General features: G+C 33.7%; 2 protein-coding genes across 2 annotated transcripts; one reads left to right on the forward strand and one right to left on the reverse strand.

The window, feature by feature from the left end:
- Positions 1-27,982: 27,982 nt before the first annotated feature.
- Positions 27,983-46,321, forward strand: LOC127715011 (uncharacterized). Its single transcript, XM_052221038.1, has 4 exons — positions 27,983-28,086; positions 41,720-41,905; positions 42,858-43,094; positions 45,336-46,321. The coding sequence occupies exons 2-4, from the start codon at positions 41,735-41,737 to the stop codon at positions 45,888-45,890; spliced, it is 963 nt and encodes a 320-aa protein (XP_052076998.1). The 5' UTR covers positions 27,983-28,086; positions 41,720-41,734; the 3' UTR covers positions 45,891-46,321.
- Positions 46,322-47,922: 1,601 nt separating this feature from the next.
- Positions 47,923-57,238, reverse strand: LOC127715014 (uncharacterized). Its single transcript, XM_052221040.1, has 2 exons — positions 56,855-57,238; positions 47,923-48,293 (listed from the first exon to the last, which is right to left on the reverse strand). The coding sequence occupies exons 1-2, from the start codon at positions 57,186-57,188 to the stop codon at positions 48,043-48,045; spliced, it is 585 nt and encodes a 194-aa protein (XP_052077000.1). The 5' UTR covers positions 57,189-57,238; the 3' UTR covers positions 47,923-48,042.
- Positions 57,239-61,729: the final 4,491 nt, after the last annotated feature.

Below are 61,729 nucleotides of genomic sequence, written 5' to 3' on the forward strand. Positions count from 1 at the left end.
TGAAATATCTGAGTCACGGTATGAATGCTGCAGCAGAACAATGGGTCATGCAACAAGTGAAAGACAATACGAGACAATTAGAATTACAATTACCATCCGAGTGTATCCAGATGAAGACGGATATAAAACGAATAGAGAAAGAATATTATTCAACAAAGTACTCGAGAAAAAAGTGAAAAAGTCTGAAACCACCCTGCAACAAGAACTCGGAGAAAAAGTTAATAAGATTAAAGACTCGATGCAACAAAAAATTGATACACTGGTGGAACACTCGTTGGCAATGGAAGAGGAAATTAAGGAAAGATTGGACAGTTTAAAGGGAAACTTCGCAAAAAAATGAAAAATTGATATTATGTTGATTATGTATAAAAAACCACAAATTCATAAATATTAAAGTTTAATTCTGCTAGATAAGAGATCACCATCGATTTTAAATTTAGAGTATCACTTCTCCGCGTGCGGCCATTTTGACATCATCCCTGAATAGAAACCACGATATATCTATAAACCACAAAGGACCAAAACAAGCAGTAACCTAACGTAGCCGTAATTGAGTGTTGATATCTTGTCAAGCGTACGGTTGTTTTACCCGACAAGGAAAGCCTAAACAGTTTCCCGGGTCACAAAAAAAGATTATAATAGACATGGTTGTGCATGCAACCTTTCCTAACTAACTTGATACGGAAAATGTAATTATATATAATTTTTTTTGAATAACTAGTACTATGGTCTGTCGTTTTGAAACTGTTTTTTTTACTAAGTTTTTGAAACAAGAAATGTTAATGGAAATTAGTTAAAAAGTTCAAAGTGATAAATTAAGTGTTCCGTGTAAAAATGTTTTCGAAAATCTAGTGTGTTCATAATTCATTTATATAATAATCTTATTTAAATAAATTCGGACCTTCCCTTATCTGATCACCAGCATTGCTAAAGGAATTGTTCCCAGAGGTATTGTGAGTTGACACGTCCAGGTATTCAAGCGATTTCTTGTCGGGCTTTAAAACTCTTATTACACAATTACATAAAGCAAGTTCGTGCATCACTTCACCTCTGAGGGTATTGAGAAGTGTACACGGCCGATAACTTGTAACTTTCCATTTTGAAACTATCAGGTGAATATACATCTTTGTCTTGGGTGTCCGATAGTGATATGCTAGTCTTTACTAAACCATAGATATAATAGCCATTATATATATGACTAAACTCATACGCTTGTTTATAAATAACATTTATGGTGTAAAGAACATTTATGAAAATCTAAATAATTCCAAAAAAAGATTTGATAACATAAAAATATATTTACATATTTTCCAAACGTAAATTGGGGAAAATGTAAGTAATTACTCGTTGTCAATAATTATGGACATTTTGAAACGTACAAATATTGATTTAACAAAATGTACGCACTTGTCGATCATTGGATTATACGCCTAGATAGAAGGTTACGGAACTATAGATAGTCGCAATTTAGAATATATACATGTATATTGAATATACGAGAGAAACATCCAAAACCAATCTGATTTAAATACAGGTCGATATCTAAGTGTCTCATAAGTCTATTCTAAGGCTGGATATTTGATCTCTGTTTTTATTATGAATTGTTGTATATATATATATTGTTTGATCAAATATGTGACACTATAATGAAATATTTATTTTATTTATTTTATTTATTTTATTTATTTTATTTATTTTATTTATTTTATTTATTTATATCTAACTTGCTTTGGTTCATCAAAGTTATGCACATAGTAAAATCACAGATTTTTATTTCCATAAGATTAAAGATTATTTTGAACAGTTTAAGAAAGTCGTCATCATCTCAATGGTTGTGTATTATATATAATAATGTAATAATGTGAACATGGTTCTATTATACCTCATGTCAATTTTCCTGTTCCGACATGCATGTAATATATATGCCACTGGACGTACACTAATGATCCCCAAAAAGCTTATTTGAAGAAATAAAGAAACTTCACTCCGAATTGACTGATAGTAGATGTGTTAACGTCTGGTCAGCTAGAAGGTTGATTAATTTATTTAGTTAGCTTAAAAGGGAGTGGGGATAAACCATTCCTAATGTTGCACTTATGCATAAAATATTAAATGAGAGTAATATAAGAGAAAATATAAATACGAAAAGTCGCATATCTGGGGGGGGGGGGGGGGGGGGTGAAGTATATCGAAAGTTACAAAATAAGAACGTTGTATTTATGAATTTACATGAAGAATTCTGATCTTGGGCGTATGTTTCTTTTTTTTTTTAAGTTCAGTGATTTAAATTGAGAGAAAAAAATATAGTCAGATTTTAAATCGTACCGGCAATTTCCACCTAAGACTCCTCTAAAATCATGAGTGGTCATGCTTCACAATCATCAGAATTTTCTTTGCATTGGTACATTCTGTATCGGTAGTGATTTACCTTGACATTTCCGGGTATAACAGAGCTACTTGTATATTACCTGTATGTGGTTAGGTGACGTCCCATGAGGTCTTACGTATACAGGTTCACATTTATAATGGTTTCTGATATAACAAGGTTTTATGACATTCACACTTCTGCATGTTCTGTATACCAAATTCTTATCTTATTTTCAGACCAAACGAGGATATGAATATTTTCCAGGAAAAATATTGAGTATCAAAGTATCAAATTAATTTCGGGATTTTTTTCTTTCTTGGTATTAAATCACAGAAACTTAAAGAAAATACTGCTTGTCCGCTTTAGGTGTATTCTTGTCAGTTAAGACTGACATATATGTCTCTGGTATAAAGTGGGTTTATGAATGAATGATAAGTCTTGCAAAGGTACAAGATATAAAGCACATTGAAAATTGATTCCTCCGGTCTGTCTCCATTCAAAAAAGGAAAGTTGACGTTAGATTGATTCTGTTATTTTTTTTAAACATCGTTGGTCAAATAGCTAAAGTATGTATACGTTGTGAGATTTTAAATATTTTAATAAGGGCATTCCCGATTAGGTAAATGTAGATCGCTGTGGACGGACCAACCTATATTAATCATGTAACCGCGATAATTTTCTCTAAACATTGAAATATTCACGGTTAATACCCATGATAATTTGAAAAAGTATGTACAGTGTTTGGTTTATACGCTCGTTTTCGTGGGCCATTTTTATTTGTAAAATTATTTAATTGAAAGTAATTCAGAATTTCGAGGTTACAACAAAATATTCACCTATCTATTTTAAAATTAAGCTTACGCAAAATATAAAAGATATACATGTATATAACGGCGATTCAGGTATTTTGCCACCATATTCCTCCCCAAATAATTAATGTTTTTATCATTCATACGAAATGTTGTTCACACCTGTAACGGTGAACCGTGTTGGCTAAAATTCACTGAGTGAAGATCAAAAGAATAGAATTACAGAATGCTAATCTTTTAATTACCTTGAATTTAAGAACGCATTCAACAGGCGGTCACTTAGTGTCACAGTACAATACACATTGTATTTACACAGTACTAGACTGATTGAAGTAAAAGCCTTCAGGTGAGAATACAAACATGCATTTGTAAAACAATATCAGTTATATATGTTTGTTCAAAATATCCGTCGGAAAAAAAATTCATGAAAATATATTCTATTGTATGATTTACTTTTATTACTATAATCATATCAGAAATCCTTTAAATATAAATTGTACATTTTAATTTCGAAAGTTGCACGGCGGATCACTTTACTTTCTTAATTATTAGTTGGTTAATAGCTACGCCAAAAGTCGTCGATGCGCTTTAAATCGCGTTATTAGATGATTAACGAACAAGATTTACAACGAGATTTATTCACTCCCGGCATGCAAAAAGACTTAAACTACGTCACATAAGTCAGGAAGTTGGAATAAATTAAATTATTAATTCCCAATTTTCTTCTTTATTAGTGTTCATATCCAGATAAAACTTGGTAAATATGTTTTTTATGGTATTATGAACATAATAAGATGAAAAGTAAAAAATCGCGAATTTTCCCTTTAAGGATAATTCAAATGAAACATGCCAGTGTTAACCTATTTGTTCTTGGAGAATGACCTAAGAACGAAAAGCTTACACATCTATCGCATGTCTGATGTTTGATTCATTAATTAAATGATATAGGTATCCTCTGCATTAGACAAAGACCTCTTTCACACCACCATTGGTTCGCTTTCGCAAGACCTTTTCGATGCGGTACAATTCTCGATCAGTCTTTTGGAGTTCGGGCTTGTAGAAGGAACCTTGTATCCCCTCGTCATTAAAATCCTTGATACGGTAGGTTTTTGGTTGAGTGTTTAACACGTGGAACACCGAAATTCTTTTTCGGTCCACCTTGTACTTTTCTTTTTGATGATTCGAACCTTATCACCTACAGTAAACCTAGCCTGATGCATAGGAGGAATGCCACCATACAAGTTCCAGTACACTTCGCTCTCATGTTCTTCCTGACTTGCGACCACGGGAATCATTTTGATGGATCTGTATTCGGAAATGTTATACTGGTTAACAAGATCATCAAACACATCTATGTAGGTGCGCGTGGCTGAAAAGTATTTAAACATTTGCTCCTTCATGGTGCGGTTCCAGCGTTCAACCACACTCGACTTTTCTTCGTTCTCCTATTTTTAAATTCAGGTCCTGTGAAGTTGTGCCCCTGAAGATGCATTTCCACCGGTAGGTTGTTAATCAGTTTGTTCAAGAAGCTACCACCGGTAGAACGCACAAACTGAGATTCCGTTGATTCACACACGGCGCAGGTTCCACCCCTCCGTCATCGTCCGTTGCTAGTCGTCACTTCAAAGCGACTTTTCGTCTCTGTATTCCTCTTACATTTTAAACAATATATTGTAATTTTATTTAAATAAATGGACGTTGAAGATAGCTCATACAATGAAACTACTGCAAACAGAAGTAATCAATTCCTCCTTCCGCAGCGGTCGATAGGAGGACTAATTATTGGAAATTCAGACTGTGGTAAGACGACACTGCTCAACAACCTTCTCCTCTAGTCGTAGTGGTTAGATTATGATTGTTTGTATGTCTTTTGGAAATCTCTTCACCAACCCATCTATCTTGCAAAAAATATTGGGAAAAGGGTTCTCAAAAGATGACAAACGTAATCTCTTATCCGTCAAAGGAAAGTGTCTCCTATTCCTGATCGATGTTGTTGATGGTCTACCCCCACCCTCACAACGCAGCATCTCGGCACCCATCGTAAAAACTTTATAGTTTTTGATGATTTGATGTTGAGCAAACAGAACAAATGCGAAGACTACTATATTCGAGGTCGACACAACAATGTGGACTGTTTCTAGCTGTTTCAAAACTACTTCAAATTCCCACGCCAGTCGATCCGGGAAAACACAAACTTTATATGTTCCAGTGCTATAACTAGAGAAGATCAGTGTGTGAATCCATGTTACCCAAACCGAGACCTTTGCCTCTACCTATCGGATTTTCAAAGATGAAAAGTTACCCCGTTGTTCCATCAACTGTTCCATCGATGATGGTCTATAACGATATAAAGCATTCGCTCCATCGCTATAGAGCGTTCTTTTCATCGATCCATCACTATAGCTATAGAGCGTTCGATCCATCCCTATAAAGCATTTGTTTCATCGCTTCATCGCTATAGAGCGTTCGTTTCATCGTTATAGGTCGTTCGATAGCGTTCGTTCCATCGCTTTAGAGCGTTCGTTCCATCGCTATAGGGCGTTCGATAGCGTTCGTTCAAGGGTTAAGTCGTGATCTTAACAAGTTTTTTTTAAACCAGTCGTAGATGCACAAGAGAAAACGGCTTATAAAATAACCAAGACAATTGGACATCTCCGAGCGATCCTACCACTACCTGCATTACCTCCTCCACCTCCTGAGTTTGCAGATCCACTTCCTTTTGAACCATCCACCGACACAACCCTTGGTCCTCTAGCACAAGTATTTAAAAATCTTTAGGGAACCCCTTCGCCTGACCACGCCTTTGGATTACGTTTCATAGGCAATGGTATTTTCATCGGGAATTCACCGGTGACGTTAAATGGAAATGATGTCTTCGGCAATGGAGTGAGGTACAAAGGAACCCCGGCTTATGAGAACTCATGGGGATTAAGAAACCAGACACCTACGAGTCTGATGATTTTGACCACTATCACGAGATCTTGAAAAGCACCCGTGTTATGTACCATGACAACTCGAACCTCTCCAATACCCCTGAAGTGAATAAGAGCTACAAGTGGGAAAAATATCGTCTCACGCATTTACAAGCTAGATTAATATGGTAGTGGGGAGGTGTTTCTACTCTCAGATTTTACTCAGCTCCTATTTCGATTGGAGCTGTGCACTGCCTCCAATTACATGAATTATGCTGGGAACAGTTGTGTACGCGATTAAATCGTAGCCATCCTCAACGCCATGAAAAAGAGTGGTTTCATCAACAGTGAGGAGTACAAGCAGATTCATCGTCGAATCCTATAAATAAATGTTGCAAATTAAAATAAAGGATACTGTCGAAAGTATGTGTATGGTGGTAGAGGTCTCTCTGACACTATCGCCAATTTAGCTGGACATATGTTTACCTCTTCTACCGCAAAGACATTGGAGAGTAAAGCCATGACCGCTGCCACAAATGCAGCTCTTATATGTGTTGAAAAAGGAGGTACCAAAACTGTGGATCATGTGGTTAGTAGGAAAACAAAGAATCCTCAGCAGCAGTTTGAACAGCATCATCTCACTAATATAAAAGCAAAAAGACTTTTCAGCAGCAACCCCGTTTGAACAACATCATCTCACCTAATAAAAAAGCAAAAAAGATTTTCAGAAACAACCCCGTTTGAACAGCATCATCGGCAGTGGTATTGCAAACATTCACGACTTCGTCAATTGCTTTAAATAGATATACAATGTCTGAATAACTTCAAATCTCAAAAAGTTTATCTTTTGATGACAATATTAAGGATTACCAAGTCCATGAATACGAGCCCAAACTGGAGCATCATTGAACAGTCCCGGTACTGAAAAAAGAATCAACATCGAAACCCAAGATCTGTTTGTCCATCCGGCTGAAAGTTATCTTTTGGTGGAAGGACGACTTCTGAAAAATGAAAAAAACGGCTCATGCCGATGCAGATCTGGTATCCCTTTTAAACAATGGTATCATGTATCTCTTCAAAAGCATCGGTTATAAACAGTCCAGTCAGCAGATTGAATACCTAAATGATTCAGGTATAGCTACAACTATCTTGGGGTTTGTTGACTTATCCCGACGACTTTAGAAAATAGCGAGTTCTCAATTAATTGTGGTATAAAGAATCTATGACTGACGTCGAAGCTGAAAACACTGGTTTTGCACCAAGACATGGTTACATCATCGCAAAGCCTACAACCAAAGGAAAGTTCTCATTCACAATACCTTTAAAACGTATTTTGTGGTTACGCGGAGGATTATGACAAACACGAACTCACACTCGTGCGCGACTCTGATGTAAACGCAGTGTTAAGAGCAGCGGCAGTCAATGATCCAGCAAAAATTGTATTATTTTAACTATCCTGGTTCATTCCTCATGTGGTCCCCTCCGATGAAAACAAGATGAAACTATATTAAACAAACCAAAGCAAGACTAAACTCGACTGCGGTTTCCGCATGAGGCAGTGCGATTCCATATCCGTTCCCCAGAGTAGAGAATTCACTTGGCGATTATCTGCCAAGAGTGGACGGGAGAAGCCCAGATACATTATCGTTGCCTTCCAACCCGACAAAAGTAACGATCAAACTCATGACGCAGCCGTGTTTGATCACTGCCAATTGCGAAATATTCATGCCACCCTGGTTACACAACGTTATCCAGGCGTAGACTTCAACACCATTTTCACACAGTGTAAGATACTAGTATCTAGATTATACAAGGAAACCGCCGACTTTCGTAAAAATCTCTTCAACATGAATCATCTCATTAACTATAGTAACATCAACCCTTCGACTTTTCAGACCTGTACCCTTTGTTCATCATCGATGTGAGTCACCAATCTGAAAAGCTAAAAGAGTCAGTAGTTGACATTAAAATCAGGCATAATTCGAGCGCAATGTTCCAGCAAACACCGAAGCCTTTGCAATGATTATCTCAGATAGAGTTCTGCAGTTCGATTCTGATGGAACCGAAATGAACGTTGTTTTCTAAAGTATGAGTAAATGGATAAAAACTTGTTGCAACTCATCGTCAACAATACAGCGCCTAAACATGGGTTCTCTTTCATTGTGTCTGCTTATAACAGCAAAATCGATATCCGGTTCAAGCCACGAATTTCCTTAAACATGTTGAAGGATGGAAAGAGTTATGAAATGGCTCTGGTAAACATAGAGACTTACTACTCTTTCCAAATTAGTCATGCAGAAAACAACACATTTCGTTATTCTAATGATAATGGTAGCACCTTGTTTAGTACAATATATTACACAGAACACTGGCTCTTACTCTATCAAACATCACCGACTTGTTACAAAGACATCTGTAACTCAAAAAACACCCTATCAAAATCCACATCGGCGCAAATCACAGTAAACTAAGAGCAACACTATCCTTAGCCCAAAACTATCAAGTGGATTTCAATGTTGACAATAGCATCAATACAGTATTGATCTTCGACAAAAGAATCTACACACACGACCGAGCCAGAAACGGTTACACAGAGGGTGAGACTATTGTAGATATCATCAGCACCAACAGCATTCTCATATGTCAATGGATCACAACAACCCACCATCTACAGTTTCTTCTGTTTTCTTTATGTTTCACCTGGTATGAAAATCATTCAAAACACTAAAAGCTTGTTATATTTACCAGTCACGCTAGAAGCATCAATCGTACGAGTACTACTCTGACGGATCAAGACGGAACTCCCATCGATCTGAGAGGTGAACATTTAACCATACGTTTTCATCTTCGTGAGGTATGAATAAATGAGTAATCATACATATGATTTGAATTTGACACAAGGTCAAGTGAATAAATTACAGAAAGCAGGAAAGAATGTTTGTCCGGTCGACATTCGTTTGTCCCACAACAAACCTGAAAGGTGAACACAAAATGCTACTCACCACCCGGCAGACTCAAAAGATTACCAAGCTCCTGCAGGAAAGTAAGGGAAGTATGGTCTTAGAGTTAAGTATAAAACAGATAAAACAAAATATGGAATAAGAGGGTGGGATCTTACCCATGTTGGCCGTTTTGGCTATGAGAGCTCTTCCCATGTTAAAAAAGAGTGTACTACCTGCTTTGGGAGTTGGTGCATTGAGCGGTATAGGTAGTGCTGCCGTGGGCAAAGCCATTGGTTCTGGTCTCTACCTGAAACGCAGAGGTAATTTGTGATGTGTGAAAGCTCGCGGTAAAGGTCTACATCTCTCCCCAGGACAATAACCTTCTACCTGTAGAAATGGTCTGTACTTGAACAAATGTTGAAACATGGTTAACAGTTCAATGATGGTCAGGGGTTAATTCTAGGTCCTAAGTCCCTTCAAATGCTTGTATAAATAGATGGATGAAGTAGACAAGCAAACGTTTCGAAAAGTTAAAATTCGATCTGTTGAACAAAAGTTAGAGGTAGAGATGTATAAATACATCAAATTTCTAAAAAAAAAACATACAACAGACTACACATGGTGCTTTCCGTCGCATTAGGAACCTGTTCTGTTCTTAACGTTATTTGTACAACCAGTGCACTCAGCACAGCTGCAACAGGAATTGGAGCTATTGCTTGCATTCCTTTGAGTTCACTAGCGGTTATTATTTCGTTGAGAATGATGGTGTTAACGGTATTATCCAAATGTATCAACAAAAAACGAAAAAAACATAAAGATATAGTACATCTTATCAGAACCTCCAAATCCAAGATCAAAGATGCAATCAGTAAGGCTTTGGATGATGATGACATTAGTGACATAGAGTTTACAGGTATTGTCAAATGCTTGGGCTTTTACTGCGATGAAAAACAACACCTACGACAAACTAGGAAAGACCTTACGGTGGATGCGCCGTAAGGGAAAACGTTCCATCACCACTACACACATCACTCCGCTACGCTTCGTAATTATGCTCCGTTAGGTGATGGAACGTTTACACAAACACCACTATTAAATAATTTTTAATCCAGCAAACACTGGATCAGAAATTAAATGTTATTATTTTTTTTTTTTTACTTTCTAACAAGATCGTATGAGAAATACTCATTTTGGTCTTTTTACTTAATTATTTTAAAACCTGTATTTTTGTTTACTCAGGCTCCTTCCAAAGGTTCCTTTTCTTTGTTTAGTCCACTACAGGCCCACACCTTAATCATTTACCCTTCTCTATTTTTTATAAGAAGTATTTTACTTTTTCCAAATTTACTATCTACCTCTATTACCTCCAAAATTTTATGAATCACTCCGGTGGGGAGTTCTTTCCATTTAAGAGATTCCTGATTTTGCTCCTGTACCTATTCTTCGAAGGCGTTGTCGTTCCATCTTTTCAACTTCACACTTTTGTAAGAAAGGCATACCACATTATTATTATTATTATTATTAGTTGCCATTCTTTTGTTTGAAGTTTTTTAAATGATTTCATGTTTGTTCAAAAAATACCATCATGTCTTATATTTACTTAGTAACTCATTCAAACGCTGTTCGTTTACCATTTATGTTGAATTTTAGAGGCAAGATGCTTCTACTATAAAATGGGAGGTAGTGTAGAATCCTCCTTTCTACACTATTAATGCACAATATCATTTGTTCCTTTACACTATAACACTTAGGACAGCGATTAAGAAATCCTAGCTAAAATCGTCCTAAGATAGCTTCGATGAAATGTGCATGTTTATACAAGTCGTTAGTCGGTCCTAACATTATCCTTATTTATTCCTAAGATAGGTCGTAGGACAGATCATAGGACAGCTTCGATAAACAACCCCCAGGATGATTTAAAGAATGCAGATTAATATTGCCCTCTAGATGTATTTTTCGTTAATTTTGTCTTTGGGTTGCAGTTGTTGGTGAACATTTCGTTTATTCACAGACATTCACTTTTTAATCAATAAAAATGTCAAGTTGATTGGCAAAACTTTAAATAATCGTAAATAGATTATTCACGTTTGCAACCTTGTTCAAATGGATTGTGACAACAACTGAGTCATTTGTAGGGTGCAAATAAGGATTGAGGTAGTCTAAGAACAGGTCGAATGCGTATGACACAAAGCAATATGCAGACGTAGATGACTGCACAAATGGAGTTCGAATTCAACCGAATTTACGACATAAGTTTACAAAAGGAATAGTTTACCAAGTGAAACAATTGATATTAAGATAGTTTTAGATCAAATGTTCAAAATATTTCACACATTTTTGTATATTTTGTCATTTAATGCACTCATCGAAACTATAACTGAACATGTCGGGTTCAGTCCTGAAAACAATGGGGTCGTTTATACATGTATTATAGTTATATATAGTTATATATTTTATTTTTTCATATAGAGAATTTGGCGTTTAAGACAAATCCTTTATTATAAAGAAGGACAGTTTTATCCCTGACTTCCCTTAGATTGTGTCGATTCCAGAATTGACATATGATATACAGAATTTGCTAGTAAGATTGTATGTTGGCTTCTACACTTTAAAAATGACGCTGATAATCTAAACGTCAGTGAAACATGTTTAGGTCTAAACATTTTATAAATTTTGACTTGGATGGAGAGTTGTCTCATTGGCACTCATACCACATCTTCTTATATCTATTCGGATAGATTTTAAATTTTTGATCATTACATGTTTAGTTTCTAAATGTGTAATGCCTATTGTGTTTAGGTCCTAAACATGTAATGTCAATTGTGTTTAGATCCTAATTGTGTAATGTCTTTTGTGCTTAGATCCTAAACGTGTAATGTTTATTGTGTTTAGGATTTTACCCATGATTCATCTACCTTGAACAGGTGGCGCTGCTAATAAATAATATTTGAAATCAACCAAAGGGAAAATAGTTCCTGTTGCCAAATATTGATTGAATTGGTTTATTTCGGTAGTAAACTGACAATTGACAATCAACTCGTACTTTAAATACCATTTGTTTTCTTTGTAATATAAACAGAAGGAGTGATACAATATAAATCGTCATAATCAGTTACTCTTATACTCACTGGCGATGCATTCATATGAAGAGCGCTAGTCCAAAATCTATGGATTAATGTTATAATACATTTTAACACTAGAGATTTGTTAGGTGCAAACGGATACAATTCATCACAAACAGACTCGAAATGGATTATCAAAAGGGACACTTGAAATCAAAAAAAATTGTAATGATGTGCTTAAATTTCTTATGCACTAAAAGTCTAGACGCCTAAATTCCTAAGCACATTATGTTTAACAAAGCTAACCATATTTAGAAATTTAACGTGTTTAGCTAATGTTTGGTATTTCAAAAAATGGGACATGAATGTGCTTAGGACTGTGTTTATGATCTTAACGCCATTTTTACAATGTAGATGCTTTCTATTTTTATTTCTTTATGGACAACACAACCCGTTTAAAGACACGCATGTGTTCATCAAATTTGTCTGTGCATTTCTAAATATTAGTTTCAGAATTGACGGACACCAATAGTATCGAACCGACTGTAACAGCAAGTATAAAGGAATCCACAGGTAACATAACTATTTCAGTAAAATAAATTGCTCATTTTAAAACATAACATAGTACCCGTATCCCTGTACATTTTATATATTTTTTCAAAACTTAGAAATAAGGTCTTTATGTATGTGAGAGTTAAATCTATGTCCAACCTTAAATATGTGTCCCTACAACAGATATGTGTCCTATTCTATATTGCATCAAAGACGTCACAAATCTAAGACTATATTCTTTCTTTTCTCAAATATGCGTCCTTTTCAGCAAGCTATCCTCTATTGTTTCCGTCAAATTACCAGAACGCCATTGAGGAAATATTTTTGTTGTCAAAGACATCGAAACGACTTTTATCATCCAAATCAATAGACCACTTTCGAGTTTGTCCTTCACCGGAAAAAACTCGTCAATTATGCGCGCCTTTATGACGTCATTTGCCAGATAGAGGGGATCGCCTGTATCCCTGCACTATTTACGTTCATCAAGCGTCTTAGTGATCGTCATTGTGCAGGATAAACTAGAAATAATGTTTGTTCCGTAGGTACTTAATCATACTTCCCTAATGACAGCAGTGCTGATTGTCAATTATGAGAATTCAATTTGCCGAATAATTCGTGCAATATAGCATCATAGTTCTCCACCCACTTGCTCAACATTGGAACGGAAGTGACGACGCCCCTAAACGCACGAATGATGTTCACTAAAACCAAAGTTTTTGACGGAAATGCATCGAACTCGAAAGTTGTCTATTGATATAGATGTGAAGACAATTTAAAAAGTTAATGAATGTTGAACATTCTATAGAATAGATTGATAGTGAAAACAGTCTGTATATATACAAAAAAATCAATGACTGGGTATTAGAAAAATCTTGCTAAAGAGGGGCATCCGTTTGGTTGTGCAGGATGTATAGATTCGTCCGATCAGAACGGGAACGTTAAATCCAATGCCTTATGTAGGGAGCGTACCATGCTCTCTGTACGTTAAGAAACATTGCAACAACTCTTTGAGGGGTTCATGGGTGGCATTTTCTAATGTTACAATGCTTAATTTCTTTCCCTAAACAATTTTTAAAATATCCTCATTTTCCAGTGGCATTCCAAATATCCCGTTTGTCATCCCAGTCGACCCGTATTACAGGAACTAATTATTATACATATTGTTAATTTGTCTTTGACCAGAACAAGCATGTATAAAATATTTGCCACTGGACGTAATGCAAACAACAACTAATCTATCATAACATAACAAAATATTTTTTTCGCTCAATATGAATGTTTTTGTGAGGTTATTCATATATGTCACGAAGCCTAGAATGCTAAACCATGAAAATGATTCGAGTACTCTTAGTTACATGTAATAGATCGATATTTTCTGTATTTTGTCTTTTTCTCATTTTGTTAGCCGAATTTTGTGCTTGTGTCGATCTGATGAGTCAAGCCCTTCACAACTGATTTTAACAGGGTTTTTTTATGTTGTTTTGTTTCACCTCAACTCAAGGTTAGGTCGAGGGTTGTGCGCTTCAACCCTCCATATTATATATGCATGTGCCTATCCAAAGTCAAGTCTCATTACATAACGTCTTCCTTTTTAAAAGGACAAGTTTTTTTAATAAACAAAGGGCCACAGATTTGAATGTCAAAAAGTAACGGGACATAGATTTGAGGAAAGGACACCGATTTGAAGTTGAACAAAGGACCATAGATTTGAGTATCATGACGTCAGACACAGACTTTTGGCTGGACACAGGTTTGATGCTAACATATATATTAACTATGTTTATCATATAAAGAGGCGTATAAAAGGACCCTTTACAACACCCTCGTGTATGAAATAAACCTAATTGTGTCATATTTTGATGCATTGTTGTTTACTTTATTTACACCTGAATTACTTCGACTTCACTCTTATTATTTCAAATTTACCTTTCAAGACTATTGGGTGGAACTTTTAAATACTTAAGCATAAACAAATTTATGAAAATTAAAATAATAAATATAAAGATAGCTTGGTAGTTGATAACTGTACAGACTTTCTTCTGTCATTGCACAATGCTTTTAATGAGGTTAAGTCCCTTAATTTTTGTATTTATTTTTTCGTTTTTTTATTTAACTTTTGTTATACCTTCGATCGAGATTAATAGGGGGTGAAATATAGAAAAATACAAAAAACTACTGCTGTATGTCACATTGGCATGTACCTGTCCTAGATTTCTTGGACCTCTGTAGTGGTTTTTGAAGATTTGTCGTTTAGGGATTTTGTTGGAAAAGACGTGAGAATGAGGTGTAGAAATTCATGATAAAAGATCAATTATAGCACATGACAAAACTTTGTGTAAATGACAAATCTATAATTTAATATGATCATATATAGTTTTTAATTTATTTGTTCACAACTTTTCTAGACTTGGACCGATTTAGAGATTGACAAAGCGTAAAAACAATTTTCAGTGTTAGAGACCAAATGTTGTTGTGTTGCCTTTTTGTCATAAATCAACTGTTAACATCTTCTTTTTTGTGTTAACAAATACACCCACACACCTGTATAAGAATTTCGAAATTTTGCTATAATATGTGCACCAGTCATAAACTAAATCTGATTTTGTTTGTGCTTTTTTTAATATCTAATATAGGGTTAGATATACATACAATAACAAAATGTATAGACTGACTTAAGATCAGCAGCGGTATGCCAAATTTTATTTCATTTTCAATAGGTTTTGATCGACAAAGGATTTTTTACATAGTGATTGGTGGCGCTATGACCTTGGTATTCATAACATGTATTAGCTTTGTGTACACTTTTTATAGAAAGAGGAAAGGAATGTCCATGATGGAAAACATGCCGCTAGCTGGTCAAAATCCATCACAGTCTGCTACTGTACCCGACGAAGACGTTGTTGAAATGAATATGTTAGATCATGACTACGAGGAAATAGATGAAACAAATATGATTAATGCAAGCCTGAACATCGATAACACCCAACATGAAAGCGAGACGGACTCGAATAGCGGTTCTACAATTTCCCCAACAGAAGACGATGAAGGATATCTCCATCCGTATCATTCTTTGGTACAATTAAAAATGAAGGCCAACTTCGTTTTGCATGAGCATCATAGTGCAACAGATCTACGGTCTAATGAACTGCTCCAAAATCCGTACGATCATCTTCAAATACCTATCAAAATACCAACCACCAGTGGTTTTGAATCCATGGAAATAAAGGATGGATCACCTACAAATTTCAATGAAAGTGGTCAAGAACACGCAATTGAAAATACTGTTGACCCAACGTGTAGTTTGGAAGACAAAAACAAGCGATTCTATGCAGAGCCGGAAGAGGGAAATATACCTGCACAAGATCAAAGTGATGGGCTCTTTTAAATTTCCCTCTCTCTCTCTCTCTCTCTCTCTCTCTCTCTCTCTCTCTCTCTCTGTATTTATTTTCAGAATTACTTAGCTGAAAGTCAACTTAGATTTATTTTATAAAGCTAGACTTTTGGTACAATGTGTACTAAATATTCGTGGGTGACATAGAAACTTTAAATATATTAACATATAGCTTGCATGCAACGCTTTTAAATGTAATATAAATTATGCTTCTTGTTTTTAGATTCCGTAAGCCACGTTCTGTAACTTATTCATTCTTTAAACAAACGTATTCTTAAATGATTGTCAATTTAACACCGTGAGTAAGATCTTTGAATCTTGTCTTTCTTTATGGGACCTAAACTCGATTTTGTTTTACCTAGTAATTAAAACAAAATTCCTAAATATGCATTGCTACATATATACAGTTATGAACACTTATGGTCCCACATCATGTCAATACTTATACAAGGTTGTGCTTAGATTAGTTATGAAGTCTTTTAACTAAATCCTTTGGGTGTGTACTGGTTTATATATAATGACATTTAGTCTACGAAAACATGATTTATCTATTAGTTGTAATCTGCTTTGAACAGGTTTCAGTAACTGAGAGTACTGTTAGATTGGTACTTTGTGGGTTTTACTGTTAGACAAAAATGTTTTTTTTTACTTTTTAGACATGTTATTGATAAGCGTACATTTGTAGTCAATTTAATCAAAGAGCGATTCACATTTGAACAAGCAGAAAAGTTTAATGAATAAATGTCTATCATGAAAAAAATCACGGTTTTTAAAACTGCGAACTAAAACAACATGATTTTAAATATTAAATGCAAAGAAAGATGATTTTCATAACGCTTTATCTAGTTAAAAAATTAGTAAGGAATAGACTTGTTGAATTTTTTTAAGTATGCCACATTGAATCTTAGTGTCAACTGAAATAATTACATGAATTTTGAAATATTAATAATTTCTTAATTTTACAATGTACTTTTTATATATTTGTCATTGGCAAAAAGGTTTACAAACTTAATTTAAAACATTAATATCAAATAATATCAGAGTAATTTACATGACAGTTTTCATATCGGATGTATCATCAACCCTAGGTTAAGATATCGACCGGGGGCTCATCAGACATCCTATATGAAAAAATGTCAGTCATGTTATGATTATTATTTCACTTGGAAAAATATCATTAGTGGATAATGTTTTTTTAATATCAATCTCAATTATGCAATTTATACTACAAGTCAACAACAACATTAACATGGATAGTTTAATTTATTTAATTATATTTAGAAATATTTCACCGTGAAACAATTAGGACAGACCTTAATTGCTGAAATATAAGGAAGTTGAACTTTGCAGCACTTTTATGGGCCATACAAAAGCTTCTAAACTTTGAAAACAATGCATATATCGTATAAATTCTTGTCCATTTTTCATAATGTATTTTCCTGTTTCCTGATATGGAGAAATCATAGGTAAAAGTGTTTTATTTTTGAATTTTAGTAAGGCTTTTGACCTCAAAACTATGCATACTTTTAGAAAAGCTTACTTTTTATCAGATTGGAGAACATCGGGGTGGGCACTTCCTATATACAAGGTGATAGGACGTGCCGCTGGAATAGGTAACATTTTCCAGTTTGAAAATATGTGAATAGGTGGGGATAACTATAAGAAATATATGATAAGGTAAAGTTCCAATTATTTGTTATATGAAAAGCTCTACATTTTTTTCACAGCCGAAAGTCTCGCCGTAAGTAAACATTACATAAGGAATCTGAGCCTCAGATCTGAGCTCCGAGCAAAAGTGATATTTTCTCGATTTCACGAAACCCAACCAATATGGGAAAAGGTTACATTCTACACAATATATGAAAAGGTATACATTTTTAAAATCTAAATTATATGAAAAGGGTGGGGTAACAGAACCCCAGCGGCACCCCTTATCAATTAAGTATTGACAATTGATACATTGGCTGAAATCATACGTATTGAATGAACAGCAATAAGTTCAAAAACCAAATAAAAATCTTATAGAATGTTTTTCAAATATGGAATACCTCAAGGTTCCATTTTCGGTTCTCTATTATTTCTTACTTGTATGAGTGATATCATAACCGCTTCATTTAAAGCAACCAAATGTTAACTTATATAAATCAACATTGGATTGCTTTACGTGAAGCGCTAAATCATCAGCATATGCTGATGATTAAACATTGCATTTTCATGATAAGAACATCTCTCAAATTATTTGGCAATTTACTCCTTTCTGGACCCATTGTTTAAAAAAAAATAATCAACGTGTGGTTGTCAATGATCTCAGCAGAATACTGGCTACAAGATAAAAGGTCATAATCGTTATCAGCTCTCTGGATGAAACAAAATAATTTTATACTTGCTTTCATTTGATCCAAGGATTCTACGCATCAATTTATTTTAAGTGTGTGACGTTGAAATCAGGAATGTGGAAGGCACTCTAAGGGATTTTCGTACTTGAGGCTCGGACTTTAAAATTCGATAATATAACTATCTCGATTGGATAAATCCGATAAGCCACTGGTACCAATGTGAGAATCTATACGTTAAACATCAACAACACCTTGTAAAATTATTTGAATGAAGTACAATCATGCTTTAACAATAACACAATAACAATAGTTTGAGAATGTTATCCATTATAGTAAGAGTAAAATTCCAAATTCTATACTATTACATATAGTTATTACTTATAAGATTGTAAATAATAAACTTGCACCTGATTACTTGTCAATACTAATTAATGTAGATGTTCAACATTTCAATTTGAACTTTGTCTCTAATAATGATCTATATTTTCCAAGATCATATACTAATATTTACAAGAAATTTTTTCATTATTGTGCAATCAAGTTCAGGATTCATTTGTTTTACCATCACAATACATTGTCGTATTGTAGTATAAATTTAAGAACATGGTAAAACTATTTGTCTTTATATATCATGTATGCAAGACATTATTAAACTATTAATTTTACTGCCTTTTATTTTTGTTAGAAATTGAGATGTTTCATTATTGTACATATAGCCAGAGTAACATATAGCTATTTTGATATAACATGGATTTAAGCTTATAGTAATTTGCTTTTTAATATGTACTGTATGCATGTTTTTGTTTGAGGGACTCAAGAAAAGTTAGACAAATTACAATTCATTTACTCTTTTTCAATAAAGAATTTATTATTATAATTGGGTTTTTTTAATGTGATTATTATCATAATTATTATGCATTTCTGCATTCATCATTTTGTTTTCAATACACACAAGCAACACTCTGCATGCATGTGTATAAATAAGACTAGTATTAAGTGATGCTAGTTGTGTTGTATGAAAGTGCAATGGCTATCACGGACAATAAAATAATAATACCTTTTGATCACGTTTAATCAAGATTTATAAGTCTAAGGTTCTCAACATACGGGTATAATTTTGTTAAATATGGTGCACCCCAAATACCGATAAAAATCACACCTGTAGTCTGTACAATATAGAATGTGATTTTTTTTAATTCTTTTATAATTTCCTTGATATTAAACCAAGAATTCCAAGTGGTGAGGTTGAAATCATCCTTTCTAAAATTTTGACGACGCTATCACGAGCTGGTTGACCGTTATGGAATATCTCTTTCACATATGACATCGGATGTGTTCCAATTATCGCAACCACTATCCCGTCCTCTTTACTTCGAATGTAACATCATCGATATTAGACTTATCACCGAATGTGTACTTACATGAACAACACGAGAGGCGACACAAGTAGAGTAGAATCTGCTAACCCTTCCGGATAACCTGAGTTCACCCCTGTTTTTGCCAAATTTTGATGGGATTCGTGTTGCTAAGTCTTTAGTTTTTTATGTTTATGTTGTTTGTTTGTTTTTTTTTTTGTTTTTTTTTTTGCCATGAAGTTGTCACTTTGTCTTCAACTTATGAGTTTGAATGTCCCTTTGAAATCTCCCACCTCTCTTTTACACATTTCATGCATATACAATTATTTGAAAATGTCTTCATTTTGTTCTTTAATAAGTTAGTGCTATGCGATCATATGCGACCGCCGGTTAAAATTAACAATTAGAAACAGCTATAGTGGACTAAGCTAACAAAATGTATGTTGCTTAATCTCTTTTAAAACCTTGATGACATACAAGAGGATTACAATAAATATTTAAAACACGCTGCAGTATTCATCTTATGAATGAACTACACACAATCTATTCAATTTCACTTTTTGTTATGTATTATTTGAATACAAATACAGCATAGAAAAATGTGGTATGATTGCCAATGAGACAACTTTCCACCAGAGACTAACTAACATCAAACTTAACAACTATAGGTCACCTTACGGACTTCAACAATGAGCAAAACCCTTGCATACCGCATATTCAGCTATGAAAGGCCCCGAAATGATAAATGAAAAACAATTCAAACTAGAAAACTATAATAATAAAATAAAATTGAGAATGGAAATGGGGAATGTGTCAAAGAGACAACAACTAAGTACGTTTCGGCAATAAAGTGTATCGACAGGTTGTAGGTATTCATAAGTGTATCTAGCATATTTACCTTTCTCATTCATTAGAGAACAATGCTTTAAATAAGTAGCAGCAAATATATTTGCTATCCGATTTTTCAAACGACCATTTGATTAAATAGGGAAACTTTTGTTTGATAAGATTATGTGAAAATGTAGCGGAAAGAGTTAGAGTCAAAACTGTCAGCAGAATCAGAAGCACGTTACTATCCAAAGATTTTTTTTACACCCCAAAAATAGTTAATTCCACTATTTTAATATGTTTTATTACAAAAGTTAATGATAAGTTCTTTGATAGTAGTTAAGGAACTAGTTAAAAGCACTGAAAGATTAGTTGTAGAACACTTGATAGAGGCCGAGATGAAACGATATTTTACATACACATAAATTATATGCTGAGTTAAGTATTGTTGCATTTGCACATCCACCCAATACTTGTATTACTTCTGCCGATGATTTGTGTAAACCCAGTATATGTTTAGCACAGTAGTAGACAAAGAAAACGTGTATTCACAATGCACCTGAGATACTCCATCTGCGACATGTTTACGGTGATGTGTGAATACGAGCATATACATTATATGCTTGTATATGATAATAAAATGATGGTTGTCTACTTGATTTATCAATTTATTCGATGTTTATTTGCTTTCAAATCCGAATAGTTTCAAAGGAGATCTAACGTTGTGATAAGAAGGAAACATTTTTCATTACCAATTACGTATACGAAGGTAATACTATTCTTGCAATCCCAACAACAGGAAAAAAAGATCGGTTAATTGAGTGGTTGTTGATTGCGTGTAAGGTTCAGGGACAAATATTTGAAGAATGCTCAAGTCACGGAGATAGACCTTTATAAAATGGAAAAAACTACTAAACATATGCATCACTACAAAAGTCTAAAAGTCTGAAAAGACCAGTTTTTGTCTTAATTTGCATGAACTTTTAATCGACATTCTCCAAAAGTATGACTTGTGTCTTAATTTTTCTTGACAAATTTTCATTTATATTGAATTTGTATGAAATTTACTCGACATATTCTCGACATTCTGAATATGGTCTTAAAATTTCTTGACAAATTCTTGACATTTGAATACTGTCTTGAAATTTCTCGACATATTCTCGACATTCTTATTTTTTCTCAGTATGGCTTGACATATTCTGAACATTTTGAATCGTGTCTAACATTTACTTGACAGTTCTGAGTTTTACAAATCATGACCAATATTCATGATGTAACTTTAATCTTTATTTCTCTTTATATGATATACTGTTGTATCAAGTTACACTTCTTTACAACAAAAATAAAAGTTGGGCATGTAAAATAATTGAAAATTTGGGTATATAAATATTTTTACAAATGCAAATATGGCTATGAAATCTAAAGTATAAAATAATTCAAATGTGGGTGTGTTGATATAAAACAATTTCAATGTGGTTTTTAAATAATTACAAATTTTGATTCCTAAATCTTATAAATTAAATGATTCAAACCAATCATACTGTTAGACATACTTCATTCTACATTCATAATATTCAATGTTGATATGGTAAATAATTATTATACCAAAATGTGGTTTATATAAATAGCAAATTATGATGATATACAAATCATTCATTTAACAGAAGAAAAATTTGTGTAATGTCATCTGTTGGAATATATTAAGTATTACACATGGACAGGATGTTCCCCATAAAATTAAGGTATTCCACACCCAGAGTACACGCAACTGCCAAATAGAAGTTATTGCTTTACCTGTAATCAGCCATACAACTTATCAGTTGACCGACCATGCCACTACAATTTTAAAAGTTTGTTGATAGATGAAAATGAAAATCATCATTTTGATGAAAAAAAATTGAATTGAAATGGATTTTCTTCATCAAAATTATGAAGTTAATTATTTTAACATAAAAACAAATTGAATAATTCCCAAAGATTAAAAGAAAATTATTATCTACTCCAGGAATAATAAAAAAAAATGTATTTATAATGGGTCCCATCAATGATTTCTATAGAAATCATCGGTCTTATGAAATGGTTCTCAAACAGACATGCATAATATAGATCTAAAAAATTTTTTCTTTTCAGGAAGGAGTTATCAAAAGTATTTATTTTTTATAAATAATTATAAAATTCAACACTCAAATTTGAATAAAAAATGTTTTGGGGTTGTTCTAAAAAATGAATAAGGTTTTTGAATCAAGATGGGAACAAATTCTTTGACCTAAACGAAAGCCCCCCCCCCCCCCCCTCTTTTTTTAGCCACACAAACCCAAAAGATGAATTGTGGGGTCCAAAAGAGATACAAGACACCTATTTTAGTAAAGCAAATTTGACTGGCAGTTTTGCGAACGGCAAAAATCTAAATGCTGTTTGTCAATACCTTCGACTTATATTCCAAGTGAAAACAATTACTTAAATATTTAATAAAAATAAATCAAAATTAAACTACATGGGGGATTATTCAGGGTATTCCAACTTAGTTGCACCAAAAGGGTATCTTACTACCAAATTAATCCTTGATTCTTCAAAGTTTAGTTTAGCCATAATAAAAAGGAGTATATAACAGCAATAGAATGTCATAAACAGTGCAGAATAAGTCTGTTCACATTTCAGGCGAAATTTATACTGTTGAGATAGTGTCAAGACATATTTAAGACTGTCAAGAATGTGTCGAGACATATTCAGACATTATTTAGAATGTCAAGAATATGTCGAGACATATTCAGACATTATTAAGAATGTCAAGACAGATCGAGACAAATTTAAGACAGTCAAGAATTGGTCGAGACTAATCCAGACTCTTATCAGATGATACAGGAAGTGTCGAGAAATTTTAAGACAATGTTCATACTGTTAAGACACTTGTCAAGAAAAATCAAGAACCTTATTAGACAAATTCATACTATGTCAAGAATTTTTTAAAATTATTCAGACAAATTAAGAATGTCGAGTAAAAATTCATGCAAATTCAGACAAAAACTGGTCTTTTCAGACTTTTTGACTTTTGTAGTGCATCCAGTGTCGAATATTTTTTTTGAATATTATTTCCGACATGATAAAAACAAGTATCCAACCAAGATGACAGTAGAAAAAATTATGGTCATTTTTGTTACATTTTTTCAGTTCTTTCATTATTTACTACTCCAAGGAGGCGGAACCAGACTGTGCAATAACAACTTCTGATGTGTAAGTTAGAGCACTCAGGTTTAAGCTCCTCCCATTCTTAGCTATTCCAACGAGAAGCAGTCAACAGCGGGATTGGAGAGTGCAATAACTAAAATATCGTTCAGTTAACGCACTCCTTTAGAAATAACAGAAGTTAACTTACTCAAAGACCAAAGGAAAAATTACCATTCATGTTACAACATGAATTGACAAAGGACTACGCAGCAGTTGCTGACATGCCAGCTCCAGACCTCAATTAAACTGATTAAAAGAATATGTCTTCATCATTTGAAAAATAACCACAATCCCGTTAAGGTTTAAGTATTATGCCTTCATAAACTGTACGAGAAGAACATAACCCGTGTCATGCCAACAAATGGTTTTATAATAAATGTGTTTATTCCCGAAGACCCTATGAGTGAATCAATATTAATTACAAAAAATGCCATCCTAATGACTTGACAGCAGTATCGTAACTATATATTTTGTAATTTAATCTGTTTAAAGGTTTGGTTAGCTTTTGAGGTGAATGCCGTCATTTTTGTGCTTTGTATATAGAATATTACCATAAAAGATGGAATGTGAATTAACTGAACGTTTAAAATGTCTACACGTTGATTTATAATTACGAATGATTATTTTGATAACAAAGTTGAGATTTATAAACACCATAAGTCTACAAGTTACTTTGATTAAATCTGGTCTCGTGTCGACTTTTTCAATTTCAAAACTTGTGATGGATTTGGTAGAGGTCAAGAGAAAAACTCCCCTCAAATGTGACTACGCTGTGCAAAATGTAAAAGGCAATTGATAAACTATTTCTTTGCAAGAAGGGTTCACTATGGTTTAAATTTGCCATACAAAATGCAAAAAAATGATTTTTTGGATATAAATGTTAAATTCAAGGTTGTGAACGTGATGATCTCAACTTTATAAAGCTTTGAAAATTGCAAACAAAATGTCGATAATGCATGATATTCTTAGAAATCTTCGAAATCTATATATACTACTAAAATAACGAGGTCCAGTTTGTTAGCTGGTGTGACGTAAAAACGACGAATCAAAGAATTCAACTTTATATATAACTAATATAGGACAATGGTGTTGATTAAATATTTCACCATTCCAGGTCCTTTTGTTTTCCACATGATTAATTACCGGGTCACTTGAGAACAGGTCTAATTAGTCATATGCTTCACGTCACAATGGGGTAAATCTGTTAATGGATTCTCATTGGTAAATATTAGCTTATTCCGTATGAAGTAAAGGCTTAAAAAAAGTCTTAACGTCTGATTAGGTAATATTGGGGTACATCTATTATTTGTGAGCGTATCCGTAAGTGAGGCAGGAAACCATTACAATTTATATGCAGAGCAATATTCTGAATTGATGAAAATACAAAGCAAAAAAAAAACCCAACAATTTTCAACATAAAAAGCTAAAAACCGACAAGCTTTTTGGAAAAGCTATTACTTGTATTACCAATAATTAACAAGTTCCGGGTCGAATTAGTATATGTTGTTGTTTGTTTGTTCTGTATCTTCCACCTCTATTAGGAGCACCACCATGGGTTATGGTATCAAGGAGAACATTTAGCACACTGTATCAGTACAGATTTGATGTGAGTATTTGCCTACCCAGTTTCCAAGCCTGGATGTGACGGGGATAACTACCAGAAAGTCACATGAGTTTCCGGTTGAAGTAATGAATATATTGAAACAAAGAGTATAAACTAAGTTTAATTTTGTTCTCATAAAAAGTCGGACCCGAGCGATGAATATTTCAAAATTAGAAAAACTCCTTCACTTTATGGCTACACTTTGTATTGTATTTGGGCGATTTAAGTCATATCATCAAAAAAGAGGAAAAAATAAACCGTGTTTACCATATAAAGCATTTAAAAGTAAGTAAAATATATTACAATATATTGTAAAATATCAGTTGCAAATCAAATATGGAGCTTTTTTGTGGAGATAATTCAAAAGTCATATCCCCAATCTAGCACATTTTTCTTAAGATGTTTTCTTGTTGTTTTCTAGGGTCCGGAGAATGCTCCCATATAACCCCATACAAAAGAAGATCAATGGAATTAGTTCTCAATAAACCGAATGACGCCCTTTTATGTAGAAACCTGATGGTCCGTAAATAATTTCATTTTGTATTAATAGACTAAAACGTAAGGATAACTGTTACGAATATACAGTTCGTGTTCATTTATTACGATTAGAATATTCTTAGATGAACATCAATACGCCAATTTATAGTTCGAGGCAAGATTGAAATAGAGAAGGACCAAATTTGGTTACGATGCTAGTTCAATCTTTTTTGTATCCTTTTTCGAAGTCATAGGCATAGCGGTTACACAGATATATGTATACCTCGCCTCAAAGATGGAGGATTATAATGATGTCCGTTTGCTGTGTCATCCGTCTGTTACAAGTTTGGTTTCAGGATGCTAATTAAAGAATCGCTTGAACAAATGTTTGAAATTTTACAACAATGACATGGACCATAAAATACAGGTCAAACTGGATTTTGATGGTTTTGACATTGACTGCTTAAAAGAGATTGAACTAGTTAACTCGAAATAAGATCACCTAATTTTCATTAGTTTGGACTAGATTGGTAAATAATCATGTATCGGTTATACCAGCTGCTGACTAGTTCCATTAGGGATTAGCCTAGAATGCAAATTTACTGAAGTGGCTCCTTGGATTTGAAAGGACAGTTGCAGTCTTGTTATCAGCTTGTTATGTCTACCATCCTAATGAGAATGCCTAAAGAAAGTATCATATTTCTACGTATGGTGTCATGCAATAGAAGTTCCTACTTAACATAAAACTTCCAACTTAAGAAATTATCTGGTATATTATTTCCACTGGAAATGTTACTGTATTTGTTTCTATAACGGTTTAATTGGTATAGAAAATTTAATGTGTCCTTTCAAGAACAGATACTACAGCATTGTCTATAATAAAGTTTCCAGAGAAACTTCTGTTAGGAAGCACAAATATATATTGACAGTGTTATATGATATACAGGCGTCAAAGAATAAATTTGTAAATATATCTCTCTTCCACTTACACTGTACTTATGAACTGAGCTGCGTCGGATAGAAATCGACCTTATGCAAGTGAACATATACATGTACATGTATAAGACTTTGATTGATTTTGGAACATTCAAATAAGAAATGAAAGATGAATTTTGGTCTGTTTTGTAGGGTTCTTAAAACAATCGAATTTTCAAACAGTTACAGGCTTTGCTTAGAGATTTGTTTAACCCGAAATAGGATAATAGATGTATTGATATTCATTTGCATAAGGTGGATTTCTATCCGACGCAGCTCAACTGATAAAATTATTTTTAAAACTCATTCTCTCGTATTATACAAAGTAGTGGAGTAATGTGGATGTTAAAACATCCAATCCTGTTAAATAATTGAAAAAAGTCAAGTAGAAGCAAAATTGGAATTTCAGCATTTGTAGTGCCGTATCTAAAAAGAAGTCATAATCTTAACCAGAGACATATACATATAAAATTCAAGAGTCTATCCTAAATTGAGGTAAATTAAATGGCCTTCCAAATACTTTTCGATCCCTAACATTACTGAAGAGACATTAATTGTCGAAATCCGGATATGGTGTAAAAAATTTAGCACCTCATGTTGTGGTTTACCATCTTTGCCGCAAGTTTATTGTTTTCTACTTGGTATAAAGTTAATAAAGAGATCCATTTTGTTACACCTTGTGATCAATTTATTTGGCAATCGCCAATGGCAGTCTGCAGGGTTTAAGAACATCAGTTGTTCGACCTGCTAGTCAAATGCGTTTTGTTAAAATATATTTTTTCACTCTTTTGGTCTTTTGGAAAATGTTGTTTGTGCTGTATTTAGACCCTTCTACAACGAAATTTGTTACATGCACACGTATAAAAATTGCGGTTTGTATCCAACGCAATCATAGGTTTGAACGTTGTTTTCAATTTAGACTTGTTATATATATATATATAGTAGATTTATATGTCTCTGTCTAAACATATGCACATATAAACATAGACAAAAAACATATGAAAAAGAAATCTAATTCCATACAGGTTTATCACGCAGGGAAATAAATGATCTCCCGATGATAATTTAATTTCATACTCCACGCGTTTCTACAGTGACTGTTGTTCTATATTAGACCCATATTATGACCATATTATGACCTTATCAGATAGGTTTGTTCCGGAAGCCTAAATAAAGATTTATATAACTGTTGGATGTTTCACAGTATCTATTGTATTTGATGTAAGGTGACCGTTTATGAGTATCACATAAGTAAGTACACCGTTTAAGTTTTCTGTAACTAGTTTGTACCTATGTAGTTTTGGCAGCTTGATTTGTATTGTTAATAGGGAAAACTTTTACTGTACCCGCTTATAAATATCACGTGATAAATATAGATTAAAACAAATGAAAATTTTGATTTGGTAAAATTCATATACAAGACCATAGGCGGATCCATTGGTTGATTTTATAGGGAATCACTGAAGCATGACTAGAGCGCCCGCCCCCCACCCCCCCACCCCCCCCCCCCCCCCCCCCCCCCCCCCCCCCCCCCCCCCACCCCCCTTGATGAAAAGTTCTGGATCCGCCACTGAAGACAATAGAATATTTAGTCAGTTTTGAGATCACAAAACATGATAATATATTGATTAACCAATTACAATAAGTCGATACATCATAGAGAAAAATATTACGATTTAATTTCACTTGTGATCTTAAAACCAAAAATTTGTTATTTCCCTTTGTACATGTTGTACAAAAATTTAGTACTTGGTGTTCGAGTACAGAGTACGGTAAAATCACTGAACATGCTGAATGCATGCTCTTTCCAAGTTTTATAATGCAAACATTTATTCCTTTTATTGAATACCATACTTTTATACAATAACACATTGTATGCCAAATAATTTAAATGATCTTAAATTTATAGACCGATTTCAGAAAGTTACACAGTTAACAAAACAGTTAATCCGCCCGATGGCCTTCTAATTTGAATATAAGAATACACCATTTTTAAAAGATATTACATAAACAAAAGGGTAATAAAGCAAACACATACTTCGCTGTATACAAGAGCACATATAGTACAAGTAAAGAATTACAATTTACTTAGTAAAATTGTTACATTTAAACTGCGAAAAGTTCTCTTATTGTATTTTCAAGAGATTGACATTTTGTTTTAAAAACATTAATTTTATACTTTTACTTTCTTTCGAAGTCAAAGGCAAGGAATTCCACAACAAAGTTCCAGAATACATAAATGTTCTTTTACCATAATTAGTTTCATATCGTTGAACAAATATATTATTTTGAGAAGATGATCTTAATGCATATTTATTAACAACTGAACAACATGAAAATAGTTCAGATAAATATTCAGGTGCTAGATTATTCATACACTTATAAACCACCACTATCATAAAATATTTAATTCTACTATAAATGGTAAGCCATCCTAACTTTTTAAACATAAATGATGAAGAGATATATCAAAACCTGCATTTAAAGTTTCGCTCGCTCGCTACCCTTTTTTCGGAAAGAGTCCGAAGAACTAGAATTAATTTGGTGTGGCCTTAAATACCAATTTTTCAAAAAATTTGGAAACGGCTGGGAGTATGGATATGGGTCTATAATTGTTCATATCAGTTGCATCTCCACCCTTGTGGAGAGATATAACCATAGCTTCCTTTAGCTTATCAGGAAAAATACCTGTACAGAGACTTAAGTTATCAATATGTGCAAGCGACTCAGATACAATTGGTGAAGATAGTTTAAGGATACGCGGTCCAAATTCATCAAGCCCTGTTGACTTGTTTACATCTAGCTTAACAAGTTAATACTTCATATATTGAAACAGAATAGAGGGAAAATGAGACATTTTCGCTTATCTTGCTCTTCACAAACGATGCTAAACTATCTGAAGAGAAAGTGGTTTTGGGATTAGGCACTAATTTATGACCTATAGAACTAATGTGATCATTAAGATGGTCAACAATATCTGTCAAATTCGTAATATAATCTGTTTTAAGACTGGTGATATTATTTTTGCCCGAGTGATTTATATATTTGAGGTGTTTCCATATCTGTTTGCAGTTGCGATCGGTTTTAATCGCATTTTCAAAGTATGCTTTTTTAGATGACGTTATTTTTGAAGAGGTGAAATTTCTGTAGGTTTTGTAGTTTCCCATATCATTAAACTTTTTGAAATTATCTCTGTTAATTCTAACTTAGTTGTCGAATATCATCATTGCAATCTGGTTTATGATTTCTTTTTTACGCGCTTAACAATAATTGGAGCATGTTTATCTAACACATTCTTAAATAAACTATACCAAATGTCTAATATAAAAAGAAGGTGTGGCATGATTGCCAATGAGACAACTCTCTACAAGAGACCAAATGTCACAGAAATTATAGGTCACCGTACGGCCTTCAATAATGAGCAAAGTCCCATACCGCATAGTCAGCTATAAAAGCCCCAGAAGTGACAAATGTTAAGTAAGTCAAACGAGAAAACTAACGGCCTAATTTATGCACAAAATAATGAAAGAAAAACAAATATGTTTAACAGCAACCTGGGATAGTGGTGTATCGGTACAACATAAGATCAAACTATAAAAATCAATTGAAAATGGCTTAACTCAACAGATGGATACAAATAGAAATACATCTAACAAAAACACAGAGTGGAAGTGGACGGGTACTTAATTATACATCCCCACAACAAAAAGACACTAAGTACAGATCTGAAAGTACTCGCAGTTACTGACAGCTAGTCCAAAGCCAATAACAACTAATAAAAAAAATTCTAAATTATTGATGAGAAGCTACATCCAGTTTACTCAAAATTACTATTGGCGTCCAAGCTTTGGTTTCTTCATACTGATTCAATTTATATATGGTTTCTATATACTTTTGCCTGAAATAAGGAAGATAATTGCCAACTTCCGGTTTAGAAAATGTCACTTCCGGTCTCATATGATAGCTTTATTTATACTGATTCCAAAAATATATGGTTTATATATACTTTTGCATGTAAAAAGGGAGATAATTAGCTACTTCCGGTTTAGAAAATGTCACTTCCGGTCTTATATGATAGCTTTATTCACACTGATTCCAGAAATATATAGTTTGTATTTACATATGCCTGTAATAAGGAAGATAATATGCTACTTCCGGTTTATAAAATGTTACTTTTGGTCTCAAAAGATAGGTTAACCTATGGTCATTCAAAAAATATATGGTTTCTAGGTACTTTTCCATGAAATAAGTGCCAAAAATACTACTTCCGGTTCACTCAAGGTCGCTTCCGGTTGACATTTCTCAAGGTCATATGTCAACCAACAGTTTGCAAAAGACCCTATGGCTTTATCATGTAACAAGTTGGAGTAATAATCAATTAACCTTAAATTGAATCATTTCAGGGACAATAACTCCTATAAGATGTCATTGGATTGTTTCAGACCAAATGTATCATATCTTCATCACAATTAGGCAAACATTTTGCACTTGTTCTTTAATTTGTATCTTTAAATGTGACAGAGGAGATCAAATAACAAGGAAAAGTCAAAATTTAGAAAATGACCTTGACCTTTGACCTTGGCCTCAATTTCATTTAAATGAACCAAGGAACTCAAATCAATATACCTTAGGTCTCTATTACTTACAATTCATGCCATACATTTATATATCCCTTATGTCAAATACAGAAGGGAAAATAACTCTCATGTGGAGTTTACGTATCGCCTCGGTCAAAATTGGACAAAACATCCTTAGGATATAACGAGTAATTTGGTAAAATAAATTTGTCGATTTCTTTTACGGTTACGGAGGAGATGCAGTAACAAGGAAAACAGTGTTCAGGGAGATAACTCCTACAAAGAAAATTGTTCGGCTTAGAATGGGTGAAAATAAAAAGTGCATAAACTGTATGATATTATATAAAAAATATCTAAGCGACATCTTGCGAAACAAAAATTTTACATGAGAACAAAATTAGGCGGAAGAAAAAAAAAAAAAAATAATAATAATAATAATAATAATAATAATAATAATAATAATCAGAACAAATACAATAGGTCTTTCCACAGAAAAGTGGAAAGACCTAATAAATGGAGAGAAGAGGAAAGAAAAGAGGTGGGTGTGTGCCAGTGAGACATTTTATGATATATATGGTAAATTAGAATGGTTAAAAGTGCACATTTACAATATAAATCAATTGTTTTAAAAACAATTGTTAAACGGTCTTTCCTCTCCGAAACATGATTGGTCGGTTGGTTGGTTGGTTGGTTGGTTGGTCGATCGATTGATTGATTGATTGATTGATTGATTGATTGATTGATTGATTGAAAGTTTGCATGACACTCTCTCTATGCAAGGCATCGGACTTGACGTTCATATTCTGACGAGGCTGCGTACTTGTATATCCCGCACTCCCAAACGGACAGCTTCAGGATTTCCTAATAAATAAAAATCCTTACATCTTCTTTTTTTTCTAATTTTCTCTATTTGCTACGAGAACTGATACTTCATGGTTTCTTTTATGTGTTGTGTGTACATTTTGTTTCAACTTGTAGGAAGAAAAAAAATGAGTAACATTTTGTCTTGGAAGTTTCACTTTCCATATTTGGATATGGATCTCGAATGTTTTATTCTAATTTTAGGTCCGCGTTCGTGATGATGTTTTGAAGTCACGTGACGCTCGAATATATATGTCTGGAGTGACCGGGGACAGGGTGACAGTGGAGACCGTTGAACAGAGCACATGTGTACTGATCGGACAAACATGACCACTATTGGTTTTATTATTTACAGGTCATTGATGACGGATCATGCATGCATCTTACGTTCACATGTTTACGGGAGCACAGTTTTGTATTTTAATGCATGATTAAAAAATTTGATTGTAGGATTTCAGCAATATTTACGATTTTTCTACGTCATTGAATTTTATTTCTCAAACAAGCGGACCGCGTCTAACGGGAACATGAATTGGAGCCGATTTTTTGCAGGAATGACTTTCTATATAAGAAGTTTGTACATCAGAAGGATTGCATTTTTACAGTAAAATGTACAGGACTGAACTTCAAGGCGAAATGGGATTCCTCAAAGTAGAAGAAAAAAAATGGGGGGGGGGGGGGGGGGTGGTGGAGAATGGTGGAACTTGGTTGATAAATTAAGATAGGATGCATGTATACATCATGATAGCTGCAAAGTTTGAGGCTATAATTATTTCATTTTGTTCATTTTGCTATTTCAGTGGCATGGAACCCCTAAAACAATGACGCGTACCATTTTGACAAAAACTTTCCAGTTATATCATGTCGCGACTAAAATTTTGGTCAAATTTTTTTTATACGGCTTACGGTTTACGTGTTACAAAAACATAACGACAAATTAATTTGGTAAAGGCAGATAACTCCTTTAAAATCTCACTGGATCGCTTCGATCCAAATTAGGCAAAAATTCCTGAGGATGTAACAAATAATTTAGAAAAAGAATTTTGTCGATATCTTTATTTGTTACGAAGGAGATGCAATAACAAGGAAAACAGTGTTCAGGAAGATAACTCCTACAAAGAAAATTGTTCGGCTTAGAATGGGTGAAAATAAAAAGCGCATAAACTGTATGATACTATATAAGAAATATCTAAGCGACATCTTGCGAAACAAAAATTTTACGCGAGAACAAAATTAGGCGGAAGAAAAAAATAATAATAATAATAATTAAAAACCAATTGTTCAAAGAACAATTGAAGGTCTTTCCACATCAATTTTCTAAATAATTGATGAGAAGATAATTCTGGTTTACTCAAAGCTACTATTAGCGTCCAATCATAGGTTTCTTCATACTGATTCAATAAACATGGTTTCTATAGACTTTTGCCTGAAATAAGGGAGATGATTGTCAACATCCGGTTTAGAAAATGTCACTTCCGGTCTCATATGATAGCTTTATTTACACTGATTCCAAAAATATATGGTTTATATATACTTTTGCCTGTAAAAAGGGAGATAATTGGCTACTTCCGGTTTAGAAAATGTCACTTTCGGTCTCATATGATAGATTTATTTACACTGATTCCAAAAATATATGGTTTATATATACTTTTGCCTGTAAAAAGGGAGATAATTGGCTACTTCCGGTTTAGAAAATGTCACTTTCGGTCTCATTTGATAGCTTTATTTACACTGATTCCAAATATATATGGTTTAAATATACTTTTGCCTGTAAAAAGGGAGATAATTGGCTACTTCCGGTTTAGAAAATGTCACTTCCGGTCTCATATGATTGATTATTTACACTGATTCCAAAAATATATGGTTTATATATACTTTTGCCTGTAAAAAGGGAGATAATTGGCTACTTCCGGTTTAGAAAATGTCACTTTCGGTCTCATATAATAGCTTTATTTACACTGATTCCAAAAATATATGGTTTATATATACTTTTGCCTGTAAAAAGGGAGATAATATGCTACTTCCGGTTTATAAAATATCACTTCCGGTCTCAAATGATAGATTAATGTATGACCATTCAAAAAATATATAATTTCTATGTACTTCTACATGAAATAAGTGCCAAAAATGACTACTTCCGATGCACTCAAGGTCACTTCCGGTTGACATTTTTCAAGGTCATATGTCACCCAACATTTTACAAAAGATCTTATGGCTTTATCATGTACCAATATGAAGTAATAATCAATTTACCTTAAAATAAAACATTTCAGGGGGAATAACTCCAATAAGATGTCGCTGGATTGTCTCAGACCAAATGTATCATATCTTCATCACAATATAACAAACATTTTGCACTTGTTCTTTAATATATAACATTAAAAATATCGGAGAAAATGCAAAAACAAGGAAAAGACAAAATTCAGAACATGACCTTGACCTTTGACCTTGACCTCATTTTTGAAGTTAGGATCCAAAGACCTTAAATAAAAAGACTATAGGTTTATACGGCTTACAGTTTATGAGTAACAAAAACATAACGACACATTTATTTGATAAAGGTAGGTAACTCCTATAAAATTTCATCGAATCGCTTCGATCCAAATTAGCCAAAAATTCCTGAGGATGTAACGAACAATTTGTAAAAAGAATTTTGTCGATATCTTTTTTTGTTACGAAGGAGATGCACACAGATGATAAACAGTGAATAGGGAGATAACTTTTACAAAGAAAATGGTTCGGCTTAGCAGGGTGAAATTTAAAAGCGCATAAACTATACGATACAATATGAGAAATATCTAAGCTACATATTGCGAAACAAACATTTATCGCAAGAACAAAATTAGGCGGAAGAAAAAAAAAAAAAAAAAAAAAATAATAATTAAAAAACCAATTGTTCAGAGAACAATTGAAGGTCTTTCCACATCAATTTTCTAAATAATTCATGAGAAGCTAATTCTGGTTTACTCAAAGCTACTATTGGTGTCCAATCATAGGTTTCTTCATACTGATTCAATAAACATATGGTTTCTATAGAATTTTGCCTGAAATAAGGGAGATTATTTTCAACTTCCGGTTTAGAAAATGTCACTTCCGGTCTCATATGATAGCTTTATTTACACTGATTCCAAAAATATATGGTTTATATATACTTTTGCCTGTAAAAAGGGAGATAATTGGCTACTTCCGGTTTAGAAAATGTCACTTCCGGTCTCATATGATAGATTTATTTACACTGATTCCAAAAATATATGGTTTATATATACTTTTGCCTGTAAAAATGGGGATAATTGGCTACTTCCGGTTTAGCAAATGTCACTTTCGGTCTCATATGATAGCTTTATTTACACTGATTCCAAAAATATATGGTTTATATATACTTATGCCTGTAATAAGGGAGATAATATGCTACTTCCGGTTTATAAAATATCACTTCCGGTCTTAAATGATAGATTAATGTATGACCATTCAAAAAATATATGGTTTCTATGTACTTCTACATGAAATAAGTGCAAAAATGACTACTTCCGGTTCACTTAAGGTCACTTCCGGTTGACATTTTTCAAGGTCATATGTCACCAAACATTTTGCAAAAGATCTTATGGCATTATCATGTACCAATATGAAGTAATAATCAATTTACCTTAAAATAAAACATTTCAGGGGCAATAACTCCAATAAGATGTCGCTGGATTGTGTCAGACCAAATGTATCATATCTTCATCACAATATAACAAACATTTTGCACTTGTTCTTTAATATATAACATTAAAAATATCGGAGAAAATGCAAAAACAAGCTAAAGACAAAATTCAGAACATGACCTTGACCTTTGACCTTGACCTCATTTTCGAAGTTGGGATCCAAGGACCTTAAATAAAAAGACTATAGGTTTATACGGCTTACAGTTTATGAGTAACAAAAACATAACGACAAAATTATTTGATAAAGGTAGATAACTCCTATAAAATTTCATCGAATCGCTTCGATCCAAATTAGCCAAAAATTCCTGAGGATGTAACGAACAATTTAGAAAAAGAATTTTGTCGATATCTTTTTTTGTTACGAAGGAGATGCACACACTTGATAAACAGTGAATAGGGAGATAACTCTTACAAAGATAATTGTTCGGCTTAGCAGGGTGAAATTTAAAAGCGCATAAACTATACGATACAATATGAGAAATATCTAAGCGACATATTGCGAAACAAATATTTATCGCAAGAACAAAATTAGGCGGAAGAAAAAAAAATAATAATAATAATAATAATCAGAACAAATACAATAGGTCTTTCCACAGAAAAGTGGAAAGACCTAATAATCAGAACAAATACAATAGGTCTTTCCACAGAAAAGTGGAAAGACCTAATAATAATCAGAACACATACAATAGGTCTTTCCACAGAAAAGTGGAAAGACCTAATTATCATGTCACCCCATTAAAGAATGATTTGATCGTTTTCGTGAAATTTTTCAATAACGAATGAGCGGCAACAGATCTTTCACGATCCTTTTCATAATCATCAAAAAGTGGTACCCGATCTTTCTCAATCCGAAATATCAAATTTTCATACGACCGCAAAAATTTTTTGCGGTTAATTTTTTGCGGTTGTATATTGGTATCACGTCGTCGTCGTCGGCGTCAGCGTGAGCGTCGTCCGAAGACATTTGGTTTCCGGACAATAACTTTAGTTAAAGTGTATGGATCTCTATGAAATTTATCCAAAAGGTTCAATACCACAAAAGGAAGGTTGGGATTGTTTTTGAGGGTGATGGTCCCAAACGTTTAGGAATTAGGGGCCAAAAAGGGGCCAAAACAAGCATTTTTTTCTAGTTTCAGGACAATAACTTGTGTACAAGTATTTTGATTGCTCTGAAATTGTACCACAAGGTTCAATACCACAAGTAGACGGTTGGGATTCGTTTTTGGGGTTATTGCCCAAACCGTTCAGGAATTAGGGGCCAAAACGGGTCTAAAACAAACATTTTTCTAGTTTTCAGACAATATAAATTTTACGGACGCCATCACGAGTTGGTTGACCGTTATGGAATAACCGTTTCACAGATGATATCGGATATGTTCCTTATGTCGTAACTACAATACCCTTCCCTTTTCACGAATGTGACTTACCGAATTAGACTATTTACCGGATTTGTAATAACATAAGCAACACGACGGGTGCAACATGTGGAGCAGGATCTGCTTACCCTTCCGGAGCACCTGAGATCACCCCCAGTTTTTGGTGGGGTTCGTGTTGCTTAGTCTTTAGTTTTCTATGTTGTGCCATCTGTACTATTATTTGTCTGTTTGTCTTTCTATTTTTGGCCATGGCGTTGTCAGTTTGTTTTCGATCTATGAGTTTGACTGTCCCTCTGGTATCTTTCGTCCCTCTTTTAGATAAATAAAGCATCCCCTTTTTAAGAGAAAGATCATTTCACTACAAATAATGTAGTTTCAAAAAAACTTATCCCTATATTTCAATTGGAGATAGACCATGGATTTTTTTAACTTCGTAATATCCCCAATTCTGCACTGCTGGATTTGATGAGAATTGCTCATAGATTGAGATCAAACCATGCAAACCATTTAATCATAGTACTATTAAGATAATTTTGATAACAATTATTTAACACGTTTAACAACAAAAATACATGAGAAATAGTGGAGATACAACAATATAAAAATATTTTTCTCTTAACTAAATAGATGAATAAGCCATTATAATCCAATGGGAGTGTGGAAATAGAACAGTGTAGCTCTGACAAAAACTCGAAGAGTGAAGAAATCTCGTTTTATAGTTGTATAGGGAGATCATAGACCATTGCACTTGGATCTCAAATATATAGCTGTCTCCATTTTTATCAAAAGTGGACATATAACACTTTAAGATTCACACGACGATTTATCACTTTTATTAAATACCAGGCTTGCAATAACACATTGTATCTACCCAAAAAACTTGCATTAGCTATTCACATAGATCGATATTTCAACGAAATAGCGAGTAGGCCTATGTAATGTTTGATTCAATTCTTTAAAAGTTCTTTTCTCCCGACACCATGAACTATAGATAAAGGCCCTTTTACCATGTAACATCACATAATTATATGTAGTTGAAGGTTGGAATTATTGCTATATTATATTCACTGCATACACTTCTTCAAATAAAAATTGTAGCACGAATATTATTGATGCAAGTTGACATAGTTTGTATTTAAAAGGTCATATTAAAACAGTGGCGGATTCAGGTGGGGTGTAGACATACTTAGACCTCTTTGATTGGAAATTTTAAATATAATCATCTTTTAGCATAAAATTGTCAAAAACAGTTCGGTAAATACGCCCCCGCCCCTTTCAAAAATCCTGAATCCGTCCCTGATCAACGCGTCTAGTTTCGTCTTTATGACTACGACTTATGAATAGAGGCGCTCAAATCAAAAGACAGAGAATGAGGAAAAAGAACAGTAAACGAGTTAGGAAGTTGGAGAGAATTGAAAGCAAAAAATGCCAAAAAGATGTGCCAAATTGGGCTTAATTCATGTATGACCGAGAGAGGGAAAAACGATCGAGATATTAATTGAAACGGGATTGAATTACAAGAAAATTAGTTTAATCGATCATAAATGAATGATGTTAAAATTTTTACCTGCAGTGAGGAATATTATATAAATAACACATAGCTGAGAGGGTGATAGAGCAGATTGTTACCCCGAGAAAACATTGTCAACTGAGGCGAAGCCAAGGTTGACAATGTCTTTTCGATGGGTAACAATCTGCTCTATCACCCTCTCAGATATGTGTTATTTAATTCATTATACTGAATGTTCTGTTATTACTGTCTATTAAATTTCAAATTCAAAGTAATAAACTATGTCGTCTTGTACATAACAATCATCCGTATTTATTAAAGCGCAAACTTGAGCAAGCGTCTCTGTGAAGGGTAATATAGTATTTGCCATGGGATAGAGTAAATTGTCTATCTCGTATTAACCAATCAAAATCTGGCATTTTGACGTGAAGTATAATAATATCAGTAGTTGTCTAGGTGCTATACAGGTATTAACTTCGAGTGCAAGAACTTGTACCTCAAACACTGTGGTACTTAAAGGCGTCATACAAATGTGTGTTAAATGTAAAATTGTGGTTTGTACTTCAACTACTTGTCACTGGCGGCATGTGAGATCATGTAACGATTTAAATAAATAAAAAAGCTCTAAAATTCGATTCTTACTATATTAGCATTTAGGTCGATTCTATAAGCGTATACTAACGTCATATATTAAATAATTAAAGCATTGTTTGCTGGAACTGTTCCAGTCAAGACCAAAATATCATGGCAGTCTAGTTAGAAATATCATAACAACATTAACGATACAAATCTTACCTCACCAGACTCGCATTTTGACAATTAATGTCTCATCAGCGATGCTCGAGGCCAAAATATTTGAAAATCCAAAACTTGTTCAGAAATTAAAGAGCTGATAAAACCAAAAGGTATAAGTATAGCCAGAGTCGGGCAAGAAATCAGAGCTTTGAATGATGATGATGGAAATATATAATTCAGTAATTTAGAATAAATTCAGAAATTTCTTTACAGCAAATTTCAATAACACAATATTCGTATTTTTATGCAAGTACCGAAGTACTGGCTATACGGGGTTGGTGATACCCTAGGGGACTAACAGTCCAATAGCAGAGATATCAACCCAGTGATAGTAATAACATTAACGATACCAATTTTACGCACCAGATGCGCATTTCGACAATTAATGTCTCTTCAGTGATACGTATATTCGAGGCGAAAATTTTTGAAAATCCAAAACTTATTCAGAAATTGAAGATCTGGTAAAACCAAAAAGGTCAGAAAGTATAGACAAACCTGGGCAAAGAATCAGACCTTTGCATGAGGGAGATATATTATTTAAATTGGTACATAACACTACAGGGAGATAACTCTGTAAAAATCAACTGAACGTTTTAATCACGTTCTATTGTTGAGGAGATATTAAGCTTCTCAATGAGCAAAATTAGCGTTTGTCAAACTGCTATATATCCAATGAAATTTTTCCGATCAAGTGTGTGGTTCAAGTTTTTTGAAATTTTTATACTTTTGTCAAAGGGTCAAAGTAAATATTATGTCAAAATTTTATGAAAATTAAACGAGCCAAATTAATGTTAGTCACGGTGTTTGGTACAACCTTAATTCGAAACAGTCAAGAAAAACAAAAAAATCAAAACGGTGAGATCAGGATATCTGTAGTATCTAGGTTAAGGATAGGACATAATTTTCCAACTGTTTGTATGATAATGAAAATTTAAGAAATTAATATTCTTTATTTGATTCGGGCAAGAAAAGAATTTACGGATTATATATACAAGGGACGTAATTAATAAAAAGATGATTATATTCAACTAAGTAACTATCATGACCATTGGCATGACTGAGGTGTGGTCTTTTTTATCCAGAAATATTTCAGCACTGTTTAGAATTGGAGACCATTGATCATGTCAACTGTCTTTGTTTGATTTATTTACAATTTGTTTCAACTAGGGGCGATTTTGTACACGATGGAGTATATACGTATATAAAAATACGGAGATGGGCTTTAATTGTCAATGAGACAACTATCCACCAGAGTTCAAATGAAGTGAATGTAAGCAATTATAGGCAATCGTACAACCTTCAACAATAAGAAAAATACATTCAATGATGAACAAATATGCAACAGTTTAACCGAGAAAACCAACGGCCTAATTTACAACAAAACAATTAACGAAAAACAAATATGACAGAAATGAATCAACGACAACCACTGAACTACAGGCTCCTGACTTTGGGCATACACATAGGTACGTGGCGGGGTTAAGAATGTTTGTGAGTGTTCATGCAGCCCTTCTCCTAACCTGGGACAGTTGTGTAACAGCACAACAAAAGAACAAACTGTAAAAATCAGTAGCAATTGGCTTAACTCAAAAGATCGGTACGAGGCAAAAAAAAAAAAAACTAACATACAAACAACAGAAACAAAGCACCGAAAATAGAGTACTCGCAGTTACTGAAAGCTAGTTCAGAGCCAATAGACCTTATCGCTATTTGGAAATCTGCGCCACTTGACCCGAGAATGTGCGCCACTTGAACTTTTGACGTCATACAACAATCACTTTTCCTTTATGGCGTCAGACATTTCCTATTATAAAATTTTACGAGACCTTTGTGATGTGCAGTAATGGCGGACAAATAGCGATAAGGTGTATTATAACTAATAAATAATTCATGTTCTCCCAGACTAAATTCTATCATGTTTATAGTCACTTGTTAATTATTCAATACTGTACATGTATATTGACATACAGTTGTCTTACTAGTTAAGCATGATTGTGTCGTTGGGTTGCTGTCTCATTTACATATTTTCCGCATTTCCATTTACTTTCATCTTCTTTTCAGTTGTAGTAGCAAGATATGTCAGGAGTAAATTGGTGGGTGAGACGAGCATCAGCTGATGACTATGATGACGTCATATCTATTCTACAAGACGGGGAATACCAAGGAGACTACTTGTCTGATTATTTTCATATACTTATAAAGAGTCCACTTTGTTATCCATACGTCTGTTTAGTCGATGATAAAATAGTGAGTTGAAATAATTAAGTTGACCACCACTGGCAAATATTTCATGCATATTCAGGATGGGTACACATTCAGCAATTAATCAATTAGGTAGATTCTGCGAAGTAGGTAACTCAGGAGGTGTCAAACCACCAATTTACCCACTCACATTTAGAATATATGTAAAAGAGGCCCTATCCTTTACTTAAACTAACAAATGATGATACACGAATAAAACTTTTGCTGAATGAAAAAATATAGTTTAACAATTCTGAGCCCAAATTTATTTGTGCCTGAATTTATAATACAATGGTACATGTACATAGTATATGCTTATTGAGATTTTCAGAAAACCATTTTAGTAGTAGGTATATTCCAGAATGGCATGTGTCACTACAATAAATTGAGTTGATTGAAAATTGGCCTTTTATAGAAAGGTGATAAATGTACAGTTCATGCAGGATATACATTGTTCTCTCGAAATTTCATCAGGAAAATACAATTACAATTTAATGCCATCGTGTAGGTTGATTTGCTATCAGTTTATATTTACCCTAAAAAATTCTTAAACAATCAAATCGCATTTCGCTTTGGTAGATACTTTTCAAGGGTGATTAAAGAGTCTAAAAATTAATCTTTGTACTCATACGAGTTATACATGTATTACCTGAAAATGACGACGGATTTTCTAATTTAAGCTTACATATATTTGTGTCATGTATTATTGTGTTGCTGTCCTCTTACATGTCTAGTCTCGTTTAATGCAAAATCTGTATCGTATACTGCCATGAATACTATACTTATGGGACTACCATTTGATTTTCTGGAGGGGGAGGAGGTGGGGCGGAAGATTTTGAAAATGAATATCCTGGCCTGGTAAGCGCTAACTCAAAAGTCATGAAACAGTTGTGTACAAAAATGAAAAAAAAATGTTGAAAGCAAGGGCGCTGAAAATAATTTACATTTACTATTGTAGATAGCATTTGTTCAAATTGTCATAATAGACAATGGAGAAACTGCATCTTATCGGTCAGGGCGAGTGAGAAGAGATTTTAGAGGTTTAAATCTTCATGACCAATTTACCGACTTCACTCTGGAGGATCTCAAAAAGAGAACAAGAGGCCTTAAACGTATAGTTTTTGAAACAGGAATGCAGTTCAAAGATGTTTACCAAAGACTGGAACGAGGAGGGTATACCTTTATCACAGCACGTGTATGTAATGTATAAGGCCAAGAAAAAATAATGTTTTACTGTATAAAACCCTGCCCTTATAATCATTTGTAATATTGAAATAAGATGACTATAAAACCAAAAAAAAATATGTTTAGGGGGGTCAAATGTTTTGCTTAATTTTTCGGCGAAATTATGGTTTCTTTGCCCCTTTATTACTGATTAAAGTTTAAAACTGGCCTCTTTAATATAGCATCTATTTTACATGGCCTTATTAGTAAACCATCTGTTTAAATGGCAATAATGTTCTAATACTACATATTTATATTTTTTTTATAACTCATTGCAATTTGAAATTCTAGAAATGGCAATTAGTTCTTTCCGTTACCGAGATAATAAGTACACTGTTTTATTTAACTAAATGCTGTAACAACACATTGACATAATGTGTCAAGCGCGATAGTAGGATTAACTCTAATAGTTTTTCCACCCGCTCTATAATATACACTTGGCCAGCCTTCCATATTCGACATGCTTAAGGTTTGGTGCCATGTGTAAAGCTTTAATGTTTTATATACAAATAAGTAGATTTGGTGTGATTGCAAATGAGACAACTATCCAACACAGAAAACATGACGTAGATGTAAGCAACTATTATAATAGGTCACCATTAACCCTTTAACAAAGAGTAAACACATATCGTAAAGTAAGCTATAAAAGTCCTGACATGAAAAAATGTAACATAATTCAAAGGAGAAAACCAAAGGCTTGCTTTATGTACAAAACAATAAACGGAAAAAAATATGATATTCAACAACAAACGACAACCACTGAATAACAGGCTATTGCCTTGGGACATGCACATACATTGTGTCGGTGTTAAGGATGTACTTAGGTGAAATTAAAAAAAATATAGAATTTAAAATTGATACTATAAGTCAGGGCCCGTATGCATAAAGCTACTTAAGTTAACATTTGTTCCGAACGGACGGATTTTTCTACATGTCCTACGATAAATTAGTACTACGATTGGAAATCTTCACTTAAGTGGTTTTATGCATATCAGCCCAAAAGAGCATTAGTTAAGAAACAAAATAAGCTAAAAATATTGATAGGTTATGGAGCTCCTTTTCGAGATATTTAATTTTTTTTAAAATGGCGGGAAAAGGCTGACTCAGACTTTTACCTTATATTTGCATTGGTATTATTTGGGTCTCAAATCGAAAGAAAGGAAATCTTAAATTTTGGTAAATGACCTTTTATGAGCTATTGAAGTCTTATATGAAAAGAAAAATGGGTGCTATGGGGAAAAATATTTTTCCCTGTATCATAGGAAAAAAAACAAGGAGTCCGAACATCTGACAAAAATTCCTAAACCTGACCTAAGTATGATCCTTAAACATGTTTGCGAGCGCACAACTCTCCCTAAAATAAATCATGTTACCCACCTACCGTAGGCTAGTCCTTGTTATGCGCAGAGGCACATATGGCAAGGAGAGTGTCGCAACCAGGAAAAGGCAATTTTCTTTAGAGAAGAAAGCTCTGAAATCAAAATCATCAGGTAGATCAGACTCGTTAGTCTTGAAAGGCATCTATCTATTGGAAGGAAAACCATAAACAAATATCTCTGGTCCACCAGGTTGGAGGTTATCTCCCCTACTCATAAAACAGCATCTGATTACGGAAACAAGGATTAGAAATTGTGTTACACAGACAAAACTATTTGACCTATTTGATTGATTGTGTGAGGCATTCATTGATTAATGACTGCCTATCGTCCAGCGGCAAATATTGCATTAATATTTAGGACTATGATATGTTTATGAGAGAAATATATACCGTTTGTTGTACTATACTAACCAAATAAATCAGATTTCAACGTTGTATCTCGCAAAGTAACATTCTCCAGACAGTCAAGTCTTCCTACCCGGACAACTTTTCAACCAGCGTTTAGTTCCGCTCCAAAATGTCATGTGCTAGATTGAGAAGAGGCACTTACCAATTTTAAAGGCTTAATTTAGATCAAGACGCTAGGTTATGGATGACTATCTCCTGCATTCGAGGCGACCACGTCACATAAAAACACTCATTGAGTTCTTTCAACGATTTATTTACCGTCATGTTTTGAACTAGAACTGATTGTCGATGATTCATTAGTATGTTAATTTTTAGGGTTTATGAAGCACATAAAACATGCAGTTTCATTTATGTATAGTGTTGTGCCTGAATTTTATATTGATTGCCTTCGAAGGTTTCAATGTATACATATCTTTTTTATTTTAGAAATGTACATTTTATGCTGGTTCAAAAACTGCTGTGCAGAAAAGTATTCAAACGTCTCAAAACGACTGTTCCTCTACAACACTATTAGACGAAAAAAATTTCCGAAAAGTTATTGCAGCGAAGGAAAAATATCCAAATGTATTCAAAGATGGCCGACTTGCAGTTGATTCAGTATTGTACCACATTTATCAGGAAAACGTACCATTGATACTGATGGAAAGAACGAGCGCTGTTATATCATACCCAGAAGTTTACGATAAAACACTTTTAACTTTTTGCAGTTACTTTCGTTTACTGAACGGTGAAACTTTTTGTAAGCTTGATATATATGGTAAAATCGGAAGCACTGTATTAGAACATATGAAACTGCATTTACGGATTGTTTTGGAACATGTTACTGATGTGTTTACGATTGATGTTCGATGTAATGAGGATATAGACCTTATTGACCATGCTATGATAAACATAGGTACGTCAAAATTACCAGAAGGAACCTATAGCCATAAAGGCAAAGCTCTCTATGAAAGACCTATTGTGACACAAAGTAGGTTATAGATTGTGGATCGTATGACGCAGTGACATTTTTGTTTAATTAGCGACACATACTATTGGAGACTACAGTAACGTACAGGAAATTGAAGTCGATTAAACTTTTTACTTTTAATTTCGAATAGCTTGACGTTTCACCAGTTTACAAGATGACTCAGAACAAAACTAGAGCATGCTGTTTGATGATAATTATTAATGATTAACTCCTTAAATAAATCATAAGCATTACAATTAACAATTTCACAAATCTGATGTTAATAAAAAAGACTTTTTATAGAACACCCCAACAAATGAAGGAAAAACAATTAGTAACATAAGTTGTTCTTTGTCACACGACACCGTAAATTAAAACCGTTGTATCTTGTATTTAACATGTTTAATTTTATTATAAATATATTTGATTTGTTATTTTACAGTTTGAAGATCAACCAAAATTATTTCTTTTGTTTCATTTTCGACAGTGAAATTCTGTTTACAATCTTACTTTTGGTATATTGCATACCGAAATATACTTAGTAATACAGCGGTCGATGTTGGGGTGTAAAAAGCATTATGTCTACAACAACAGAACAAGCACTATCCAAGCTTGCTTTCTCGATATCTTTGTTGTCAAGTTACAACGCTTAGAAAACAACGATCAATCAATCTCATTAAAAACATGCTACTTTACATTATCTGTTACAGTTGTCTATCTAGTGTCGTGCTATTTTTGGCCGTTAGACATGCCTTAACGTTGCGGCATACATACAAAACGTTCATACATGAGTCATGCATTTGGATCCCAAACTCTTTAGAGCGTGTGTTTACATCTACATGTCTTTTATTATATTTTGTGCTGTGTTTTGAGTTGCCGTACGCGTCTCAATCAAATACTTTATACTGCCTTCGAAGAGTCAAAAGTGCTTTCCAAATCACAGAGATATAAAAACTTTTTGAAGTCTAGCACTTCCAAACTTTTTCATCATCTGTTAGCCTTGAGCCAGACCCATACAACTACCGGAGAGTTTGACTGGAGCTTTACTAATGAATGTTAATTTAGAAAGGCTCCCTAGCTAGAACCTAGCACTGTTAACACGATTTTATTTTGATCATTCACACAATATAATTTAATATTAATTTCCACATAGTTATAAAAAAAAATGGTTATATATTTGTCAATGAAACAACAATCCAACGACACTATTAAACCAAGATAAACATTAGGATATATATGTGGTACATTTATGATTGCCAATAAGTAAATTATTACGAGTCCAAATGATTTAGATTTAAGCAACTATAAAGAGCCATATGACATTGAATTGTTCTCGTCCTGAACATGTTATATGAATACTAGTATTTTAAACTCGTCACATTATCCATTTATTGGAAACCTGTACATTCATCATTTCTGTGTCCGAACATGCATTTAGTGCAAGAGTGTGCCTAGTATATAAACTCATCGTAGATACCAGGATTAAAATTTTGTACGACAGACTGGCGTTCGTCTATTAAAGACTCATCAGTGACGCTCGAATCAAATAATTTAAAAAGGCAAAACAAAGTTCGAAGTTGAAGAGCATTGCGGACCCAAAATTCAGAAAGGTTTTGCCAAATTCAGCTAAGGTAATCTATTTCTGGAGTTAAAAGTTATTAGAATTTCGAAAAATTTAAACATTATACGTTCCAAATTCTTTCCCACTGAGGATAATACACGGGGAAAGTAACTTAGCGGTCAAGAAATGCGGATCAGACGGATAAATGATTCCAATATCGAACTATTTATTCTTCACACTTTTGAAAATTATGCAATTTTTTAACAACCATTTTTGTTATACATAACAGAATTGCTATTAGATTCACACTGGGACAAATCTTCATTAGCATGCTTAGATATCTCATGAGATCCACAATTTTTTTAAATTTTTTTTTACTTTGTTTTAGTAATAGAATAAGAAATTAAACGCAAAACCTTTGTTAATTAGAAAACATTGCGTCAAAACAGTAATTGGAATAACTGATATAATCACGCGAAAGAATTGTATAAAGACGAGGATTTTGAAATGTACTGCGTTAAACGTTTTTATAGAAATAAATGAAGTATTAAAATTACATCAAATGTTAAATATATTCAATAGTCTATGTTCACAGTATATATGTACAACAATCGTAGCGCCATCTACAGTTGCTTTTTATGATAAGAAGTAACAATATTAGCAGTAGCGATATCAGATACAATTCCACACAGTCCACTTGTTTTGTAATACCGAAATCCACAGCAGTCCTTCTCTGCGAGACATTCCAATCCACATTCAACAATCGAATATTTTTTCATGGACCGTATCTGTTCAAAAGTAGGACAGTCTTTTGCCAACCTGTAGAGTTTCCTGGACATAATGGGACTATTCTGCAAAGAGGTAATCGTCTGATCTGAAATAAGAAATAATAAAATCTTTAATTTCATTTATTATTTGTGACATTGACAAAAAATGAAACAACGTGTGTTTTGTGTGTTGTTTGTCTAAGTTTGTGCGTTTGTTTTTTTAGTGTTATTTAAGTAGGAGGAGGAGCCGGGAGTAGATAATTGGTGGCATCTGTTGTGCTATCGAATGTTTTAAGTAGGAGGAGGAGCCGGGAGTAGATAATTTGTGGCGTCTGTTGTGCTGTCGACTGTTTTAAGTAGGAGGTGGAGACGGGAGTAGATAATTGGTGGGGTCTGTTGTGCTGTCGACTGTTTTAAGTAGGAGGAGGAGCCGGGAGTAGATAATTGGTGGGGTCTGTTGTGCTGTCGACTGTTTTAAGTAGGAGGTGGAGACGGGAGTAGATAATTGGTGGGGTCTGTTGTGCTGTCGACTGTTTTAAGTAGGAGGAGGAGACGGGAGTAGATAATTTAGGCGTCTGGTGTGCTGTCGAGTGTTTTTAGTAGGAGGAGCTGGGAGTAGATGATTGGTGGCGTCTGTTGTGCTGTCGAGTGTTTTTAGTAGGAGGAGCAGGGAGTAGAGGATTGGTGGCGTCTGTTGTGCTGTCGAATATTTTAAGTAGGAGGAGCTGGGAGTAGATGATTGGTGGCGTCTGTTGTGCTGTCGAATATTTTAAGTAGAAGGAGCTGGGAGTAGATGATTGGTGGCGTCTGTTGTGCTGTCGAGTGTTTTTAGTAGGAGGAGCCGGGAGTAGAGGATTGGTGGCGTCTGTTGTGCTGTCGAATATTTTAAGTAGGAGGAGCTGGGAGTAGATGATTGGTGGCGTCTGTTGTGCTGTCGACTGTTTTACGTAGGAGGAGGAGCTGGGAGTAGATGGTTGGTGGCGTCTGTTGTGCTGTCGAATGTTTTGTGTAGGAGGAGCTGGGTGACGAGGATTGGTGGCGTCTGTTGTGCTGTCGAATGTTCTTAGTAATTCCCGTTATTCTATATACTAGTTTACTGTTTAATAATATGTAGTGTGCATATTATTAACTGTCGTCAAATTATAGTAGTGTTTTGTATAAAAATAAGAAGACGTGGTAAAATTGCCAATGAGACAACTTTCCACGAAAAACCAAACGAGAAATCAAAAACTTTAGATCATCGTGCGGTCTTCAGCTATGAGCAAAACCCATACCTCAAAGTAAGCTATAAAAGGCCCATAAATGTGTCGAGTTAAAGGTTGTATTACCACTCTAAGTTAAATTAAAAGACAATCAATGTGATTAAACCATTGTCGTGACGTCAGGCTATTCATTTACCGTGGATTCTTTTTCTAGAACTAACGCTTCCTAAATCTGTCGCTGAAATGGACTCACCAAATTATATTCAATTGTTTCCTTTGTGTGCCTAATTTCTTTAAGTTTGAAATGGCTAATTTACTGATTTTTGTTCACTAATGGAATTAATTTAAGTCTAGGTTAGTCTATGAAAAGGTATATACTATGAAATTTAGAGCGAGGGGCTTGCCCCGAGCTCTTAATTTCATAGTATATACCTTTTCATAGACTATCCAATTTAACACATATTTACAACTCGAATAACCTTTTAATTGATCTATAATTGATAGTTTATTTTGGCTGACTACTTGTATCACAGGTGTTTGTAAAACGGAGCTCATTAACGAAGTTTTGTAAATCACTCACTAGTATCATTGTAAAATATGTGATTTCAAAAGGCCTTTGACTCCAGAATGAAAAGATGGTAGCTGCTGGTGTAAATATGTTTATTGGTATAAAGCGGTATTTTACTATACATGTACTTCTTTACATGGTAAGATGACAAAAAAATTGACCAAAAGCAGGACATAATTAAATTGCAGTGGAAGCTTTACATTTTTCAATTTCAACATAGATAGTATGCAGTGGCGGATCCAGGGGGGGGGGGGGGGGGGGGGTCGGGGGTTGGAAAACCCCATTGTTGTTCGATAAATGCTTTTGGATGGGAACATATGGTTGGAACATCTCCCCCCCCCCCCCCTTTTGTCCTGGGTTGGAACCCCCCCCCTTTTAAAAATGGCTGTGTCTGCCCCTGGTATGTCCCCATAGATAGTCATTAAAAGGCAATAACCAATAGATCAAAGATAGAATCATGTGCATAACAGTGTAGACGAGACCATTGATTGGCGCGCTAAAATATCCCCTTAACTGGGTCAGATTAGGTGCACGTTCGTCTGTAACGCCCACTGCGCACGACGTACTTATTATAGACATTTAAACTGTGGGGTCACCAAAGGATCTCAACGCCTAAATAAAATAATTCGAAAAACTAATCAGGAATAACCTTTGTGTTTTGATTTATATTAAATACTTAAACGTTCTTTACTTGTGTTTTTGTTATGTTTTGATAATCAATTTTTATGATATCGCACGTTCTTTCAGCAAAAAAAAGGATTTAACTGGCTTTTAAAGTTACAATGCACGTGTTGATTATTATCTTTTTCGGACGTCAAAGCGATTTAACAATTGCGGTTGTCCAATTATGTCATCTTTTAACTTTTATCTGGTCAAAATTTTATTTTAGAACGAATGCATGATCAACTTTAAAAAGTGTGCAAATACAAAACATATAGACAAAATATACTTCTGTCCTGTCTTTTTCGTACTTGCAAGTTACATGTATTAGACAGTAAAAAAACTATTTGGATCAAGCCTTGTGCAATTTGCATTTACAATAATAGGTAAAATGTATAGTTTGGTGAACTTTTCTGCTAACTACTATACTTGTGAAAAACCCCTGGCAATAGAAACGTATTCAGCTTTTTTTTTAATCGACCCAATTTACAAAGTAATGGACGACTTCGTACATTTCATGATCGCAAATAAAATATGTATATGATATACTGTGCACTGTAGTTCGTATATTCATTTTTCTTTTGTTAATGGATTTGCCCGTCTTTCTGTGAGTGATTATTTGTTATTGACTACCTAAGCTTACTCGCAAATAATTTAAAACCAAGACTTGCATTATAAAAATGCCCAAACAAACCTTGATTTTCCTTTTTTTTTAAACATACATCTCAGCCATAGATAAGGACTTAAATTCGCCAGGTCTTTAATTTCAAGTTAGTGAGTTGACCAAAGTAATATTGCGGACCATTTGCCAGTTTCCATGCGGTATCAGTGTTTTTTTCTCTCGCTCTGTTCTGCATCCACTCAACTTTCGTGTTTGTCATAACAAGGCCATTTGAAGCTTCCATGCTATACAGTGTGTGTTTTGCTTATTGTTGAAGGTCGTACGGTGACCTATATTGCTAACGTCTGTTGGTGACTGTTCGGGATTTGTCTGATTGTCTATCACACCACATATTCTTATTTTTATATGCAGTTATATCTATAATAAAATTGAGAGTTGAAACGGGGAATGTGTCAAAGAGCAGAAAATGTGTTTTTCGTTAATTGTTTTGTTGTAGATTTGGCCGTTGGTTTTCTCAATTGAATTGTTTCATATTTTTCATGTCGGGGACTGTTGTAGCCGACTATACGGTATGGTTTTTTCTCATTGTTGAAGGCCGTACGGTTGCCTATAATTGCTTACATCCACTTCATTTGAACTTTGGTGGATAGTTGTCTTATTAGCAATCATGCATACCACGTCTCCTTATTTTTATATAAAGTTGTATCAGTTGTGACTTTAGATACATTGGTATATTGATTTTTGTTTGCTTTACGTCTAGTGTCAAATTTGTCATGCACGTTTAGGACTATTAAATATATTGCAGATAGTTTCGTAATTAAACGACTTTAGATCTGTTATACGACAATAATACATAAAAAGATAAAAGGTAGGAAAATTAAAAGAAACCACAACAACAAAGACCATCGAGTCCTGTCCATAAATAGTAAAAATAGACGTTTAATCAACAAGGAACAACACAAAACCCTGATAGCCGGACGTTAGGCTCAAAATTTAGTGGGGCTTATCCAGTTTAACATGCAATCCCTCCCTGGCCAGACTTGGTGCAGGCACACAATCCAGTGGGTTAAATCAGTATAACATGCACCCTCCCAAGCCCGACTTTGGCACAATACGTAGCGGTGTATTGCTGTGTGTTTGTTTAATCTACATTGGCTAGAGGTATAGGGGGAGGGTTGAGATCTCACTAAACATGTTTAACCCCGCCGCTTTTTTTGCCCCTGTCCCAAGTCAGGAGCCTCTGGCCTTTGTTAGTCTTCTAGTTGTATGTTTTTTTAATTTTAGTTCATTTATTTTTTCAGGAGTTTAGTATAACGTCCATTTTCACTGAACTAGTACACATTTTTGTTAAGGGGCCAGCTGAAGTGCGCATTCGGGTGCGGGATTTTCTCGCTGTGTTGAAGACCCATTGGTGGCCTTCGGCTGTTTTGTTTACTCTTTGGTCGGGTTGTTGTCTCTTTGAAACATTCCTCATTTCCATTCTCTATTTTGACATGTAACCTTCCAACTTTTTTTTGTCTGTCTTGACCATATTTGGCATTAAACAATACAAAATTTATTTGCTTTTCTTCTGATATTTTTTTTTTTCTTCTGCAGTCTGAGATGCTTTTTTGTTTTACAACATATCGAAAGGATTTTTTCCCAATGATTTTGTACAGTGATGAGGATTTCAAAACCCCCCCTGTGTAACCGAACACTAATTCTTGTAGGAGTTATCTCCATGGTCCCCTTTTTCTTGTTATCTTTATTTCTCTGAAACCGTAAAAGATTTCAACAAAATGTTTCCACCAAATTGTTTGTCTACTCCTAAGAATGGTTTAGTTAAGTTAAACTGATGTGATTGAATGACATCTTATGGGAGTTATTTCCCTTTGAAAATTTAAAAAAGGTGATATGTTGGATAAATTCATACATTAAAAGTCGAAGAGGCCTAAAGTCTTTTGATATGAAGTCCTTGGTCCATTTGGAGGAAATTGAGGTCAAGGTCAAAGGTCAAGGTCGTTCTAAATTTTGAATTTTGCTTGTTATCTTTATTCAAAAGAAACCGTAACAGTTAATGATATGATGTGTTTGCCAAATAACTATTTACGATAGGGCGCAACTTCGACCTATTTAAGTAAAAGTGTTTCGGTCAACCCTTATAGGAGTTTTCTCCCCTTATGTATTTGAAATCAGTATTACTCCAGAACCATACAAGTGATTGACCTGGGTTCTTTCAATTTGAGATCACTGATCTATGACCTTAAAATTGAGGCCAATGTCAAAAGTCAATTTGACTTTCTAGATTTTGACCTTTGCTAAAAATTCTTACTGGTTCATTATAAAACAATTAAGTCGTCTGCATTTGGTTGTAGGCATTTCATCATTTATCAGGTCAACCGGAAATGACCGTATTTTAACCGGAAGTTGCCTATTTCAGGCTAATCCCATGAAAAAGAACCTATAAATCTTATTTTTTTTATATCAGTTTGAAGTAAAAAATACCATCAACCAGGAGTGACATTTTCCAACACTGTTTTTTAAATTCCATTCTTATTATCGAGGTGGAAAGACCTCTAATTGTTCTCTGAAGAATTGGTTTTTAATTTGTGAATTGGTATTGATGTCATCTCGTATGTTTTTAAACCATGAAGAAAGGGGTAGTCCGGTTGTCTTGTACGTCATTGAGACACAAAAAAACGACAAAATATAAAAAAAGGGGCAACATTCATTCTTCAACAAAAGAATACATCACAAGAATATAAGTTTTGTAAGAAAAAGACCAAATTCGTTTGACGTTGTGTAGGACTTGAATAGCCAAGACAAACTGATAAATATCTGAATGAATGAATCGATTTATGTAAAAAAAAAATCAAGGTATTAAACAAAAGAATAAAATGATTCTTTAATTATCCGAAACTCTTTACAAACAAAACCTACATGTATGCATTGAATAAATAGTAGGCCACTCTTTTAAAATGATTACAACGTAGAAGTACTTATTCTCGTAATCAATAAGATATTTTGTGAATTAACCCTATCAACCTAATTACAATGAATAAACGTATTTTTAGATTATTTAATGATATCAGCTCTGAACATTATTATTCTTTAAAATGAAACTGCGATGGTATAAAAAAATATTTAAAATAAATCTTTTAATGTTTTGTGAAAAGAAAGTTTCATTTTATGTATCGAAATGTGTAACAAAATATCATTATTTAAATCCCCACTGGAAGGCCTCTGATAGACTCGAGTGAGCATATTAAAATCATTGTTATCGATAGCCGATGGCAAACAAGTTAAAGGTAAATTATTCAGTATTATTACCAACAAAAGTTTTTCGGTTGTCTAGGTTGTTAGGAAAACGATTCTAGGGTTTCTGTTTTTTTTTTTTTATTTCAAAGTAAAAACTAAAAGATGTATCTTAACATGTATAAAAGGGTACAACATCACCAAAAAATGACAATAAACGAACAAATGTAACTTTAAATATTTCGGATAACAGATATCCTTCATCAGTATGAGCACGATGTAAAATGAATCAGATCAATCTGTTCTGATTATTTAACTATAGCAATCTTGAATTCTATACAATAAAAAAAGTGAAACAGTTTCACCCGAACATCATATGTAGAGACGCTAATAAATTTTTAAAATTTCCAAAAAAACGACTCAAAGACATGCCTAAAATGAAAATAGTAATTAGAGATATGAACTGGCACAACTCTAAAATTCCAAAATGACGTCAGTTAAGATGTTACAACAACTGCGTGTAAATACATTCCCAAAAAAAACAGCACTGATCGATATAAGCTGGTAAAATATGTCAAACAGAGGCTGCGTATTTATCATCCCAAATAAATAGCTGTTTTATAATGAAAAGAAAAAATAATAATAAATTTGGGCTAAGGTTAAATAATTGGACGAGCCCGACCTCCCTGTAAGTCGTCATTTGAGATCACCTGGGCACGCCAAAGCTGATCTCAAAAACCTTACAATCACAATCATAGACCACAACGAGGGTTGGTCAAGGGCCGACAGACTTGCTCGGGAAAGGTTTTGGATAAGAAAGCTAAGGACAGATTCCCATAATGGTACAATCATCAGAACCTCTGTGTTAGCTTACACAACATGTTTAACAATTTTGTAATGTTACAAGATGCTTTTACAACAGTTTCTTCATGCTGTCGTATAACTGAGTCAAAGGATCTAGTTTGAGGAGAGAGTAAATCCCAAATAAGCTGATTAACTCTAGTTCTTGTAAGAGAAACACAATTCTCTGGTCTAGCCACTGATTTCATCAGTTCATTGTATTTTTCATCAGAAGTTCCCTCACGGGAAAATTCATTAACAGTATCAGCTAATTATATGTGTCATCTACACTTGTATCTACATTATCTTTAGACCTGTAAGCTTGTGCAGCAGCTTTAAAAACATTGTCACCCTCTTTGTCAACAGTTTTTTTTTTGTTTTTTAGCTGGAGGTTCTGCAACCTCAGCATCTACAACATGATCATTATTTCATGATTATTATTTTCATCATAAGCTCCTTCAGGGTCTGCACCCTGGCTCTCATCGTAACCCTCAGGCTCAGCAAAATACAACTCGTCTACCATAGGCTTGAGAGACACGAAATCAGTTTTTTCTGAACTCTGTTCTTGCTGTATATTTTTCAGGACTGAAAAAAACATCAGCTAAAGTGGGCTCTTTGCTAGCTTCGCTAGTATTTTGACTAAAACCTTTTTTTGTCGTGAAGTAACAGTTCCGGCCTCGCCAGAGCTGACAATCTTCGCCCCATTACTACTACTTGTATCGTCATTCTTGGAACGAGAATCATCACCGGATGCTTTTCTTTTAGAGTGTTTTCCTTTTGCCTCATTTGAAGCACTAGAACCTTTCTTCAAAGATTTTGCATCAGTTTTAGAGAGCATGGCGTCCGCCATTGTAACTAAAAAATATCAACTGCCGTAAATCGGTCTAATTACCATAAATTTACAACAGAGAAAAATAAATAAAATTAAAATAAACAATAAACCTCTCGAGTTTATTTACTCGATTAAACAATAAATAATAACTACCTCGTAGTTATAGTAATAAAATATTTCATTATAGAAGCTACAAATACAGACCACGTCTGCCTTCTATGAAATAAAGCTACGAACTGAAGCTACACATGCGCACGAACATCTCATCTGGTCCCGGAAACGGGATGACGTATTTAATCCGCTATAAAAGGCCTCGAAATGACAAAATGTAAAAAAACATCAAGCTAGTACACTCATATTAACACTAGTCAACCTTAACTGCAGAATGAATTAGACATTGGACAATGAGTGGAACACCAGTTGGAATTGACGTGATAGAGGGTCTGGATTGGGTTTTCCGAATAGGGAATATTGGGCCAGGACCGCAGAAATCTAGACAAACAAAATATAAGACTAAAGAAAAATAGGCCAAAAAATAAAGAATATAATATAATGAGCTGCTAAAATATAAATAATAGAGAAAAATGGGCAGAATAAATATTGAATAGAGAAAAAACGGCCCAAAATTAAAGGATACGGAAATGAAGACCCCTACCCCTTTTCAAGACCCGCATGATAGTTCTATGGTGTTGAAATAAACAATTACTTACTAGTACTGTTAGGAACAATAGTCCAATCCACTGTTGCGCCATCTTTACCAGTGCTTATTTCAATGTTCTTTATAGCGAAAGGACAGTGGTCAACTGCAGACAGGAAAACGTTATCACCAATTACATTTCCTCTCCCTACTTCAATAATACCACGTTCCCAACTTATCCAAAATGGCTTGTAAATATAACAATCCATTTCAGAAGAAAAGTATTCCTTCAAAGGTATGTATGCATTTATCCGTCTGGCTTGGGTAGACCGTGTGTTTCCATATCCACCAATGATAATATGATAATATGGAGGTGCTACTTTTGTGTGGGAGGACAGTATAAACATGGCGTCCCGACAACCTTTTACACTAAATATAAGATATTTATCCTCATTTTGAAATGCTCCGATATCTGCCAGAAGTATGTTGTTGGTAGCTTTGTCAGTTGTCACAAATATCTCCGCCACTGTAACTAAATTTACAATTTTGATTCAAAGAGTAAACCTGTAAAGCCTAAATTAGTCCCTAAAATATAATTGAACCTAAACCAAACTTTATGCAAACGTTGGGATAAAATATCATAAGGTTCTCAAGCTTTTTAAGATTGATGCTGCTTTAATTTACTGTTGTTTTGATGTCGATATTGTCGTCAAAAGGTCAATTACATGTATCATGTAAATTAGCATAAGTTTTGGTTAAAATGCGATGATTTTGGCAAAATAAGTCATCACCGCATCGTCTGACTAGACAGTTTGTTTGGCAATAGTCCCCCACCCCCAATACACCTTCTGATGAAATATAGTGGTGGTTGGAAGTTTGTGATTAGGTCAGTTCAAGGGGAACCATTAGTGGTAGGCCAATATTAATTGGTATGCAATTGTATAAGCATTAGCACATCTCATTTCCATGGAGAATATTTGGTGCCGCCCCCTCAGTCATGGTCTATTGACTTTGAAACTTTTGCTTAGTTTACATGTATTAGTTTGTGATTTGATCAGTTTAAGATGAACTGCTAATGTTAAATCAATGATAATTGGTATGCAAATTTATTGGCATTTGCAAGCCTTGTTTCCATGGAGATTATATAGCCGCACCCCATATCATGGTTCATTGACTTTGGAACTTTTACATAGTTTACAAGTCAATGTTTGTGTTTAGGTATGTTGAAAGGGAACGACTTATGATAAGTCTATGGTATTTGGTATGCAGTTGTATAAGCATTGGCACATCTGATTTCCATGGAGATTGTTTTGCCATGTACTTTCAGTCATGGTTCATTGACTTTGAATATTTGCATAACCTACATGTTAAAGTATTGCTATTTTAATTTCAACATTTGCATTTTTTTTATCAAAAGTACAAAAAGGCGAGACATATCTCTGTGTTAACAGTTTATTTGGTTAATTTATTTCGTTGAAATTGATTTTTTTTTTTAGATTTTCATTCACAATTTTTTTTTTATTAAGTTGAGATAATACAAAATAAAATCATAGCACTTAGAGTTCATTCCGAGAACCAATAAAAAAATACAATTCCTAGAAAGCCAGTTAAAAGCGTTTTAGAGAAAATACGTAGATTTTTGTCCATTTTAAAGGTGGTTTCTGACCTGCGTAAGGCAAATACAAGAGCCATCTATAAATATATCACTACAATGCTTGTCTAAGAAAGCAATACCGATATAGTAAGAACTTACCTGGTTCTTATATACATTTGATATTCCTCGTGCCTAAATATGTGTTAAGGTATTACAATGTACATTTTTTTCTCACTTTCCACGATCAATAAAATATAAGCAATCTTTTCAAAACCTCGCAGAAAAATAATTGCATGACAATACAGTTAAAAATCCGCGCATCAAATATCACTTATTGTTTGAATCACATGATTTTCGTAAAAATAATTTTCGAGAAAAAGGTCTGCTTTGCGCCGCTTTACCTTTCACACAACTTGCATTTTTTGTTATAATAAAATAGAAATCTTACCAGAAGACGAAATCAGAAACAATATACCAAATAAACATTCCATATTTAAAATGCCTGGTATGGTATCTTGTACTGATGTAGTATACTAGAAATAACTAGAAATAACTACAATTACATTTTGTACGTTACTTTTAACCTATTAAGCAACTAAGAATTTTACATTTAACAATCAATGGTTCTGGAATATTTAATTCTCGTTCATGTTGCGTGTCTAACGAGTTTTATATAAAAATAGTAACTTTTCCTAGAAAAAAGAATCAATCGTTCCTGAATAGACTAAGTGTTTGTAATGACATTCGCACTGATTTAGAAAAATATTCGAAGATCTGAGAACTGGGATACATTTTTACCATTAATGTTTTAGTGGGTTTATTTCATGCAAATAAATGGAAATGCATTTTTATATCGAAAAAAGGTGAATGCAACTGGTGTACATGTCTAATCGACATATCGCAAACTGATGAATATCCGGCAAGTAGAAGTGCGCATTTTTAGAATTGTTTTTAGCGTAGGTATTGTCAAAAAAGTTCCATAATTTGATATACATGTAATTCATTTTCCACCTTAAAAACCCTATCCTAAACATACAATATTCGTACAGTGTAGGAAAATATAAAATTTATTTGACGACCTTTAGAAACAGAGATAAAATCGGGGCTCGCTGACCTTTTACTTCAGTATCGTAGCAAGTACAAATAAATTTTATATTTTCGGACACTGTACGAATACTGATTTTATCCTGCAATTTAACATTGAACTCAACGTATATTTTGTTTCCCATCTAAATCGTTGAATTTGTTTCTGAATTAATAAACGAGACCGCGATGAGGACCCCAAATTGAATTGTTACTATTTTGTGTTTTGAATAATGCTGTGTATCTTTTGATCTTTTTCTTTTTTTTTTTGTTTTGTCAGTTTATTATCGATTTATGAGTTTGAATATCCCTTAAGTATCTTTCGCCTCTCTTTTTCTTGAACATAACAGTTCGCTCGCAACAGAAGTAAGGTACAAGCCTTATAGGGTATGTTTATCGCTTCGAGTTATCTGTGACAGTCGACCTGTATTTGTACAGAAGAAAGGTCGATTACAAGATACATTTTATTTATCCTTTGTATCCTTAGTTAAAGTCAGGTGTTAATAGTGTCAGTACTGCCAAATTCTTTTCACTCTAAATAATTTTACAAGATGAAAAAGCGAAGTAGGTCAGAATGACGTAACTAACATAAAAAAAAAAGTAATCACTGCATTTATAATGTCTACGTGTGATTTTGGAAATTGTATTTTGCACGAGTAAAAGTTTCAAAATTCCATAAAATAATATATGTAACAGAAAGTGCAGTCTTGATTTTTCCCCTGATAATGATAATGTATACCCATTTGTTTAAAGATAAAATTTGCGTATCTTTTATAATTCGTATTTAAAAACAAATTCACAATATCATTATTTTATAAGGAAGTTTAGGGGTGAAATTTTACCAGGAAAGAAAGAAACAGCATATCAAAAATCAGAAAATATATATATATATATCTGCCTTTACTATAAAAATTTTAACTAATGTATGTGAAAAATGTCCACGTCTGGGAAAAGAAATATACTTCTCTAACCGTAGACTTTATGCAAGTAAAACTCCTATTACACCATAAGGGGCGTTAGTTCGGCTGTGTGGGATATAGTAAAACACAGTCAATTCTAGTCGAAACGAATCGATTATATCAGTGTCCAACATACAGCGGCAGTCAAACATTTCATCTCGTCACCCCGTCGACACTTTACAGAGCCTATTTAAGCATGAACTATTTGCCACTGAACTCTAAACACAACAACCAATCGTAAAAGATATTTTCGTTAATATAAATATATTCATTATATGTAAAGGTTTTAATGTCCTGCAGAATGCATCCGTTTTCCAGTACTCTGTCTCTTTGACATATACCCCGCATCTTTTTTCATTCATTTAGAATTCCACAACAACTAGTCATCTGCTTATAAAAGTACAAGTTGACACACCATGTCTGACAATTAATGGTAATGTAAACGTTAAATTATACTTGTTTGAAGTAGTATTGATAAAGCAAACTGTTAGATCAATCAGAATTTAAATCATGGATATAATTTGCATTTTCTGATTTCCTGATGCTAAAAGTACACAAGTCCAAAACACTTTGAATAATGAATTATAAAAAACAAACTTAGATAATTGCTGATAACAAAGTTATCTTATGTTATGTAATAAATGTATGCTATGCTATGTTATGCTAAGTTATGTTATGTTATGTAATGTAATGTATGAATGCTATGTAACTGCATTTACCAACCACTTGTTTCATTTTTAAGGATTTTTGCTCCTCTGTTAAAAAAAACAAGCTTTTTAAAAGAATGTGATAAATTGATAGTTAAGAAATGACGGAACTTAAAAAGTAGAAAAAGACAGGTCCGTGTCCTTATTTTTGAGATATGATCAACTGAAAAATTGGCGGGAAATGATTCTCTCTAGACTTTCCATACATTTTACATTGGCACCCTTTTTCTTAAAACGTATGAAAAAATAACAAGGATTTTATAAGATTTTCAAAAATGGCTTTGTAAAATTATGAAAAGAACAGCAGGGGATTAGCGGGCAAATTTTTTGTTGGCACTACATAGACAAAACTAGATGATTCCGAATATCTGACAAAGAGTCAAAAGCAAGAGTAGCGAACATCCTTAATCATTAACTGCAAATTGTAATATGTTCTGTTAAATTACGTTTCAAAATAACACTGTCCATGCTAGTAACATATTTCTAATATTATTCTATATTGTTATTTTGTATATTGTAACGTTCTGAACCATTTTCATACTCAATTGTATTTGGAAAATTCAGAGATATGGACTGAAAATCGCTAATGGAAAAGTGATATTGCA

Source organism: Mytilus californianus, unplaced genomic scaffold, assembly GCF_021869535.1.
Source record: "Mytilus californianus isolate M0D057914Y unplaced genomic scaffold, xbMytCali1.0.p SCAF_9, whole genome shotgun sequence".
NCBI lineage: Eukaryota > Metazoa > Mollusca > Bivalvia > Mytilida > Mytilidae > Mytilus > Mytilus californianus.

Bases quoted from the DNA above. Each gene is read 5' to 3' on its own strand.
- LOC127715014 (XM_052221040.1), bottom strand. From the start codon at position 57,188: ATGTTTATACTGTCCTCCCACACAAAAGTAGCACCTCCATATTATCAT. The intron at 48,294-56,854 runs GTAAGTAATTGT...TTCTTATTTCAG, and splicing joins TATTGTTCCTAACAGTACTA to ATCAGACGATTACCTCTTTG.
- LOC127715011 (XM_052221038.1), top strand. From the start codon at position 41,735: ATGTCAGGAGTAAATTGGTGGGTGAGACGAGCATCAGCTGATGACTAT. The intron at 41,906-42,857 runs GTGAGTTGAAAT...TTACTATTGTAG, and splicing joins GTTTAGTCGATGATAAAATA to ATAGCATTTGTTCAAATTGT. The intron at 43,095-45,335 runs GTATGTAATGTA...TTTTTATTTTAG, and splicing joins ATACCTTTATCACAGCACGT to AAATGTACATTTTATGCTGG.